Here is a 72,089-nt window from a genome sequence, read left to right as displayed (position 1 = left end):
ACTGTCCATTGTACCATCGGGGATAGTAAATTCGAGAATTGCATGCTTGATTTGGGAGCAGGCATTAATGTTATGCCTACTTCTATTTATAATAACCTTAATCTTGGTCCTTTGCAGCATACAGGTTTGATCGTCCAACTGGCGAACAAGAGCAATGCACGCCCGACTGGCGTAGTGGAAGATGTCCTTGTCCAAGTTAACGATTTAATTTTTCCTGCAGATTTTTACATTCTGGACATGGAAGGAGAGACTAAGACAAGCAGAGCTCCCATCATTTTAGGCAGACCGTTCATGAAAACGGCGAAGACAAAAATTGATGTTGACGATGGAACCATGTCCATGGAATTTGGTGACATTGTCGCAAAATTTAACATTTTCGATGCCATGAAACACCCCTTGGAAGAGCATTCCGTTTTTCATATGGAATTGATATCTGAGCTGGTTAAGGACACTTGTTCTGATTTATTTTCACTTGATTTTCCATCTCTATTTGAGTTTAATGATGTTTATTCATGTGATGATTGTACTGATACTAACCTTTGTGTTATTGGTGTTGAGATTGATGCTGCCTTGCAGGGTGATAGTATAAATGAAGTTGTTTATGTGGCTGAAGCTCTTGACATTCCGGCTGCCCCAAACATACCATCCATTTAACAACCACATTCTTTAGAGCCTAAACCACTTCCCGAGGATTCATATAATTCAACAAAGCTTCTACTTAAGCAGAAATATAAGAAGGGAATTGGATGGACCTTGGCTGGCACTCGTGATATTAGCTCATCCATATGTATGCATAGGATCTCACTTAAAGATGAAACAAAAGTAGTGAGGCAGCCCCGTAATCCTTTAATTCTTAATGTTGTGAATAAGGAGATCACTTTTACGTGCTCATTTAACACTTTTACTTATCGAAGATATTTTTTTTATCCTTGAATACAAGGCAAATGCACTAATCAAAATTTCAAGGTCAATGGACACTACCCAAAGCTACTCCACGAGAACCTGACTTTGGAAGAAGAGACTGTAGAAGAGTTCTCTTTGAGAAAGGTTGCTTATGCAATCACTTATCCGCCTTGACTCCTCGGGTGTGTTCTTTCCTTTCTCTAACTCTTATTTTATATTTATGCTCTTTCATTGAGGATAATGTATGTTTTAAGTGTGGGGGAGGGAACCATTTATTTGTTTTGTTTTCTTTGTTTTTGTTAGTGTTTTGTTTGTTTTCAATCATAAAAAATAAAAAAAATGCATCTTCTTGAAAGTTTTAGGCTATAGACTGACTAATTTAAGATTAGTTTGCAGAGACTTGGAAAAAATTCACAAGATCGGTATCGTCTTAACACCGTAAGTATCTTGCATATGGAAATTGATTCGAATTCTTATTATGTTTTAGCCTTAATTTCTCATTCTCTGACAGCTCTTGAGTAGTTTATTTCAGCAGTCAGCACCATCTCACACACACTCTACGCAGGGAAGCCGATGAATATAAGTGAGTGTTCCGAAAAAGAAAAAAGAAAGAAAGAAAAGGGAATGCACCTTCTAAGTTTAGTGACCCTCATCCGGTCACTTAACCCAACGGATGTAGAACCTTCAAAAAAAGTTGAAAATAAGACTCGTTGTCAGTTGGTTCAACGGTTTCTGGTGCTGAACTTGGTAGGGTGGATTACGGTCTGATCCCCCGCAACTACAACTGAGTAAGCAAAGGGTTATGTCACGTAAGTACTAGAATCCCGTGCAAAAAGGATCAGAGTCACTAACCGGTCGCCTTGCCATGGATGTGTGGAGATAACATGCTTTATGACTGCACAATTATGGATTAGTGTTCCTACGATATCCTTAGTGTGCAAGATTAGTACCTATCGATGCAAACTTAACCGAAGAAGACTTGTAGCCTAGGATAAGTAACTAATGATGTGTTTGTGTTTTCTTTGTTTTATTTTAAATTTTGCTCGGAGTGCAAAAGTTCAAGTTTGGGGAAATTTGATCAGTGCATTTTGATGCACATTCTTCTATATTTATACTTATGCATTTCCATGTTTTAGTTTGGTTATTTTTCCCTTTTAATGTGTTTTTATAATTTATCTTATTTTTACACTTATTTGTTTTTCGCAGTTTATTTTCAGCATTAGCAGTCTGCACGAATAAATTCATAGCTGGAGCTAGGAGTATCGGATCGAGGCGTGCTACCAGGCGTTGGAAAACTAAGGGAAAGAGCTACAACTTTTATGCTGAAGCCAAAAGCTTATTCGGAGTGCAGACGTCTCAATTAATTCATTGAAGTTTCGTACTTTAGGAAATATTTTCTTTTGGGCCATTTGTTGGGCCGAATTTAGGTTTTCCGACCCAGTTTGAATTATTAGTGAAACCCTTATTCTGTTTAAAAGGGCAGCCGTGGTACTATAGCAAAGACACATTATTGACGATAACCTTTTGCTTTTGTGCGATCATGAAGAGGAACTAATCTCCTAGAGTCAATATGCTATAACCGAATTTCCAAGACTTTGAGGTTTTTATTCTATCAATTTCATTTCGTTCTCTTTCAATTCTATTCTATGAAATTTCATTTGCTTAATCTGTATTTTGTGGAATGGTTTTGATTAAATTCGTATGATTGCATTCCTAACTATTAATCGTCGTTTTCGTCGCTTTGTCGTTAAATTGCGTTTGTAAATCGTGTTTGCTTAATTCACGATTGTATTTATCCGTTTGCTTAATTCGGAATATAGGAATATAAATCTTTCATATATCTACTGCACTTGTCAATCGAATTTGAATCGAATAGAGATCGGAGCCGCTTAAGGAATTGGTAGGTAAAAACCAATGATTAGCCGGAAACCGAAAACAGTAGATTGACTTATTTTATAATCGCTTATTTTAATCACTTTTTTTGCTTTGTTTTCTAAATCGACCACTAAAACATAAACCCCCCTTAAATCGATTTCATTAGGTTAACAATAATACAAGAATCCTTGTGATACGATACTCGAGTTGTCGCTTCCGCTAAGCTACAGTTTTCTAATTACTCGTTTTGACTTGTGCGCGACAGCGGATCAAAATGTCAATTTAATTCTAGTTTGTTTTTAGCCAATTTACCATTTCACTTTTAACCATTCAATTGAGACTTCCGAAAATTGCACTATTCAGCTTCGTACCAGAACACATTGGAAAAGACTTTCAGTATGTTTTTTTCTTAACCATAACAATTTATGAAAGACATCCGTTTTTGTGTGAAACGTGTTCCGGAAGACTTATTTGAACAATTTCGATTTAGTTTTTAAAAAATAACATTCTGGAACACTTAATATATGTGTTTCGAATAACACACTAATATATATCGGAACTCTTTCCTAGAGACTTCTAGTGTGTTATTTCTGTGTTCTGAAACTCTTCTATGAAATCTTCCGGTTTGCATTGTTAATTTTTTTTTTGACAATTTTTTATTGTGCAGGTATAGAAATTATTCCCCAAATATGTGTAGATACTTCTGGTGCTTTTTCAACTACTCAAAAATTTGGTACACGAGAAGAGGTGATTAGGTGGATTAAAGAGGTTGGATTCCATAATAAAGTAAATAGTATTATCACTCATTAACAAGCAAGAGAGGGAGAGGTAACAAATTAATATTTGGTTGTGGTAAAGGTGGGAAATACAAGGATATTGATAGTGGAACCCAAAGTGCGACCAAAAAATATGGATGCCCATTTAAAATCATATCGACTTAGGCGAAAGATGGGACTGACTGGAAGATTGATGTAAAATATGGGGTCCATAACCATGGTTTACCTGATAGATTATAAGGTCATTCCTTTGTTGGTAGGTTGAACACGAATGAGAAGCAACATGTCGTTGATTTGAAAAAGAGACATGTACCACCTAGACACATATTGCTTTCCTTACAAGACCGAGATCCAGAGAATGTTACTCGGATCACGCAAATATACAAGCATAAGAGTATGATATAAAAAGAGATAAGAGGTCATATAAGTGAGATGCAACATTTGTTTAAGCTTATTAAGGATGCAACTTATGTGTATTGGAGTAGAAAAAGAGATGACTCTGTGAGAGAGATATTTTGAACCCATCCCGATTCAGTTAAGTTGTTGAATATTTTTCCTATTGTGTTAGTTATGGACAACACCTATAAGACAAACAAATATAGACAATCATTGTTTGAAATTGTTGGCATGACATCAACCGTGTTGACTTTTGTTATCGCATTTGCGTATATGGAGTCGGAGCAGACATAAAATTTTTGTTGGGTATTGGAGAAACTTAAAGAATTGTTTGTGAAGAAAGATTGGTGTCCACAAGTGATTTTGACAAATAGAGATCTTACTTTGATGAAAGCAATTGAAATTGGGTTTTCTAGGTCAATTAATTTGCTTTATCAGATGGATGTTAAGTCTGTTTTTCTAAATGGCCATATAAATGAATAGGTGTACATATCACAACCTCCGGGTTTTGAGGATCACGATAATCCTAATCATGTTTACCCTATATGGTCTCAAACAAGCTCCCAAAGCTTGGTATGAGAGATTGAGTGGATTTTTTATCAAATAAGTATTCAATCGTGGGAAGTCGACACCACTTTGTTTATAAGATATAAGGAAAAGCATTTTCTTTTAGTGAAAATTTATGTAGATGATATTATATTTGGATCTACTACTGGATCTCTTTGTCGAGAATTTGCTAGTTTGATGCAGATGGAGTTTGAGATGTCACTTATATGAGAGTTAACATACTTCTAGGGATTGCAAATCAAGCAAGATGAAGAAGGGACTTTCATAAGTTAAACAAAGTATTGTATAGATCTTCTCAAAAAGTTTGAGATGAAATATTCAAAGATTATCTCAACTTCAATGGCTACAAATGTCCTCATAGACAAAGATGAAAGAGAAGTGGATTTCAACATAACCAGATATCCAGGTATGATTGGATCTTTACACTATTTAACCACAAGTAGGCCTAATATCATGTTAGTGTGTGCATGTGTGCTAGATATCAAGCATCACCTAAGGATACCCACTTTAAGATTGCTAAATGCATTTTGAGGTATCTTAACAGAATCTCCAATCACGGTCTTTGGTATCCAAAGGGAAGTGCTTGTAGCTTAGTAGGATATTTTGATTTCGATTTCGTGGGGGTGCAAGTCGAATAGGAAGAGTACTAGTTGTACTTGCCACTTATTCATAAATTGCTTAGTTTCGTGGCATAGTAAGAAACAACATTGTGTTGCTCTTTCTATCGCCGATGATGAATATGTAGTCGCCGACAGTTGTTGTGCACAAGTCTTATGACTTAAGCAACAACTACTGGACTATGATTTAAAACGTGGTTTCGTTCTAATTAAGTGCGATAACACTAATGTTATAAGTCTTACTAAGAATCCAGTACTACACTCACAGACTAAACACATTGAGATCCGACACCATTTCATGAGAGATCATATGGAGAAAGGAGATGTTATTTTTTAGTATATTGACACCAAAAGTCAATTTGCTTATATTTTTATAAAACCGTTGTCTTCAGAATCCTTCCACAAAACATGTAGGGAATTGGGAGTCTTAGACTCATCTTGCCTTAAGTAGAATGAGGTTTTGGTTTTTAGTTTCGTTTGCTATATATTTTGATTGCACTAACACTTTCTTATAGAAAATTGTAGCTTCTAACAACCTACAATGGTATGTTTCTAACCCTTTGATCATTCTATGTGTTTTGTGCTAGAGTTATGCATTGGCTTGCTTATTTTCTCCATATCTCACTAATTCATCTCTAACTTATGTCTTTGATTTTTCTTACATGCATTTAAGTATTTTTAAATATGTATCGTTAATTATGTGCATTAGAACTTTTGGTTACATGTTCATGCATTATTTATGATTGTTAATGCATACATTGATTTACAAGTTTGATTACTTAATTGTTAGATGTTAAACATTTGTTTTGTGTGTCTATTTATGTTATGTTGCTTGTGACATGTTTATCTTCGTTGAATATGTGATCATAATTGTTGTATATACTTCTTAGTTGTTTATCTCGTATTTTCTTTGGAACTATATGTTTGTGGTTATTTATCCTTGGTTTTAGACACATTTCGAACTATCTCTTTTTGATGTTGTCAAATGGGGAGAAATTGTAATGAGTCTAGAATTGTTTTATGCATTTCCATGATGTAAGTTGTTTATGTGCAATGTTTCAAGGGGAGTTACACGTGTAGTCAAAGGTAGACTCAATGTTTGTGAAATCTTGCAAAACATCAAAAAGGGGGAGATTGTAGTTGCATGTCTCTACTATCCAGTTATTTTGTTGTTTGTCTTATCGCTTTCATCTATGTCTTTATTTCGATTCGTTGAGTCTCCTTCATGATTTTATTTCTCATGTTTAGCATGCACAAAACTTTGGTTAGATTTGATCTTGATCTAAATGCTCTTTGACCAATAGCATATACGATAGTGAAATGAAACTCCTTTGTGTTTTTGAACAAATTTGATTCACGGTAAAATATCAAAAACTTTTGAAAACTTGAAAATTGAGATTTTACAAGAATGATTCGAAACAGACAGTTTTACACTGAATTTGTGATTCTGATCAAATTGGACAGTAGCTCAACTCAGCAATTTGATCCTGCTCATATTTTTCACTTGATCCTGATCACTTTTCTAGGAACAGGTTTTGTCTGATTTAGTTCATATCAAAATTTGTTCTTGCTTTGAATCAATTCCATTTTCACAAATCATGGTTGATTCTGTTTGATTTGATTCAAATTAAACTTTCAACATGATCTGAATCAAATTATTTTGCCTAAAAATCATGTCAGTTCTGGGCCATTTGATTCAAATCACTTTTTGTTCTTGATTCAAATCAGAAGGCTTGTGATTCGAATAACGTATTTCCTGATCCGAATCAATTGGCATATTTTTCAAATTTTGGGTATTTCTTTCATTTCACTTTATTTTATGCTCATTTTATTCAAATCATATTTTTCTTGATTCAAATCTAACTATCTTTTTTCAACCATTTCGTGTGCTTCATCTCAAGCACATATAAATCATTTTATATCATCATTCTAACATAACATACATCATTCTGTTAAGATTTTTCAGTGTGATTTTGTGTGAAAATCAATTTCCTATGTTTTTAGTGTTCAAAGGCTTGCTACAAATTTCTCACATCTTCAACTTCAATTGAGTTTAGATTTTGTAAATTAGAGTTTTGAGATTGATTGAAGGAGACATGCACTTGAAACTAACCGTTCTTGGGGATCTTGATGAGTTTTCATATCGTTAGCAAGAAAGATGGATTGTCAATGGTGGTGACAAAATCCATTAAAAAGAAGTAGGTTCTTCTCTTCAGCATTGCCTTAGTAGTAACTATGTGAAAGACTACAAGTAGGGCGAAGTTCTTCTTGGGTCTTCGGACAATATCACAACTCAAGGAATCGGTAGGATAAAGGGGTTGATAGCTACACACGAAGGCTTAGAGCATAATTGGTGTTATTGGAAGGTTTAAGAAATGCATTTGACTAAAGATTATGTGGAAGAGTTTGTCAAGTTTGCTAGATACAAGTAAAGATCCAAATTAGGAGATTTATTTTCTCAACTGTAAATTATGGATTGGGGATTATATGAACTCTTGAAAATATTTTTCAAATAACAAGGAACTATGCAGATTCCAATGGGAAACCATTGAAGAGTGCATGTAGGTCAAGCGAGGACAAACACCGAAGCACTATAAATCTCGGTGTCATCTCTCTAACTCTACTCTTGCATTTATATTTCATAGTGATTGCATGCTAGGTTTTTAAATTTTGTCGTATTATATTTTTTTGTTCTCAATAGCAATTAATACGTAAAGCTTAGGTTTTGTTGGAATTGGACAACTAGTCAAGCTAGTATTGTGATTGATAAATTTGGAAACTAATTGAATTTAGTAATCCACATTGAATCAATTGTGTACACTTCTTATGACTATACAACTTGAGTTAACTCATACCAAACTTTTCATTGTTTGTAATCTTTGATATTTTTGAAATGAACTGTGTGTTTGCTTGATCATAATCGATTGTATGATTTTCATTTTTGCTTCAAACCTTCTGCTCGCAATTCATTTTTGAAAACACTCTGATTTTGGAAAAAGACGATTACATTTTCTAATTTTGGTATATTCACCCCCTCTAGATTATTTTTCTACTTCCATATTCACACATAACATCACCTTTCTGAGATAAACACTTGTGAGATAGTAGTGGATGATTATTTATTAGTTGAATGAAATATCTTAATGTATCCTTTATTTATAGCAACTTATTCATATAAATGATTTATTCTTAATACTATTGTGGGTGTCTTGAATCTAGTTGCTGACAAGTCATGCATGTTATTGAAAAACCATGTTTAACCAAAATCGGGAATTGTGTATGCATGGACTGATAAAACTATGTTTCAATGTGTCATACAGTGAACTGACTTTGGTGTATTTTTGCTTTGGAAAGCAAATGTCGCGGATAGCAAGAGTCGCCACCGACTTTTCTTTTATCCAATAAGGAAAGGTGGAAAAGAACAGGAAAGACCTTAATTAGATTTTGGATTCGGGAGGTACATTATACAAAGGGAAGGTGTTAGCACCCTTTGTATCCATGGTTATCCATGGGCTCTTAATTGCTTGATCACTCATGTTATTATTCTTGTCTGAAAAAGTGTTTGTGAACTGCTTAGAAAATGTTTTGAAAAGAGAGTTTAACTTTGTAATGATTCTTGTACGAATGTATACAAAGTATTTATCTCGTTCAATTTTGAAAGCTGTTTAGAAAAATATAACTTGGCAATGATCCTAGTACGAATGTATGCCAAGTATTTATCTAATAGATATTTTGCAAATTGTGGGATGTGAAGAATATTTTAAGTTGTGAGTCAGCAATTAAGAGTTATACCTACCCAGGTCTTTATGGGTATTTCCTATCCTTATGAAGGTAAAACTGTCCTTACTATTGAGAAGTAAGTAGTCTTATCCTTTTGGATTTAAGGGACATCGTAGGGTCATCGATTGGTCATTGAAGGCAACATTTGTAAGGATACCTTAGCATTCGAAGGGACGATCATCATTTAACCGTAGGCTACAGCGACGGGTCATCGAGGGACAAAATCATATTTTCGCCGACAGCATCCGAGGGACTATGATTTATCTTATAGGGACATGATGATTTAATCGAAGGGTCTTTGCTAAGTGTATCCCCACATTCGCGGGACATGACCGTAATACCGTAATACCGTAAGGCAACAAAGAGAGGGCCAAGATCACTTATTCAAAGGCAATATTTTATAATCAATTAGGCAATTAGGGTGAATCTCTATATTATAATCAATTAGGTAATTAGGATGAATCTCCCCAAGGGTATCCCACAAATAAAGTGGAATACCTAGCAAGCTACCTTTTCCGGGAGTATGTGAACCCTTACAAAATTCAGCAAACAGGTCAGAATACCAAATCAGGATGCAATCGAGAATTGCACCAAACAAAAGGAATCACAACAGTAATAGGGTCAGGTAAACAATGCATGGCTATGATAAAACATGTCAGATGAGCGAAAATCAGAACAGAAAAGTCAGCGACTGTCACGTTCGCTGCTGCCTCGCCTAGCGAGGGCTTAGCGAACACTCGCTACAGGTTCGCTTAGCGATGTGCTAGCGAACGGCTGCGGGTTTTGAATTCAAGAACAGTACGATTTCATCGAGCTCCAAACCCTATGGCATCCATTACAGAAATTACATGGTTAAACATTCAAGACATCCATGCATACTTAAATCCACATGTAAAAATTAAGATATTTTCATAAATTCAATCATAATACCACATGTAAATTAAGAGCATAAAGCGGTAATGGTAGTGCAAACCTGTTTGCAATTGAATTGCAACGTTGAATTGGCAGATCACTCTTGGTGTCGGATTGAGTTGGGCGGAGGTAACCTTTGTGCAGATGAGTTGCCTTCAGAGTTTCCTTTAGGATTGCTCCGAATTCTCTTGGTTAGCCTCCAGGGTTTGCTCAGTTGCTTCTGTTAGGGTTTCCTTGCTAGGGTTTCTCTCTGTCTCCTTCTGTCCTGACTGATCTGACCCCCCTTTTTCTGAATGAGGTCTTGGTATTTATAATAGTTTTTTGTGACATAATGGGCTCAGAATGAAGCCCAAAAATTCTGGTATTCGTAAGCTCCGCTAGGCGAGTGGCGCAGGGAAAAGTTCGCTAGGCGAATGATTTTGCTCGCCTAGCGAGCAAGCCATTTTAAGCCATTTTCTGGATTTGACCACCTGTGTGCTGGGTCTTTGTTCCTTTAATATAAATGCCTTGAAAAATGAACAAGAGTGCCTTGAAAAATGTCTTGCAAGATTAACGGGCAAATTTTGGGGTATGACAGCTGCCCCTGTTCAATATTCTTGAACCGAGAGAGTTAGAATGGTATGTACGCCATTCGTGGTCTGGAGGTGGAAGATTATTGAACACTTAGAATGCCCCAAAAATTTGCACTTGTTAATTAGTCTTGATGGAGATGGGCTTAAAGATGTCATATAGGAAGTTCGATGATGAGAGCTTCAGAGTGCGTCGTACATCAGACCAATTTGAAGACATGGGTGCCACGCCGGGTCATACGCTAGACCGTATAATGAGTCATCCATTAGGTGGTATTAGGGTGAGCTGAACCTGATGAGATAAGGATCCGAATGGGTCATACCCTGCTGGGGACAAAGGATCAGAATGGATCATACGCTAGATCGTATCTGAATAGCAGAATGAGTTGTCCATTAGGCGGGTGACTTCACTGGGGATGAAAGATCAGAATGGATCGTACGCCAGATCGTATCTGAGTTGCAGAATGAGCCGTCCATTAGGCTGTATCTGAGGATGAAAGGGTAGTCGTACGCTAGACCACGTTTCAGAATGTATCGTACGCTAGGTAGTATCGGAGGAATAAAGATCAGAATGGATCATACGCTAGATCATATCTGAGGGGATGAACATCCAAATGGGTCGTACGCTAGACCGTATTGGAACAGTTGGAGGAGCCATACATTAGGCTGAATCAGAATGAACCGTATGTTAGGCTACATCTGAGAATATTTGTATACATTGTATTTGCAATAAATGTCTGGGATGGCTTAAAGATGCCACCATTAGGGGGATATCAGAGTGCTTGTCGGAATGGATGTTCATGTGGATTATATCTGAAAGATGTAAATGTAATCGATAAAGATGTCCGTCTGAATGGATCTTTATTTTGACCGTATCAGGAGGATAATTAGCCTGAAAAATAAAGTTAGCTTCATGCCATGTCATGATGCATGAGATGTGTCATACGGTGAACTGACTTTATGTGTTTTTGCTTTGGAAAGCAAATGTCGCGGTTAGCAAGAGTCGCCACCGACTTTTCTTTTATCCAATAAGGAAAGGTGGAAAAGAACAGGAAAGACCTTAATTTAGATTTTGGGTTCGGGAGGTACATTATACAAAGGGAAGGTGTTAGCACCCTTTGTATCCATGGTTATCCATGGGCTCTTAATTGCTTAATCACTTATGTTTTTCTTGTTTGAAAAAGTGTTTGAGACTTGTTTAGAAAATGTTTTGAAAAGAGAATTTAACTTTGTAATGATTCTTGTATGAATGTATACAAAGTGGTTATCTCGTTTAGTTTTGAAAGTTACTTAGAAAAATATAACTCGGCAATGATTCTAGTACGAATGTATGCCAAGTGGTGATTTTCTGAAAGATATTTTGAAAGGTGTGAGGTGTGAAAAGTATTTTAAGTTGTGGATAAGCAGTTAAGAGTTATACCTACCCAAGGTCTTTACGGGCATTTCCTATCCCTATGAGGGTAAAATTGTCCTTACTATTGAGAAGTAAGTAGTTTTATCCTTTGGATGTAAAGGGACATCGTAGGGTCATCGATTGGTCATTAAAGGCAACCTTTGTAGGGATACCTTAGCATTCGAAGGGACGATCATCATTTAACCGTAGGCTATACCGAAGGGTCATCGAGGGACTAAGGCAACATTCGAGGGACTATGATGATTTAACCGAAGGGTCTTTGCTAAGTGTACCCCCACGTTCGCGGGACATGACCATAATACCGTAATATCGTAGGGCAACAAAGAGAGGTCCAAGATCACCAAAATCAACGGCAATATTTTATAATCAATTAGGTAATTGTAATCAATTAAGAAATTAGGTCCACATTAAAATCGATTAGGTAATTAGGGTGAATCTCCACATTAAAAACAATTAGGTACTTAGGCTGAATCTCCACATTAAAATCCATTAGGTAATTAGGATGAACCTCCACAAGGGTATCCCACAAATAAAGTGGAATACCTAGCAAGCTACTTGTTCCTGGGAAGAGGTGAACCTTTACAACATTTAGCACACAGGTCAGGATACCAAATCAGGGTGCAATCGAGGATTACACCGCAAAAAGAAACACAACAGTAATAATATCAGGCAAAATAACGCATGATTAACAGAGAACATATCAGATAAGCATAGAACAGAACAATCAAAATATTAGTGACTGTCGCATTCGCCTCTGCCTCGCCTAGCGAAGGCCTAGCGAATACTCGCTACATGCTCGCTTAGCGATGTGCTAGCGAGCGGCTGCGGGTTTTGAATTTCAGAACAGTATGACCTTAACCTGCTGCATGCCTTAAGGCATCCGATACATAAATTACATGGTTCAGCATTCACAATATTCAGGCACACTCAAATTCACATGCAAAACCTCAAATATGTTTATGAATTCGATTATTATATCACATGCAAATTAAGAACATAAGCAATAATAGTAATGCCAACCTGTTTGCAATCGAATTGCAACCTTGAATTGGCGAGTCGGATTGAGTTGGACCTTGATACAAATGAATTTCCTTCCGGGTTTCCTTTAGGGTTGCTCTGAATTCTCCGGGTTAGCCTCCAGGGTTTTCTGTGCCTTCACTCTTGCTCCTGTCTTCCTTCCGTTTTCGTTCCCCTCTTCCTGAATGAAGCTCTGCTATTTATAATACTCTTTTTGTGACCTAATGGGCTCAGAATGAAGCCCAGAATTTTCTGATATCCGCAAGCTTCGCTAGCCGAGCGGTATAGCGAGGGGTTCGCTAGGCGAAGGATTTGCTCGCCTAGCGAGCAAGCCAGTTTGGGCCATTTTCTGGATTGGGCCATCTGTGAGTTGGGTCTTGGTTCCTTTACGATCAATGTCTTGAAAAACAAGTTGGAGTGCCTTGAAAAATGCCTTGTAAGGTTAACGGGCAAATTTTGGGGTATGACAGCTGCCCCTGTTCAATATTCTTGAACCGAGAGAGTTAGAATGGTATGTACGCCATTCGTGGTCTGGAGGTGGAAGATTATTGAACATTAGAATGCCCCAAAAATTTGCACTTGTTAATCAGAAGTTATTCCTGATGGAGATGGGCTTAAAGATGCCATCCAGGAAGTCTGATGATGAAAGACCAGAACGGGTCATACACTGCTAGGGATAAAGGATCAGAATGGACCATATGCTAAATCGTATCTGAATAGCAAAGTGAGTTACCCCTTAGGCGGGTGACTTCGCCGGGGATGACAGATCAGAATGGATCGTACGCTAGATCGTCTCTGAGTTGAAGATCCAAATGGGTCGTACGTTAGACCGTATTGGAGTTGCTGAAAGTCAGAATGGATCGTACGTTAGATCGCATCTGAGTTGAACGAGTCATATGTTGAGCCGAATCAGAATGTACCGTACGTTAGGCTGTATCTGATGACATTTGTTGTATTTGCAATGAATATCTAGGATGGCTTAAAGATGCCACCATTGGGAGGATATCAGAGTGTTTGTCAGAATGAATGTTTATATGGATTATATCTGAGAGATGTAGTTGAATCCTGAATGTAATTGATAAAGATGTCCGTCTGAATGGCCCTTTGTTTTGACTGTATCAGGAGGATAATTAACCTGAAAAACAAAGTTAGTCTCATGCCATGTCATGATGCATGAGATATTTTATGTTTATGAAAATAAATGCGAACAATGTATGCATGCGGATGCTGTGAAATGATGTAATGAATGAATTATGTGTCTGAAAAGTTTTTTTTTTTTTTTGGCGACCCCCTGGGGAAAATAAATCCCCATCTTCTGGTTGGAGATACTTGTATTGATGACCCCTTCTCATCTAGGGATACTTGATTTCTGTCTGATGGTAGAAATATTTAACAGAAGCCTGGCTGGGGGGGAAGAGATGACCAATTTGTCTAGTAATGCCAATTGCTTCTAGGGAATAACTGGCTTTGTTGGGGAATAGAATTAGCCACAGATTCATTGGAAAGCATGGTTAGACCTTCTCCTCGATCCTGAAGTCTTGTAGTAATCGCTATTTCTATTTTATGCATGCATTTTTGGTACACATCGATCATATTCAAATGCACATATCAATTCAAATTAAATCAATGGACGTTTATGCAAACAAAACAGAAAAAGTAAAACAAAAGCATCTTTTTGGAAATAAAATTATATTGATTTTGAAAGAGAGTCTATAAACAGGCAATTTGTGTACATGGAGACAGAAATCCTAGTAAGAGGAAATTGTCGAGAACATAAAGAAAAGCTATGAAGGAAAAGTCATATCGATTGTAATTCTGCTACTGTCATTATGTATTCAAGCGTCTCATCTCCTGCTGCCGGATAGAATTGATTGGCTTGTTCAGTCCCTTGAACTTGGATGAAGCTGTCTGAGAACGGGACATAGTCATACGCTTTTAATCCCTAATTTTTGCCTGGACCACCTTTTCAGGTTTTCAGTCCACCAGGATACCCTTTTTTGCCCAAGCCGCCTTTTCAGGTTTTCAACTTGCCGGGTGTACATTTTTATGTGTTTATACCTAATTTTTGCCCGAACCCTTTTGGTTCGCCGGGATGCCCTTACTTTTGCCTAGGTACGTCGACCTAGCGGGTCTCTTTTATGCGTAGTATTTTTTGACTATGTCTGCGTTCACGGGATATGGGAAGTCTTCGCCATCCATCGTAGCAAGTATCATGGCTCCACCAGAGAATACCTTCTTAACTACAAATGACCCTTCGTATGTGGGAGTCCATTTGCCCCTGGGATCACTTTGTGGTAGAATGATACGCTTGATAACTAAGTCGCCGATTTGATACACCCGTCTCCTGACCTTTTTGTTGAATGCCTGGGTCATGCGCTTCTGATATATCTGCCCATGACAAACAACCGCAAGTCTCTTTTCATCAATCAAATTTATCTGATCGAGTCGAGTCTGAATCCATTCATCCTTGTCTAAACCTGTCTCTTTCATGATTCTTAGAGAGGGAATCTGAACCTCTACCGGTAGGACGGCTTCCATTCCGTAGACTAAAGAGAAAGGAGTTGCCCCTGTCGAAGTGCGTACTGAAGTGCGATAACCATGAAGAGCAAATGGTAACATCTCATGCCAGTCTTTGTACGTTACTGTCATCTTTTGTATGATCTTCTTGATATTCTTATTAGCAGCCTCCACGGCGCCATTCATCTTTGGCCGGTACGGAGAAGAGTTATGGTGTTTTATTTTGAACTGCGCGCAGAGTTCAGTAATCATTTTGTTGTTCAAATTGGTGCCATTGTCAGTGATAACTCTTTCAGGGACGCCATATCGACAAATAAGACTATTCTTGATGAACCGTGCCACCACATTCTTGGTGACAGAAGCAAATGAGGCTGCCTCTACCCACTTTGTAAAGTAATCAATAGCCACGAGGATGAAACGATGTCCATTAGAAGCAGTAGGCTTAATCTCTCCGTTCATATCAATGCCCCACATTGCAAAAGGCCAAGGGGCTGTCAACACGTTTAATGGGGCAGGAGGCACATGTACTTTATCCGCATAGATCTGGCACTTGTGACAAGTTCTGGAGTGATGGTGGCAATCAGCTTCCATGGTAGACCAATAATACCCTGATCTCAGAATCTTCTTGGCCATTGTATGTCCACTAGAGTGAGTCCCAAAAATACCTTCGTGCATGTCTTCCATAATCCTTTTTGCTTCCTTTTTATCCACACAACGAAGCAAAGTCGAATCATGATTACGTTTGTATAATATTCCATTACTCAAAAAGAATTTAGCGGAGAACTTCCTCAGGAATTTTCTGTCATTGATGGATGCCCCTTCAGGGTATTCCTGAGCTTCTAAATATCTTTTTACTTTGTGGAACCAAGGTTTCTCTTCTACCTCATCCGCGTTAAGTTCATAACAATATGTTGGTTCATCTAGTCGTTCAATGGTGATCCTGGGAGCTTCATTGTCCCATCTGACTCTGAACATAGACGACATGGTGGCCAAGGCGTCTGCCAACTGATTCTCCTCTCGTGGAATATGTTCGAATGTAATCTCTTCAAAGTATGGGATTAATGTCAACACCCGCTCTCGATAAGGGATGAGATTCGGATGTTTAGTGTCCCATTCTCCTTTGATCTGACTGATTACTAGAGCTGAGTCCCCGTACACACTCAAAAACTTGATTCTCAGGTCTATAGCAGCTCTGAGTCCCAAAATACATGCTTCATACTCGGCCATATTGTTGGTACAGTCGAAACATAGTCTAGCAGTGAAAGGCGTATGACAACCCTTGGGGGAAACGATTACAACACCAACACCATTACCCAATGTATTAGAAGATCCATCAAAAACCATAGTCCATCGGGATCCCGGTTCGGGTCCTTCATCCGGTTCAGGTTCTTCATAATCAGTAACAAGCATGACATCCTCATCTGGGAACTCAAAATTCATAGATTGGTAATCATCCACTGCTTGATGAGCCAAATGATCGGCCAACACGCTGCCTTTGATTGCTTTCTGGGTAGTATACTGGATATCATACTCTGTTAAAATCATCTGCCATCTTGCTATTCTTCCGGAGAGGGCAGGTTTCTCAAATATGTATTTGATAGGATCCATCTTAGAAATCAACAAAGTGGTATGATTCAACATATACTGTCTTAGTCGGCGAGCAGCCTAAGCCAAAGCATAGCAAGCTTTCTCGAGCTGTGAGTATCTTGTTTCATAGTCGGTACCTTTTGCTAAGGTAGTATATTGCATGCTCTTTTCGACCAGACTAGTCATGTTGCCCCAACACACACCTTATTGAACTTTCTAACACGGTCAAATACATGATTAGAGGTCTTCCTTCAACTGGTGGCATCAGATTGGAGGTTCTTGGAGATACTTCTTGATTTTTATCAAAAGCTTCTTGACATTCATCATTCCATACCATCTCTTGATTTTTCTTCAGTAGTTTGAAGATGGGTTTGCAGGTAGCAGTCAAGTGGGAGATGAATCGGGCAATGTAATTCAAGCGTACCGAGAAACCTCTGACTTCTTTCTTGTCCACCTTAGTACCCAGATTTACAATTTCGAAGGATTCCTCGTGCGGCTGTATGGTCTTTTCTTCTTGTAGTAACAGTCTGGCAAGTTCTCCAGGTACTTCACAATCTTCCTCACTTCCATCCTCGGCTTGGTAGATCGGATTTTCAAAGTCATAATGAACAGTAGCAGAGTTATTACCAACAGGATCCAGAGTGGATATGGATACGCAATTTGTTACGTGAGTGTGTGCAAGAAAACATAGCTTGTTTGAAAAAATGACAGGAAAGATAAAGAGCGCAATATTTGAATGCAAAAAGTCCATTGATTTATTGAATGTGAATATGCTTATGAAAATGACAAAACATTTAACCAAATTTGATACATTAGATAAGCAATAACGATTACTCCTGACTAAAGGAAATCGGGATAGTGTCTTCAGCCTTCCAATTATTGAGTCCATCACCAATTGTTAGGAAAATCCAACTATCCAAGTCACAATCGTTACCAGCATCTTCCACAGCATTGACAGTCTCGTCAAGGTTAGGCAGAGGGGCAGTGATGTCATTAGGAGTCTCCGGAGGATCAGAGGTAGCCGCCTGTATCTTTCCACTTCGAATGCCGCTTTCAACATGTTCACCTGTCAATATAAGTTCAGTGAAACCCGATGAGGAACTTCTCAATAGATGGCTATAGAATGGGCCAGTCAGTGTGCTCATGAACATGTCCACTAATTCTCGATCAGTCATGGGGGGTTTGACTCTGCCAGCCAAATCTCTCCATTTTTTAGCATATTCTTTGAAGCTTTCTTTAGATCCCATAGTCATATTCTGCAGCTGTAGCCGAGTAGGCGTTAGTTCAGAATTATACTGGTACTGCTTGTAGAAAGTTGTTTCTAAATCAGTCCAGGTGTGGATGTCAGAGCTCTCGAGCTGATAGTACCATTCTAACTGTGTGCCAGACAGGCTCTCTTGGAAGAAATGGATCCATAGTTTCCTATCAGTGGTATACGGCTGAATCTTTCTCACGTAAGCTCTCAGATGCATTTGAGGACAAGATGCCCCATCATACTTAGTGAAAGCGAGGACCTTGAATTTGCGGGGAATGATCACATCGGAGACCAGACCTAAGCTTTCGAAATCCAGACCGGGCGCCTTCTGGCCTTCCATGGCTAGCATACGTTCTTCTAGCAACTTGTACTTGCCATCTTTTGGAGAGTACTGTTCATTCTCGTAATCTTCGTCGTCGTCCTTAGGGTTGAAGAGGTCGACATTCTCCTCTTCCAAATCACTCTCTGTCTCCTCTTCTTGATCCTTCGGAAGTCTAATCTTGACTCCCGCAGCCTGTCCTTTACGCCTTCTTCCCGGGTTAATGTAACTCACAGGTTTCTGGTCTTTTTTCTTCTCGAGCAAGAGAGCCTTCAGTTCCTCCTGCCCCTTGGATAAGCTCAGCATCATCTCCTGGAATTGAGCATTCTGAGCCTGGAGATCTTTGACAGTTTGTTCGAGAGCCATTTTTCTGTTTGCAATAGGAAGACCGTGAGAATATTGATCCTTTAGAATACCTGTTATGCGATGTTATGTTATGCAATGCAATGTTTTCAAGGACTTTTGGGAATTTAACTTTGCGTAAACTACCAAAAAGAGGGGAACTTTTATTACTAATTTCTTAACCAATGTTCATTACAAAAATAATAATAAAAATACAATGAAAGCTTAAATCTCCCAGGGGCGGCTTCTTTTTGGGCGAAGATATACATTGAGTCTTCGTTCCTCATTAAGCTGGCTGGTGAGCTCTAGTACCTTCTTCCTTTCTGCACTGAACTGAGCTTCAAAAGTATCTCTTTCCTCTCTCAACTGGGTCTAGGATCTCTTCAATTCCTTAACATCAGTAGGCATATCTGGATAAGGAGTGATCTGAGAAGTACCTCCTTCAACCCCTGGTTCAACAATCAGTGGTCTGACCGCAAGATATGGCATGACAAGTTCACGAGCTCTGGCGCATACCCATCTGAGATAAGGCTCCATAGGAATAGGATTTTTCTGTCCTAAAGTGCTTCTTTTCACCATGCCCCAAGCTCGTACAAACCTTTGACGGAGACCTTGAGAGTCATTGTCATAGTCAAACACCGTACCTTGAATAATCATTTCATGTGGACCATCTCTTCGAGCACAACCAAACTGACGTAGGGCTAAAGCAGGATTATAAGTAATACCTCCTCTTATCCCCATGAGTGGGACATTAGGGAATTCTCCACAACGGTCGATGAGGATAACATTTTCTCTGAGATTAGGACACCAACGGATGTCTGAATGGGAGAGCGACATTATCCTTTGAGGCCACTTCAGATTTTGATCATTCTTCAAGACCGATTGAGGAAGGTGCGAAATAAACCACCTAGACAATAAAGGTATGCAGCACATGAGAGTCCCTTGTCTCTTCATAGTACGGATGTGAAGGGAATGCAAAATATCTCCGAGCAAGGTAGGCACAGGGTTATGAGTGAGGAATATCTTAATAGCATTCACGTCTATGAATTGGTATGGATTAGGGAATAGCACCAAACCATAGATTAGTAATGCTAGAACATCTTCGAAATCCTGGACATCCATAACTTTTAGGAGTTCTCGAGCCTTATTTATCAGAAATTTGGCAAGTAAACCCTTCATTCCACTTCTTGTTACCCAATTGGTTTCAATGTCTGATTTTGTCACGTGTAAAGCTGCGGCAACTTCTTTAGACTTCGGAATCTTTTCTAAACCACTGAAAGGTATTTGATCAAGGATAGGTATCCCAAGCAGCCTGGAAAATTCTTCTAATGTGGGTACCAACTGATAATCTGGGAAAGTGAAGCAATGATGTTTAGGATCGAAGAACTGGAATAGAACTCTCATCATATCTTCTTTGAAACCAGTGGTAACCAAATTGAGGAGAGAACCATGTTTCTTGATGAACTGAGCATGATCGGGAAGTTCTGACACTAAATCCTTTAGTTGAGGAGAGATTGCTACAAAATTGATCCGGATGGTCTTCCTGGAAGCCATAACCTGTTTAATAGAGCAAAGCTAAATCCCTAAGTCCTTGAAATGGTTAGTACAATGTTATGATGTTATGATGTTAAGTAAATAACAAGCACAAGCAAGTCACACAACAATCATTCCTAAGTTTTAAGGCTTGCATGAGTTCCATAGGTAAGTACCCTCCCCACTGAAGTTTGGTTGGTTCAACCTGTCCTAGAATAGTAACCGGGTTCTAGAAGGATCTCAAATCATTGACCTTTCCTTAAGTCCACTTCAGTGCAACACCAAGTGGTTGACCGAAATTTCCTTAAAGTCCAATCTCAGAGAGTGTAGTATCGAGTCTCAACCAACCTCAGTCGGAACCGAAGCCAGTCATCTCACTACTTTCTAATGGCTAGGATGAGTCAATTAGGGTGCTAAAGTCTGGTTAATGTTTTGATGACACCACGCGGAAGCCAAATTTTTCCTCAAGTAAACATGAGGAACATCAGGACATCCAAAGTGTCACATTAACCGTAGCCATCATTTTGACTATTCCAGTATACGCCGGATAGTCGCGATGATCTATTGCTACTTACCTAAGGTACACTAGATCCGGGTGTAGGATCTTTCACTCAAGCATAAAATACCCAAGCAATCCCTTAAAAGTAAATCAGACAATTTAAATAAGTGATCTGGTTTTAAGGTAACCTCTCTTTAATTCCCCAGCAGAGTCGCCAGTTTTGTCATACGGTGAACTGACTTTATGTGTTTTTGCTTTGGAAAGCAAATGTCGCGGTTAGCAAGAGTCGCCACCGACTTTTCTTTTATCCAATAAGGAAAGGTGGAAAAGAACAGGAAAGACCTTAATTAGATTTTGAGCTCGGGAGGTACATTATACAAAGGGAAGGTGTTAGCACCCTTTGTATCCATGGTTATCCATGGGCTCTTAATTGCTTGATCACTTATGTTTTTCTTGTCTGAAAAAGTGTGTGAGAGCTGTTTAGAAAATGTTTTTGAAAAGAGAGTTTAACTTTGTAATGACTCTTGTGCGAATGTATACAAAGTATTTATCTCGTCACACTTTTCAAAACCTCCATTAGAAAATCACCACTTGGCATACATTCGTACCAGAATCATTGTCAAGTTATATTTTTCTAAACAGCTTTCAAAATTAAGCTACATGCTCGCTTAGCGATGTGCTAGCGAGCGGCTGCGGGTTTTGAATTTCAGAACAGTATGACCTCAACCTGCTGCATGCCTTAAGGCATCCGATACATAAATTACATGGTTCAGCATTCACAATATTCAGTCACACTCAAATTCACATGCAAAACCTCAAATATGTTTATGAATTCGATTATTATATCACATGCAAATTAAGAACATAAGCAATAATAGTAATGCCAACCTGTTTGCAATCGAATTGCAACCTTGAATTGGCGAGTCGGATTGAGCTGGACCTTGATGTAAGAACAAAAATAGTTCTACAATAGATTCCATGATTTTGATGATAACAAAGGATGAAACCAAAAGTGGTACCCTAACGAAAAGTTTCTAAGTGTGCAGGGTTCTAAAGAAAGAAGAAATAAATCTGATGATGTCATCAGATGCAAAACAAGATCAGATGCAAAATCTCAAGTATCAGAAGCATCTAAAGAGGAATCTCATTCAAGAAGCTCTAAACTCTGGACAAAACTGCAAGTATCAGAAGCATCTGAACATGAAGTAAAGTCTAGAAGCTCTGACTCTGAACAAATGTCTTCTGCAAACTCTGAAGTTATCAGCGCCATCTGAACATTCAAGAAATAACATCAGAAGCCAATTTCTCCAGATACACAAAGACTCTAATCAGAATTGTTAATCATGATGAAGTAACGTTTAAACCAAGTTAAAGTTCTGCAAATGGATTTCCTCAATCAGAAAAGAGACGTTAATCTCCACTTCCAAGAGAGAAGTTACTAATTGTGGTAAGTAGTCACTTCTAAGTGAAAAAGTCTACTGCAGAAGCTATTAATGGAATGGCGTAACTACATCTCAATATCCAACAGACTCAACGCTACTTCAACTCTACTTCAACTCCTATAAATAGAGAAGAAATCTCATTCAGCAAAAAACGAAGAAATCACTAGCCAAAACTATACTGAAATTATATCACGCTCAAGAAAAACATCTTTGTTCTTCAAAGATTTTCACTAAGCTTTTGCTTATCAAGTGAAAAATTTGTTCTTAAGTTTGTAATATTTGCTTTCTTAGAAGCATTCTAGATTACACATCTTGTATCTATTTTTATTTGTTTTCCTCAAGTGACTCTTTGTAGTCTGTAGACTTGAGAGGACTAAGAGATTTTCTTTTCTCTTAGGGGTTGTTTGTAATCTTTCAAGATTAGTGGATTAAGTCCTTGTTGAAGGCGAAATCACCTTGGCCGGGTGGACTGGAGTAGCTTTGTGTTATAAGCGAACCAGTATAAAATCATTGTGTGATTTCATTTTGCAAAAGCGCTTATTTTTCAAACAATTCAAACCCCCCTTTCTTGTTTTTCTCACCTTCAATTGGTATCAGAGCTCCGGCTCTGTTATTGATTTTCAAATCAAACACTTAACCGTGTAGAGAGATCCAGTGCGAGAAAAACAAATGGCCCACTCAAATGAGAAAGATTCTTACAATGCCAAGCCTCCTGTTTTTGATGGAGAAAAGTTTGATTACTGGAAAGATAGAATCGAAAGTTTCTTTCTTGGTTATGATGCTGACCTCTGGGACATTGTCACAGATGGATACAAACCTCCAACCTTAAATGGAGCTGAAGTTCCCAGAAGCAAAATGTCAGAAGATCAGAAACGTGAGTTCAAAAATCATCACAAGGCCAGAACAATACTTCTAAATGCCATATCATACAACGAATATGAGAAGATCACCAACAGAGAGACAGCCAAAGATATACTTGACTCTCTAAGGATGACCCATGAAGGAAACTCCCAAGTCAAGGAGACGAAGGCTCTGGCGTTGATCCAGAAATATGAAGCCTTCAAGATGGAAGATGACGAAGCTATAGAAGCTATGTTTTCCAGATTCCAAACTCTTATTGCAGGTCTTAAAGTGCTAGACAAGGGATACACAACTGCAGATCATGTTAAGAAGATTGTCAGAAGTCTGCCAAAGAAATGGAGACCTATGGTTACTGCTCTGAAGTTATCAAAGGATCTGAACAGTATCAGCCTTGAAGAACTTGTTAGTTCTCTCAGAAGCCATGAGATAGAACTAGAGGAGGATGAGCCTCAGAAAAGGAACAAGTCAGTGGCGCTGAAGTCCAGACCTGAAAGACGGAAGTCAGACAGAACCAAAGCTCTCCAGGCAGAAACTGCAGATACTGACGACTCTGAACCTGAAGACTCTGATGATGAAGAAGAACTGTCCTTACTAACCAGAAGAGTTAAGCAACTCTGGAAAAGAAGGAACAACAACAACTTCAGAAGATCAAGACCCAGAGGGGATAGATCAGAGTCAACTTCAAAAGGTAAACCTAATAAAGATATTACCTGTTTTGAATGTAAAGAAACAGGTCATTATAGAAATGAATGCCCCAAGCTGAAGAAAGATAACTCTAAGAAGGAAAGCTTCAAGAAAAATGCCTTCAGAACAAAGAAAGGATTAATGGCCACCTGGGACGATAGTGATTCAGGATCATCAGAATCTGACTCTGATGAACAAGCCAACGTAGCATTTATGGCTACCACATCCAGCAGCTCAGATGAAGAATCTGAAGAGGTATTTTCTGAACTTTCTAGATCTGACTTAGAATCATGTTTATCAGAAACTCTTACCTCTCTTCAGAAATTAAAACAAAAAGTTAAAAGCATTAAAGGTCTTCTTAAAGCAAAATCTGAAGAATGTAGTGAACTTGAGACAACAATTCTAGCACATGAAGATACAATCAAATCTTTAACGTTAGAAAGAGATGGAGCTAAAACAAAAAGCTTAAAATTAGAAGAAGTGTTGTCTCAAGCACCACAAACTTCAAATGAAATTATTTATAAGTATGAAGAAGCCTTTCAACAATTTCTGAAGAATGGGATAAATAGGAGTATTATGGCATCCATGATTTATGGAGTAGGTCAGAATAATAAAAGGGGAATTGGGTATGATTCTGATTCTGATAAAACTTCTACCAGTAACCAAATTAAATCACCTTTTTCATACCACTATACACACACACAAGAACACAAATTTAAAAATGCTAGAAGACCCAAAGTTGTAAGAAACTCTGGGAAAACTAATCTGAAAGGACCCAAGAGATTCTGGGTACCGAAAGATAAGATTATCTATGTTGCAGATATCCTATGCAGCAAAGTTCAGACACCAGTCATGGTACCTGGACTCTGGATGCTCGCGACATATGACGGGAAGAAAGTCTATGTTCCAAAGCCTGGAACTTAAAGACGCTGGCTTTGTAGGCTTCGGAGGAGATCAGAAAGGAAGGATCAGAGGCTCCGGAACTATTGGTAATGGTACTCTTCCCTCTATATCTGATGTTCTTTATGTAGAAGGTTTAATGCATAACTTGTTATCCATAAGTCAATTAAGTGATAACGGTTATGATGTAATCTTTAATCAAAAAACGTGTAAAGCCATTAATCAGAACGATGGCTCTGTCCTTTTCACAGGCAAGAGGAAAAACAACATTTATAAAATAAATCTTTCTGATTTAAAAGATCAAAATGTTAAATGTTTAATGTCAGTTCACGAAGAGCAATGGGTATGGCATAGACGCTTAGGCCACATTAGCATGAGGAAACTTTCTCAGCTAACTAAACTTGAGTTAGTCAGAGGCTTACCTAAACTGAAGTTTTCTTCAGATGCTCTGTGTGAAGCTTGTCAGAAAGGAAAGTTTTCAAAAACATCTTTTAAAAAGAAAAATGTTGTTTCTACCTCCAAGCCTCTGGAGCTTCTTCACATTGACTTATTTGGTCCTGTGAAAACAGCATCAGTCAATGGAAAGAAGTATGGACTAGTAATCGTTGATGATTACAGCCGCTGGACATGGGTAAAATTCCTAAAGCACAAGAGTGAGTCTCACTCTGTATTCACCAGTTTCTGTTCTAAAGTGCAAAAAGAATTTGACTCTAAAATTATTAGAGTCAGAAGTGATCATGGTGGAGAATTTGAAAATAAAGATTTTGAAGAATTATTTGATTCTAATGGAATATCCCATGATTTCTCCTGCCCTAGAACTCCACAACAAAATGGAGTTGTAGAGAGGAAGAATAGGACACTCCAAGAAATGGCCAGAACCATGATCAATGAAACAAATGTAGCAAAGCACTTTTGGGCAGAAGCTGTAAATACAGCGTGTTACATTCAGAATAGAATCTCTATTAGACCTATTCTGGATAAGACTCCCTATGAACTGTGTAAGGGAAGAAAACCCAACATTTCTTATTTTCATCCTTTTGGATGCATTTGTTTTATATTAAATACTAAAGAACATCTGAACAAGTTTGATTCCAAAGCACAGAAAAGTATTATGTTAGGATACTCAGAACGCTCTAAAGGCTACAGAGTATACAACACAGAAACCAAAATTGTGGAGGAATCAATTCATGTTAGATTTGATGATAAGCTTGACCCTGAAAAGTCAAAGCTAGTTGAAAAGTTTGCAGATTTAGAGATCACTCTGGTAGAATCTGAGAAAACTCCAGAAGCACCTGTCACTCCAGACTCTGAAGAAATTAAATCTCCAGAAATTCCAAGGAAAGTCAAGAGTCGTAGCAACGTATCTGAAGACTTGATTTTGGGAAACAAAGATGAACCTGTTAGAACCAGATCTACCTTCAGAACTTCTGAAGATATTCCTCTGGGACTAGTGTCTCTGATTGAGCCTACGTCCTGTGATGAAGCTCTTCAAGATAATGATTGGGTGGCAGCTATGCAAGAAGAGTTAGATCAATTCTCCAAGAATGATGTCTGGGATCTTGTTCCTAAACCCAGAGGCACTCATGTCATTGGAACCAGATGGGTTTTCAGAAACAAACTGAACGAGAAAGGAGAAGTTGTCAGAAACAAAGCACGACTGGTAGCTCAAGGTTATAGTCAACAAGAAGGTATTGATTATAATGAAACTTTTGCTCCAGTCGCAAGGTTAGAGTCTATTCGTCTTCTTGTATCATTCGCTATTAATCACTCTATAAAATTATACCAAATGGATGTCAAGAGTGCATTTCTAAATGGTTATATTTCAGAAGAAGTGTATGTAAATCAACCTCCTGGTTTTGAAAACTCAAATTTTCCAGAACATGTTTTCAAACTTAAGAAATCCTTAAATGGACTTAAACAAGCTCCCAGAGCTTGGTATGAACGCTTAAGTAATTTTCTTCTGGAACAAAATTTTATCAGAGGGAAAGTTGATTCTACACTCTTCTGTAAAAATCATAAAAATGATCTCATGATATGCCAAATTTATGTTGATGACATTATTTTTGGTTCTGCTAATATCTCTGTTTGCCAAGAATTTTCTAAGTTAATGCAGGCAGAATTTGAAATGAGTCTAATGCAAGAACTAAAGTTCTTTCTGGGAATTCAAATCAATCAAACTCCAGAAGTCACGTACATTCATCAAAGCAAGTACATTAAAGACGTTCTAAAGAAGTTTGATATGTCTGAATGCAATTCTGCAAAGACTCCCATGCATCCAACTTGCATTCTGGAGAAGGAAGAGGTAAGCAACAAGGTTTGTCAGAAGCTCTATCGAGGTATGATAGGCTCTCTTCTCTATCTGACTGCTACTCGTCCTGATATTCTCTTCAGCGTCTGTCTTTGTGCCAGATTCCAATCAGATCCTAGAGAATCTCATTTAACAGCTGTTAAGAGAATTCTTAAGTATCTGAAAGGAACTCCTAACCTGGGCCTGATGTATGAGAAAACATCAGAGTATAGGCTTTCTGGTTATTGTGATGCAGATTATGCAGGAGATAGAATAGAACGAAAAAGTACATCTGGAAATTGCCAGCTTCTGGGAAACAATCTAATCTCCTGGGCTAGCAAAAGACAGTCAACTATCGCTCTATCAACTGCAGAAGCAGAATATATCTCAGCATCACTGTGCACAACTCAGATGCTCTGGATGAAACATCAGCTAGAAGATCTACAAATCTTTGAGAGTAACATTCCTATCCTTTGTGATAATACTGCTGCTATTTGTTTGAGTAAGAATCCCATTTTGCATTCCAGAGCCAAACACATAGAAATTAAACATCATTTTATTAGAGACTATGTTCAGAAAGGAATAGTAACGCTGAAGTTCATTGATACAGAACATCAATGGGCAGATATCTTTACTAAGCCTCTGGCTGAAGATAGATTTCGCTTTATATTAGAAAATCTGAACATTAAAAATTGCCCTGAGTAAAATTTGGCTCTGAACATGTAAAATGAGAATCTGATAAAAACAAATACACTTCTGCCTCTGACTCTGATACTTCTACCAAGTTAAGAAGATATCTGAGTTAGAAATCTTCAGAACCAATCTCTTGGTATTCCTGAAGATCAGAAACATCAACACGTGGGGAACATGCGTCTAACCCTAGAACTTCTAGACAGCTGTCAAAAGAAATCAAAGGTCAGAATGCTTGAAATCTCCTCGAGCAGTGTGCTTACTGTTGGGATTAGACTTTCATTTATTAGCTATAATCATTTTTCCTCCCCTAGCGTGCAAATCTTGTGTTCTGTTCCAACGCAATTAATTGTGTCGTTTTGCATGTGTTTTTACCCTTTGGTATATAAACACTTTTCTCACATTTCACACACTTATCACTCTCACTCACTCTTAAACCCTAAACCCTCTCTCAAAGTTTTCTCTGCAACTCTCTCAGTTCTTCATCTTTTTCATCAATCTTCATCATGAATCCTCAAGAACAAGCAGTTTTTAACTTCTCCCAACAAATGGAAGCTGCTTCTAACCCCCAAACCTCAAACACTCAAACACCCATGGTTGTAGATGTTACCACAACCCCAGTTTACAAAGAACCTCACATTTTGGAACGCGAACAACACATAAACCTTTCAACTCCCTTTGAAGGTTTGGATGTTCTATGTGAATCGCTGGTAGATTTTGAGAATTTGAGAAGAAATGGCGTTGATTTAACTGAAGATCTTCGCAAGCAAGGTTGGGAAACCTACTTCAACAGATTGTATGGTCCAATCTATCCTCTTCTGGTGAAAGAATTCTGGAGATGTGCAGATGCTGATGATGAGTTCATCGTTTCTTTTGTTCTGGGTGTGAAGATCATTATCACAGAAGCGTCTATTGCTTCTTTGCTGAATATGGAGAAAGCTGGAGGTAAAAGGATTTACAACATTCCTCCAAGGTCCAAGCGCATCACAGAAGTCATTAACCCTACAATCTTCAAAGCAAATGTTGAAGGAAACCCCTCTAAGAACAAGGAGCTTCATCAGAACCTCCGAGTTTGGTTGAAGATTATTCTGGGAACAATCCATCATCGTCCAGCTTCCAACTCTTCAGATTATATAAATGCTGATCAGAAGTGCATCCTCTACTGTATTCAGAAGGGTATTCCAATCAACCTCCCTGTTCTCCTCTTCAGATATCTGAGGGATTCAGTCAGAGAAACCAGGAATAATATGAAGCCCAGATCCTACGTTCCTCTGGGAAGATTGCTCTCTGATATCTTCATTGAGCATGGACTGGTAGATGCTCTGGAGAAGACCAGATGTATGGATGATCTGGCAATTGACGTTGGAAAGCCTCTCAATGCCAAAAATCTGAGGAGTATGGGAATCATCAAAGACATCAGAGTCAAGCCCACTATGAATGTGACCTGGGAAGCTCTGAAGGATCAGAGGAAGATGCCTCATGGCCTTGAAAGGTTCTTCAAGAATGAACCCAGAGATGCCATTGCCATCTACCTTCAGGATCGTCTGGATGAAGGCATTGACGTTTCTGATTTCCGCCTTGAAGACTGTCTGGATTCTGTAGAAGATCTGGTCAGATACAAAAGAGGCCTTTCTGAGAAGAAGATAGCTGAGGAAGCAAGGAAGGCAAAGAAACCCAGAACTGGAGAATCCTCTGGAACCAAAGCTCCTCTGAAAGTCTCTTCTTCTTCTGGTAAGTCCATTCCTCCTGCTACTTCTGTACCTGTAATGGCTTCTTCTACTCCTCTCCCAACACCTCCCATCTTTACAACCTCAGAAATTCCTCCTTCTACCATTAGAACCTCTCAACCTCCACCTGTTCTAAAAATTGCCCGTAACTTCACAACAACCTCTGACCCTAATCAACTATATCACCACAGCTCTTCATCATCCTCTGAGTATGAATCACCCCCTTACCTTTCTCCTTCTTCTAACCAAGAGTCTTCTGATCATGAATCCTCTGATCAAGAACACTCTGACCCAAACTCCCCAACAATAGCTGAAATTTATGCTAAAAATTTCGCCCCACAAACCCAAACACAAACTGAAGTAACCTCTCCCCTCCGAACTTCTATTCCACAACAAACAACCACCATTACCTCTGAAAATCAAACTTCCCTTCCACCACAAACAACCACCACACCCTCTGAAACTCAACCATCTGTAATTCGCCCATCTGAACCTTATATCACTCCACCATTAATTCCCGCTGTACCTAGCCCAGACTCTGACCCATTAGATGTAAACCCACTCTATGCTTCATCCCCCAGTCTTCAACCAGACCCAGATTCTGAACTTCAACCAGAAGCAGAATCTGAACCCCAGCCAGAACCAGAAACTGAACCTCAACCTCTAAATCTCAGCCCTCAAAACTCTCCACCTCATTCACCTGAACCTGAACCTAAAATTATCATACCTACCCTTGAGGAGGCCATTATACAGGTTGCAGAATCCTCAGTCCAGAAGATCAAGTCTCTGGCTAAAAATTCTGAAGTCAGTGATGATCCTAAATCTGTTAGGACACACTGGAACAGAGTTATTAGTTGGATGACCTCTGAGTCTTACAGGCTGAAGAGTATCTCTGAACAAGTCAGAAATGGCTACATCAGAGACTCTGAGGAAAGACTCCAAGAGAGGCTGGCTAGAGAAGCTGAGGCCAGAAGGTTAGAGGAAGAGAGACTGGCTAGAGAAGCTGAGGCCAAGAGATTAGAAGAAGAAAGATTGGCTAAGGAAGCTGAAGAAGAAGCTAAGAGATTGGAAGAAGAACGCCTGGCAAAGGAAGCAGAACTTCTGAGAATTCAGGAAGCTGAAGCCAAGGCTAAGGCAGATGCAGAAGCCCAAGCTGCTGCTGAAGCTGAAACTCAGCAGGCTCTGATTCAGGGGGAGTCTTCCTCTGCGATCCCTCTGATTCTTAACACTCTGAAGGAGATCAAGCAAGATCAGAAAGAGATCAAGCAAGATCAGAGTGAGCTCCGGGCAAGGATGGACAAGCAAGACGCTCTGAATGAAAACCTCCAGAACATGTTTGCCATGCTACTACAGAGACTTCCTCCTCCTCCAAACCCTTAGGCACTTAGGATTTATCTTGGTTGCCTAGTGTTTTTGCTTCTGTCTTTTCTTTTTAGCTCTGATATTTCTTTGAATCTGTTGTTTTGACTGCTGCTTGCCTTTGTGCTTTTGTTTAATGAAGTGTTTTTCTCTCTATTTTTTTTATGTTTTATGCCTTTTTGATTATGCCAAAAAGGGGGAGAAATTATTAAATAGCTCTGATGAAAATTATGTCTAAAACCTTAAGCATTCTGCAACAATTATAGAAATAGTTCTGATATAAATAGCTCTGATTAAATAATAGCTCTGATTAAATAACTCTAACTTTAAAGTTAAGCATTTGCAGAAAGTTTTCAGAAACCTAATTACTTGGAAAGCTCTGGTAAGAACTTCTGAACTCCCTAGTACTAACTCAGGGGGAGCTTTTGTCTATCTGATCTAATATTTTTCATGTTTCATCTGATAATTTTTATTTGTTTTGTCATCATCAAAAAGGGGGAGATTGTAAGAACAAAAATAGTTCTACAATAGATTCCATGATTTTGATGATAACAAAGGATGAAACCAAAAGTGGTACCCTAACGAAAAGTTTCTAAGTGTGCAGGGTTCTAAAGAAAGAAGAAATAAATCTGATGATGTCATCAGATGCAAAACAAGATCAGATGCAAAATCTCAAGTATCAGAAGCATCTAAAGAGGAATCTCATTCAAGAAGCTCTAAACTCTGGACAAAACTGCAAGTATCAGAAGCATCTGAACATGAAGTAAAGTCTAGAAGCTCTGACTCTGAACAAATGTCTTCTGCAAACTCTGAAGTTATCAGCGCCATCTGAACATTTAAGAAATAACATCAGAAGCCAATTTCTCCAGATACACAAAGACTCTAATCAGAATTGTTAATCATGATGAAGTAACGTTTAAACCAAGTTAAAGTTCTGCAAATGGATTTCCTCAATCAGAAAAGAGACGTTAATCTCCACTTCCAAGAGAGAAGTTACTAATTGTGGTAAGTAGTCACTTCTAAGTGAAAAAGTCTACTGCAGAAGCTATTAATGGAATGGCGTAACTACATCTCAATATCCAACAGACTCAACGCTACTTCAACTCTACTTCAACTCCTATAAATAGAGAAGAAATCTCATTCAGCAAAAAACGAAGAAATCACTAGCCAAAACTATACTGAAATTATATCACGCTCAAGAAAAACATCTTTGTTCTTCAAAGATTTTCACTAAGCTTTTGCTTATCAAGTGAAAAATTTGTTCTTAAGTTTGTAATATTTGCTTTCTTAGAAGCATTCTAGATTACACATCTTGTATCTATTTTTATTTGTTTTCCTCAAGTGACTCTTTGTAGTCTGTAGACTTGAGAGGACTAAGAGATTTTCTTTTCTCTTAGGGGTTGTTTGTAATCTTTCAAGATTAGTGGATTAAGTCCTTGTTGAAGGCGAAATCACCTTGGCCGGGTGGACTGGAGTAGCTTTGTGTTATAAGCGAACCAGTATAAAATCATTGTGTGATTTCATTTTGCAAAAGCGCTTATTTTTCAAACAATTCAAACCCCCCTTTCTTGTTTTTCTCACCTTCACTTGATACAAATGAATTTCCTTCCGGGTTTCCTTTAAGGTTGCTCTGAATTCTCCGGGTTAGCCTCCAGGGTTTTCTGTGCCTTCACTCTTGCTCCCGTCTTCCTTCCGTTTTCGTTCCCCTCTTCCTGAATGAAGCTCTGCTATTTATAATACTCTTTTTGTGACCTAATGGGCTCAGAATGAAGCCCAGAATTTTCTGATATCTGCAAGCTTCGCTAGGCGAGCGGTATAGCGAGGGGTTCGCTAGGCGAAGGATTTGCTCGCCTAGCGAGCAAGCCAGTTTGGGCCATTTTCTGGATTGGGCCCTCTGTGAGCTGGGTCTTGGTTCCTTTACGGTCAATGTCTTGAAAAACAAGTTGGAGTGCCTTGAAAAATGCCTTGTAAGGTTAACGGGCAAATTTTGGGGTATGACAAGATGTTTTATGCTTCTGAAAATAAATGCGAACAATGTATGCATGCGTATGCTGTGAAATGATGTAATGAATGAATTATGCGTCTGAAAAGTTCTTCCAGGGGAAAACAAATCCCAACATTCTGGTTGGAGATACTTGTATCGATGACCCTTTCTTAGCTGGGGATACTTAGCCTGGCTGGGGATGGGAGAGATGACCAGTCTGTCTAGTGATGCCCATTTCTTCTGGGACATAACTGATTTTGCTGGGGAATAGGATTAGCAATCGGACTTGTTGGAAAGCATGGTTAGACCTTATCCTCGACCCTAAAGTCTTTTAGTAACTGTTATTGCTATTTTATGCATGTATTTTTGGTAAACATCAATCATATTCAAACGCATATATCAATTCGAATTAAATCAATGGACGTTTATGCAAACAAAACAGAGGAAGTAAAACAACATCATTTTTTTTTTGAAATAAAATTGTATTGATTTTGAAAGAGGGCCTATAAATAGGCAATTTGTGTACAAGGAGACAGAAATCCTAGTAAGAGGAAATCGTCAAGAAGACAAAGAGAAAGCTATGCAGAAAAAGTCCTATTGATTTTAATTCCACTACTGTCATTATGTCTTCAAGCCTCTCATCTCCTGCTGTCAGATAGAAGTGATTGGCTTGTTCAGTCCCTTTGACTTGGGTGAAGCTGACCGAGAACGGGACATAGTCATACGCTTTAATCCCTAATTTTTGCCTGGACCGCCTTTTCAGGTTTTTAGTCCACCAGGATACCCTTTTTTGCCCAAGCCGCCTTTTCAGGTTTTCGACTTGCCGGGTGTACATTTTTATATGTTTATCCCTAATTTTTGCCCGAACCCTTTTGGTTCGCCGGGATGCCCTTACTTTTGCCTAGATACGTCGACCTAGCGGGTCTCTTTTATGCGTAGTATTTTTTAACTATGTCCGCGTTCACAGGATGCGGGAAATCTTCGCCATCCATTGTAGCAAGCATCATGGCTCCACCAGAGAATACTTTCTTAACTACAAATGGCCTTTCGTATGTGGGAGTCCATTTGCCTCTGGGATCACCTTGTGGTAGAATGATATGCTTTATTACCAAGTCGCCAATTTGATACACCTGTCTCTTGACTCTTTTGTTAAATGCATGGGTCATGCGCTTCTGATATATCTGCCCATGACAAACAGCCGCAAGTCTCTTCTCATCAATCAAATTTATCTGATCGAGTCGAGTCTGAATCCATTCATCTTCATCTAAGCCCGCCTCTTTCATGATTCTTAGAGAGGGAATCTGAACTTCCACTGGTAAAACGGCTTCCATTCCGTAGACTAAAGAGAACGGAGTTGCCCCTGTCGAAGTGCGCACTGAAGTGCGATAACCATGGAGAGCAAACGGTAACATCTCATGCCAGTCTTTGTACGTTACTATCATCTTTTGTATGATCTTCTTGATATTCTTATTAGCAGCCTCCACGGCGCCGTTCATCTTTGGCCGGTACGGAGAAGAGTTATGGTGTTTTATTTTGAACTGCGTGCAGAGTTCAGTAATCATCTTGTTGTTCAAATTGGTGCCATTGTCTGTGATAACTCTTTCAGGGATGCCATATCGACAAATAAGACTATTCTTGATGAACCGTGCCACCACATTCTTGGTAACAGAAGCAAATGAGGCTGCCTCTACCCACTTTGTAAAGTAATCAATAGCAACAAGAATGAAACGATGTCCGTTAGAAGCAGTAGGTTTAATCTCTCCAATCATATCAATGCCCCACATTGCGAAGGGCCAAGGGGCTGTCAACACGTTTAATGGAGCAGGAGGCACATGTACTATATCCGCATAGATCTGGCACTTGTGACAGGTTCTGGAGTGATGGTGGCAATCAGCTTCCATGGTAGACCAATAATACCCTGATCTCAGAATCTTCTTGGCCATCGTATGTCCACTAGAATGAGTCCCAAAAATACCGTCATGCATGTCTTCAATAATCTTTTCTGCTTCCTTTTTATCCACACAGCGAAGCAAAGTCGAATCAGGATTACATTTGTATAATACTCCATTACTTAAAAAGAATTTAGCGGAGAACTTCCTCAGAAATTTTCTGTCATTGATGGATGCCCCTTCAGGGTATTCCTGAGTTTCTAAATATCTTTTTACTTCATGGAACCAAGGTTTCTCCTCTACTCCCTCAGTATTAAGTTCATAACAATATGTTGGTTCATTTAATCGTTCAATGGTGATCATGGGAGCTTCACTGTCCCATCTGACTCCGAACATGGATGACATGGTAGCCAATGCGTCTGCCAACTGATTCTCCTCTCGTGGAATATGTTCGAATATAATCTCCTCAAAGTATGGGATTAATGTCAACACCCGCTCTCGATAAGGGATGACATTCGGATGTTTAGTGTCCCATTCTCCTCTGATCTGACTGATTACTAATGCTAAGTCTCCGTACACACTCAAAGACTTGATTCTTAGGTCTATAGCAGCTCTGAGTCCCAAAATACATGCTTCATACTCAGCCATATTATTGGTACAATCAAAATATAGTCTAGCAGTGAAAGGCGTATGGCAACCCCTGGGAGAAATAATTACAACACCAACACCATTGCCCAATGCATTAGAAGATCCATCAAAAACCATAGTCCATCGAGATCCCAGTTCGGGTCCTTCATCTGATCCAGGTTCTTCATAATCAGTAACAAGCATGACATCCTCATCTGGGAACTCAAAATTCATAGATTGGTAATCATCCACCGCTTGATGAGCCAAATGATCAGCTAGCACGCTTCCTTTGGTTGCTTTCTGGGTAGTATACTGGATATCATACTCTGTTAAAATCATCTGCCATCTTGCTATTCTTCCGGAGAGGGCAGGTTTCTCAAATATATATTTGATAGGGTCCATCTTAGAAATCAATAAAGTGGTGTGATTCAACATATACTATCTTAGTCGGCGAGCAGCCCAGACCAAAACACAGCAAGTTTTCTCAAGCAGTGAGTATCTTGTTTCACAGTCGGTAAACTTTTTGCTAAGGTAGTATATGGCATGCTCTTTTCGACCAGACTCGTCATGTTGCCCCAACACGCACCCCCATTGAATTTTCTAACACGGTCAAATACATGATTAGAGGTCTCCCTTCAACTGGTGGCATCAAAATTGGAGGCTCTTGGAGATACTTCTTGATTTTGTCAAAAGCTTCTTGACATTCATCATTCCACATCATCTCTTGATTTTTCCTCAGTAATTTGAAGATGGGTTTGCAGGTAGCAGTCAAATGGGAGATAAATCGGGCAATGTAATTCAAGCGTCCCAAGAAACCTCTAACTTCTTTATCTGTACGGGGAACTGGCATTTCTTGAATAGCTCTCACCTTAGCCGGGTCAACCTCAATTCCTTTATCACTGACAATAAAGCACAAGAGTTTACCGGATCTTACTCCAAAGGTGCATTTGTTCGGGTTCAATCTCAACTTGTATTTCCTCAACCTCTCAAACAGTTTGTATAAATGATCGAGATGTTCTTCTTCAGTATGAGATCTGGCTATCATGTCATCCACATATACCTCTATTTCATGATGGATCATATCATGGAACAAAACCACCATAGCACGCTGGTACGTTGCCCCTGCATTCTTTAAACCGAATGGCATTACCTTATAACAGAAAGTGCCCCATTGCGTCACAAACGTAGTTTTCTCCATGTCCTCAGGCGCCATCTTGATCTGGTTATAACCTGAGAATCCATCCATGAATGAGAATACCTTGTGTTGAGCGGTGTTATCTACCAGAACATCAATGTGCGGAAGTGGAAAGTCATCCTTGGGACTCGCTTTATTCAAATCTCTGTAATCTACACACATTCGCACCTTACCATCCTTCTTTGGCACTGGTACCACATTAGCAACCCATTGAGGATAAGAAGTAACAGCCAGAAAACCTGCATCAAATTGTTTCATAACCTCGGCTTTGATTTTCTCAGACATTTCAGGACGCATGCGACGAACCTTTTGCTTAACAGGACGACAATCTTCCTTCATTGGCAGCCGCTGCACTACTATATCAGTATCCAGTCCTGGCATGTCTTCATAAGACCAAGCAAAAATCTCAATATAGTCATGTAACATCTGAATCAATCTTCCTTTGACACTGTTTTCCAAGCCTACTCCTATTTTGACTTCTTTCTTGTCTACTTCAGTACCCAGATTTACAGTTTCAACTGACTCCTCGTGCGGCTGTATAGTCCTTTCTTCTTGCAGTAACAGTCTGGCAAGTTCTCCAGGTACTTCACAATCTTCCTCACTTCCATCCTCGGCTTGGTAGATCGGGTTTTCAAAGTCATAATGAACAGTAGTAGAACTATTATCAACAGGATCCAGAGTGGGTATGGATCTGCAATTTGTTACGTGAGTGTGTGTAAGAAAACATAGCCTGTTTGGAAGATGACAGGAAAGATAGAGAGCGTAATATTTGAATGCAAAAAGTCCATTGATTTATTGAATGTGAATATGCTTATGAAAATGACAAAACCCTTAACAAATTAGCTATTGTGCCCCGGGCATAGACACAATGCTTTAAGAAGTTCAATTGTAAAAATTAAAAATTTGCAACACTAAAATAGACAAAAACAATTACTCCTGACTAAAGGAAATCGGGATAGTGTTTTCAGCTTTCCAATTATTGAGTCCGTCACCAATTGTTGGGAAAATCCAGCTATCCAGGTCGCAATCGCTGTCAGCATCTTCTACAGCATTAATCTGATTCTTGACTACCTTCTCAGAGCTAAATCCCAGGCCGAATCTATCAGACTTGTATGGTACATCGATCAGTTGACCCCAGCCAGTACGACCACCATCTTCAACCACGGCTTGAGCGTCCTTCAGAGAAATCATAGCAGGAGGAGCACGAATAACCTTGGGCACACAGTGTAAGAACAAAAATTGTGATACAACAGATTCCTTGATTTTGATGATAACAAAGGATGAAACCAAAAATGGCACCCTAACGAAAAGTTTCTAAGTGTGCAGGACTCTGATGACATCATCAGATAGAGTACCAGATCAGAAGTATATTATCAAATGATCAGAAGCTCTGAAGAAGAAACAAGTTCAAGAAAGTCAAACTCTGAACTAAACAACAAGTATCAGAAGCATCTTAACAGGAAGTAAGTCCTAGAACCTCTGACTCTGAACAACGCCTTCTGAAGAATCTATTTAAATCAACATCAGAAGCAAGATTCCAAGGTTCTCCAGAAACACAAATACTCTGATTATGGATTTGCTAATCATGAAAGAGTAACGTTGAAGACAAGTAAAGATTTTCAAATGGATTTCCTAATTGAGAAAGAGACGTTAATCTCCAATCTCAATAAAGAAAATACTACTTGTGGTAAGTAGTCATTTCAAGAAGAAAAAGTCATCCTGCATTAGCTAATTATGTGATGGCGTAACTTCATCTCAATATCCACCAGTTTCAACTACTACTTCAACTGATCTATATAAAGGATTGCAAATCAACTTTCAGCAACACACGAGAGAACAATCAGTAAGCCAACAAGCCAAAATTATACTGAAACACCAAGTCAAGAAAAACACTCTTTCTCTCTAAGATATTCACGAAGCTTTTGCTTATAACGTGAAAAACTCTTGTTCTTAACACTGTAATATTTGCTTTCTTAGAAGCACTCTAGATTACAATTTATCTTTCATCTTTTGTTTGTTGATTTCCTCAAGTGACTTAGTGTAGTCTGTAGACTTGAGAGGACTAAGAGATTTTTCTCTTAGGCGTTGTTTGTAATCTTTCAAGATTAGTGGATTAAGTCCTTGTTGAAGGCGAAATCACCTTGGCCGGGTGGACTGGAGTAGCTTTGTGTTATAAGCGAACCAGTATAAAATCCTTGTGTGATTTTCATTTTGAAAAGCGCTTATTTTTCCAAACAATTCAAACCCCCCCTTTCTTGTTTTTCTCACCTTCAATTGGTATCAGAGCTCCGGCTCTGTTATTGATTTTCTAATCAAACACTTAACCGTGTAGAGAGATCCAGTACGAGAAAAACAATGGCCCACTCAAATGAAAGAGATTCCTACAATGCCAAGCCTCCTGTTTTTGATGGAGAAAAATTTGATTACTGGAAAGATAGAATCGAAAGTTTCTTTCTGGGTTATGACGCTGACCTTTGGGACATTGTCACAGATGGATACACACCTCCAGTCTTAAATGGAGCTGAAGTTCCCAGAAGCAAAATGTCAGAAGATCAGAAACGTGTCTTCAAAAATCACCACAAGGCCAGAACAATACTTCTAAATGCTATATCATACAACGAATATGAAAAAATCACCAACAGAGAGACAGCCAAAGATATACTTGACTCTCTGAAGATGACCCATGAAGGAAACTCACAAGTCAAGGAGACGAAGGCTCTGGCGCTTATCCAGAAATATGAAGCCTTCAAAATGGAAGATGACGAAGCTATAGAGGCTATGTTTTCTAGATTTCAAACTCTTATTGCAGGTCTTAAAGTATTAGACAAAGGATACACGACTGCAGATCATGTTAAGAAGATAGTCAGAAGTCTGCCAAAGAAATGGAGACCTATGGTTACTGCTCTAAAGCTGTCAAAGGATCTGAACAATATCAGCCTTGAAGAACTTGTTAGTTCTCTCAGAAGCCATGAGATAGAACTAGAGGAGGATGAGCCTCAGAAAAGGAACAAGTCCGTAGCGCTTAAGTCCAGATCTGAAAGACGGAAGCCTGACAGAACCAAAGCTCTCCAGGCAGAAGCTGAAGATACTGACGATTCTGAACCAGAAGACTCTGATGATGAAGAAGAGTTGTCCCTACTAACCAGAAGAGTCAAGCAACTCTGGAAAAAGAGGAACAACAACTTCAGAAGACCAAGACCCAGAGGGGATCGATCAGAGTCAACTTCAAAAGGTAAAGCTAACAAAGATATTACCTGTTATGAATGTAAAGAAACAGGTCATTACAGAAATGAATGCCCCAAGTTGAAGAAAGACAACCCTAGAAAAGAAAGCTTCAAGAAAAACACCTTCAGAACAAAGAAAGGACTGATGGCTACCTGGGATGACAGTGAATCTGGATCATCAGAATCTGACTCTGATGAACAAGCCAACATAGCACTCATGGCTACCACATCCAACTGTTCAGACGAAGAATCTGAAGAGGTATTTTCTGAACTTTCTAGATCTGACTTAGAATCATGTTTGTCAGAAACTCTTACCTCTTACCAGAAGTTAAAACAAAAGTTTAAAAATATTAAAGGCTGTCTTAAAGAAAAATTTGAAGAGTGTAGTGAACTTGAGATAACAATTCTATCACAAGAAGATACAATCAAATCTTTAATGTTAGAAAGAGATGAAGCAAAAACAAAAAGCTCAGAATTAGAAGAAGCGTTGTCTCAAGCACCACAAACTTCAAATAAAATTATTTATAAATATGAAGAAGCCTTTCAAGAATTTCTGAAGAATGGGATAGATAGGAGTATTATGGCATCCATGATTTATGGAGTAAGTCAGAACAATAAAAGGGGAATTGGGTATGATCCTAAGGAAGATAAAACTTCTACAAGTGATCAAATTAAATCTCCTTTTTCATATCACTACACACACACACAAGAACACAAATTTAAAAATGCTAGAAGACCCAAAGTTATAAGAAACTCTGGGAAAACTAATCTAAAAGGACCCAAGAGATTCTGGGTACCGAAAGATAAGATTATCTATGTTGCAGATATCCTATGCAGCAAAGTTCAGACACCAGTCATGGTACCTGGACTCTGGATGCTCGCGACACATGACGGGAAGAAATTCTATGTTCCAAAGTCTGGAACTTAAAGACGCTGGATTTGTAGGCTTCGGAGGAGATCAGAAAGGAAGGATCAGAGGCTCCGGAACTATTGGTAATGGTACTCTTCCCTCTATATCTGATGTTCTTTATGTAGAAGGATTAATGCATAACTTGTTATCCATAAGTCAATTAAGTGATAACGGTTATGATGTAATCTTCAATCAAAAAACATGTAAAGCCATTAATCAGAACGATGGCTCTGTCCTTTTCACAGGCAAGAGGAAAAACAACATTTACAAAATAAATCTTTCTGATTTAAAAGATCAAAATGTTAAATGTCTAATGTCAGTTCACGAAGAGCAATGGGTATGGCATAGACGCTTAGGCCACATTAGCATGAGGAAACTTTCTCAGCTAACTAAACTCGAGTTAGTCAGAGGCCTACCTAAACTGAAGTTTTCTTCAGATGCTCTGTGTGAAGCTTGTCAGAAAAGAAAATTTTCAAAAACATCTTTTAAAAAGAAAAATGTTGTTTCTACCTCTAAGCCTTTGGAACTTCTTCACATTGACTTATTTGGTCCTGTGAAAACAGCATCAGTTAATGGAAAGAAGTATGGACTAGTCATTGTTGATGATTACAGTCGCTGGACATGGGTAAAATTCCTAAAGCACAAGAGTGAATCTCACTCTGTATTCACCAGTTTCTGTTCCAAAGTGCAAAAAGAATTTGACTCCAAAATTGTTAGAGTCAGAAGTGATCATGGTGGGGAATTTGAAAATAAAGATTTTGAAGAATTATTTGATTCTAATGGAATATCCCATGATTTCTCCTGCCCTAGAACTCCACAACAAAATGGAGTTGTAGAGAGGAAGAATAGGACACTCCAAGAAATGGCCAGAACCATGATCAATGAAACTAATGTTGCAAAGCACTTTTGGGCAGAAGCTGTAAATACAGCGTGTTACATTCAGAATAGAATCTCTATAAGACCTATTCTAGAAAAGACTCCCTATGAACTGTGTAAAGGAAGAAAACCCAACATCTCATATTTTCATCCTTTTGGATGCTCTTGTTTTATATTAAATACTAAAGAACATCTGAACAAGTTTGATTCCAAAGCACAGAAAGGTATTATGTTAGGATACTCAGAACGCTCTAAAGGCTATAGAGTATACAACACAGAAACCAAAATTGTGGAGGAATCAATTCATGTCAGATTTGATGATAAGCTTGACCCTGAAAAGTCAAAGCTAGTTGAAAAGTTTGCAGATTTGGAAATCACTCTTGTAGAATCTGAGAAAACTCCAGAAGCAACTGTCACTCAAGACTCTGAAGAAATTAAATCTCCAGAAATTCCAAGGAAAGTTAAAAGTCGTATTAACGTATCTGAAGATTTGATTTTGGGAAACAAAGATGAACCTGTTAGAACCAGATTTACCTTCAGAACTTCTGAAGATATTCCTCTGGGACTAGTGTCTCTGATTGAGCCTACGTCCTGTGATGAAGCTCTTCAAGATAACGATTGGGTGGCAGCTATGCAAGAAGAATTAGATCAATTCTCAAAGAATGATGTCTGGGATCTCGTTCCTAAACCCAGAGGCACTCATGTCATTGGAACCAGATGGGTTTTCAGAAACAAGCTGAACGAGAAAGGAGAAGTTGTCAGAAACAAAGCACGACTGGTAGCTCAAGGCTATAGTCAACAAGAAGGTATTGATTATAATGAAACTTTTGCTCCAATCGCGAGGTTAGAATCTATTCGTCTTCTTGTATCTTTTGCTATTAATCATTCTATCAAATTATACCAAATGGATGTCAAGAGTGCATTTCTTAACGGTTATATTTCAGAAGAAGTGTTTGTCAATCAACCTCCAGGTTTTGAAAATTCAAACTTTCCAGAACATGTTTTTAAACTTAAGAAATCCTTATATGGACTTAAACAAGCTCCCAGAGCTTGGTATGAACGTTTAAGCAATTTTCTTTTGGAACAAAATTTTATCAGAGGGAAAGTTGATTCTACACTCTTCTGTAAAAACCTTAATAATGATCTCATGATATGTCAGATTTATGTTGATGATATTATTTTTGGTTCTGCTAATATCTCTGTTTGTCAAGAATTTTCTAAGTTAATGCAGGCAGAATTTGAAATGAGTTTAATGCAAGAATTAAAGTTCTTTCTGGGAATTCAAATTAATCAAACTCCAGAAGTCACGTACGTCCATCAAAGTAAATATATTAAAGACGTTCTGAAGAAGTTTGACATGACAGAATGCAATTCTGCAAAAACTCCCATGCACCCAACTTGCATTCTGGAAAAGGAAGAGGTAAGCAACAAGGTTTGTCAGAAGCTCTATCGAGGTATGATAGGCTCTCTTCTCTATCTGACTGCTACTCGTCCTGATATTCTCTTTAGTGTCTGTCTTTGTGCCAGATTCCAATCAGATCCTAGAGAATCTCATTTAACAGCAGTTAAGAGAATTCTTAAGTATCTGAAAGGAACTCCTAACCTGGGCCTGATGTATGAGAAAACATCAGAGTATAGACTCTCGGGTTATTGTGATGCAGATTATGCAGGAGATAGAATAGAACGAAAAAGTACTTCTGGAAATTGCCAGCTTCTGGGAAACAATTTAATCTCCTGGGCTAGCAAAAGACAGTCAACTATTGCTCTATCAACTGCAGAAGCAGAATACATCTCAGCATCACTGTGCACAACTCAGATGCTCTGGATGAAGCATCAGCTAGAAGATCTACAAATCTTTGAGAGTAACATTCCTATCTTTTGTGATAATACTGCTGCTATTTGTTTAAGTAAGAATCCCATTCTACATTCCAGAGCCAAACACATAGAAATAAAACATCATTTTATCAGAGACTATGTTCAGAAAGGGATAGTAACTTTGAAGTTCATTGATACAGAACATCAATGGGCAGATATCTTTACTAAGCCTCTAGCTGAAGATAGATTTCTTTTTATCTTAGAAAATCTGAATATTAAAAATTGCCCTGAGTGAAAAATGGCTCTGAAAAATGTAAAATGTGAATCTGATGTAAACAAATGTACTTCTGCCTCTGACTCTGATACTTCTACCAAGTTAAGAAGATATCTGAGTTAGAAATCTTCAGAAACCAATCCTTTGGTATTCCTGAAGATCAGATACATCAACACGTGGAGCTCTAAACGTCTAACCCTAGAACTTCTAGACAGCTGTCAAAAGAAATCAAAGGTCAGAACGTTTGAAATCTCCTAGAGCAGTGTGCGTACTGTTGGGATTAGACATTCATTTATTAGCTGTAATCATTTTTCCCCCCAAACGTGCTATTTTGATTTTTGTGCTAACGCTGGAATGTGTGTCGTTTTGCATGTTTTTACTTAGAGTATATAAACACTTTCTCTCACTTTTCACACTTATCACTCTCACTCACTCTAAAACCCTAAACCCTCTCTTAAAGCATTCTCTGCAAGTTCTTCATCAATCTTCATCTTCTTCTTCATGGATGCTCAACAACAAGAAGTTTTTAACTTCTCTCAACAGATGGAATCAAGTTCTAATCCCCAAACCTCAAACACTCAAACACCAACGGTTACTGGTGTCACCATAACCCCTGTTTACAAAGAACCTCACGTTCTTGACCGTGAACGCCACATTAACCTTTCAACCCCCTTTGAAGGCTTGGATGTGTTGTGCGAATCGTTGGTTGATTTCGACAACCTAAGAAGAAATGGCGTTGATCTAACTGGAGAACTGCGTCAACAAGGGTGGGAGAACTATTTCCAAAGGTTGTATGGTCCAATTTACCCACTTCTGGTCAAGGAGTTCTGGAGACATGCAGATGCAAATGACAACTTCATCGTCTCATTTGTTCTGGGAGTGAAGATAGTTATCACAGAAGGGTCCATTGCCTCTCTGTTGAATATGGAAAGAAGTGGAGGAAAAAGGATCTACAACATTCCTCCTAGGTCAAAACGCATCACAGATGTGATAAACCCAACAATCTTCAAACCCAATGTTGAAGGAAACCCCTCTAAGAACAAGGAGCTACACCAGAACCTCAGAGTGTGGCTGAAGATTATTCTGGGAACTATCCACCACCGTCCAGCCTCTAACTCTTCTGATTACATTAATGCAGACCAGAAATGCATTTTGTACTGCATCCAGAAAGGTGTGAAGATCAACCTCCCTGCTCTCCTCTTCAGATATCTGAGAGATTCAGTCAGAGAAACCAGGAATAACATGAAGCCCAAATCCTACATTCCTCTGGGAAGATTGCTATCTGACGTCTTCATTGAGCATGGACTGGTAGATGAGCTGGAAAAGACCAAGTTGATGGATGATCTGGCAATTGATGTGGGGAAGCCTCTGAATGCCAGAAACCTCAAGAGTATGGGGATAATCAAGAAAATACAAGTCAAGCCAACTCTGGATACATCCTGGGATAGTTTGAAAGATCAGAGGAAGATGCCTCATGGCCTTGCCAGATTCTTCAAGAATGAGCCCAGAGACGCTGTTGCCATCTATCTTCAGCGTCTGCTGGATGATGGTGTTGACATCTCTGATTTCAGCCTCGATGACTGTCTGGACTCTGAAGAAGATTTAGTCAGATACAAGAGAGGTATTTCTGAGAAGAAGATAGCACCTCCAGCAAAGAAGGCCAGACTTGAAGGAGCTTCTGGAAGCGGATCTTCAGCTCCTCTGCAATTTTCTACTGGTAAGTCTGTTCCTCCTGCTACCTCTGAATTCATGATGGCTTCCTCTAATCCTCTCTCTTCACAACCCATTTATACCACCTCTGACATTACACCCTCAATCACCAGAACCTCCAAACCTACACCAGTTTTAAATATAGCCTGTACTTTCATTCCTCCCTCTAAACCTGCACAAACCCACCAAAGCACTTCATCTTCTTCATCCTCTGAACCTGAGTCACCTCCATATGTTTCTGTCTCTTCTGACCCTGCATTTTCTGACCCTGAATCCCCAACTATAGCCACACTTTACGCTCATAGACTTGCTTCACAACAAACACAAACCACAGAACCTGAAATAACTTCACCACTACAACAAACAACCACCATCCCCTCTGAAACTCAACCCTCTGAAATTCAACCATCTGATCCCCACACCTCTGATATCACCCCACCAAAAATTCCCGCTGCACCTGAAGCAGAATCTGAACCCTTAGACTTAAACCCTCTTTACGCTTCATCCCAATCTTCTGAACCTCAACCTGAACCAGAAATTGAGCCAGAACCTCTCACTTTAAATCTCAGCCCTCCAAACTCTCCACCTCACACCTCTGAACCAGAACCTGAACCTGAGCTTTCTAAACCTACCCTTAAGGAAGCCATCTTTATGATTGCAGAGGCTTCAGCTCAAAAGGTTGATTCTCTGGTCACTAACTCTGAAATCAGTGATGATCCTGAATCTGTAAGGACACACTGGAACAGAGTCATTGGCTGGATGACATCTGAGTCCTTTAGGCTGAAGAGCATATCTGAACAAGTCAGAAATGACTACATCAGAAATGCTGAGGCAAGACTCCAGGAGAGACTTGCCAGAGAAGCTGAAGCCAGAAGGCTAGAAGAAGAGAGGTTGGCCAAGGAAGCTGAAGAAGAAGCAAAAAGGCTAGAAGAAGAAAGACTTGCTAAGGAAGCTGAACTCCTAAGGCAAAAGGAAGCTGAAGCAAAGGCTCTGGCAGATGCAGAAGCTCAAGCTGCTGCTGAAGCTGAAGCTCAGCAAGCTCTGACTCTGGGGGAGTCATCTTCTGTGATCCCTACGGTTCTTCAGACTCTGAAAGAACTCAAGCAAGATCAGAATGAGCTCCGGGCCAGAATGGACAAGCAAGATACTGTCAACGAAAACATCCAGAACATGCTTGCTATGCTGCTTCAGAGAATGCCTCCGCCTCCGAACCCTTAAGCACTTAGGATTTATTTTGCTTGCCTATTGTTTTTGCTTCTGTCTTCTTTTGACTCTGATGTTTTTCTTGTTCTTTTGAACCTGATGTTTTGTTTGTTGCCGTTGTGCTTCTATCTATGAATTTTAAGTTTTTCTCTTTATCTTTTTTTTTTTTTCTCTTAACTTATTTTTACTATGTCTTTTTGATTCTGACAAAAAGGGGGAGAAAGTAATTATTAGCTCTGATGAAAATATTGTCTAAAACCGTCAAGCATTCTGCAACATTTTTTTCATATAAACAAAATTATTTAACTTGGACTTAAGAAATTGCAGAAAATCTCAGAAACCTCTTTACTTAAGAAACTCTGGTAAGAACTTCAGAACCTCTGAACTCCCTAGTACTATCTCAGGGGGAGCTTCTGTCTATCTGATCTATTTTTATTCATGTTTCATCTGCTAATTAAAGTTGTTTTGTCATCATCAAAAAGGGGGAGATTGTAAGAACAAAAATTGTGATACAACAGATTCCTTGATTTTGATGATAACAAAGGATGAAATCAAAAATGGCACCCTAACGAAAAGTTTCTAAGTGTGCAGGACTCTGATGACATCATCAGATAGAGTACCAGATCAGAAGTATATTATCAAATGATCAGAAGCTCTGAAGAAGAAACAAGTTCAAGAAAGTCAAACTCTGAACTAAACAACAAGTATCAGAAGCATCTTAACAGGAAGTAAGTCCTAGAACCTCTGACTCTGAACAACGCCTTCTGAAGAATCTATTTAAATCAACATCAGAAGCAAGATTCCAAGGTTCTCCAGAAACACAAATACTCTGATTATGGATTTGCTAATCATGAAAGAGTAACGTTGAAGACAAGTAAAGATTTTCAAATGGATTTCCTAATTGAGAAAGAGACGTTAATCTCCAATCTCAATAAAGAAAATACTACTTGTGGTAAGTAGTCATTTCAAGAAGAAAAAGTCATCCTGCATTAGCTAATTATGTGATGGCGTAACTTCATCTCAATATCCACCAGTTTCAACTACTACTTCAACTGATCTATATAAAGGATTGCAAATCAACTTTCAGCAACACACGAGAGAACAATCAGTAAGCCAACAAGCCAAAATTATACTGAAACACCAAGTCAAGAAAAACACTCTTTCTCTCTAAGATATTCACGAAGCTTTTGCTTATAACGTGAAAAACTCTTGTTCTTAACACTGTAATATTTGCTTTCTTAGAAGCACTCTAGATTACAATTTATCTTTCATCTTTTGTTTGTTGATTTCCTCAAGTGACTTAGTGTAGTCTGTAGACTTGAGAGTACTAAGAGATTTTTCTCTTAGGCGTTGTTTGTAATCTTTCAAGATTAGTGGATCAAGTCCTTGTTGAAGGCGAAATCACCTTGGCCGGGTGGACTGGAGTAGCTTTGTGTTATAAGCGTACCAGTATAAAATCCTTGTGTGATTTTCATTTTGAAAAGCGCTTATTTTTCCAAACAATTCAAACCCCCCCTTTCTTGTTTTTCTCACCTTCACACAGGAAGTTGGCTTAAGGACAGGATTAGTCGGAGGAACTACTTCAAATGACTGAGACGGAGTCTCAAAGAATTCACCATCCATCTCGACGTATCTGAAGGTATGCACACTACTGACAATATACTCTTCTTCCCCACACACAGTGACGATCTTACCCTCTATTGGATACCTCAGCTTTTGATGGAGAGACGAAGCTACAGCACTTGCCCCATGAATCCAAGGGCGTCCCAGCAAGCAGGAATAGGCAGGACGAATGTTCATTACGTGAAAGATAGTGTTGAAGACTTGAGGTCCTATCTTGATAGGGAGAACCACTTCACCATGGACAACGCTCTTCGCACCATCATAAGCACGCACCACAACGTCACTAGGTTTCAGTTCAATGCTTTTACAGTCAAGTTTATCGAGCATAGCTTTCGGTAGCACATTCAAAGAAGAGCCATTATCAATCAACACATGAGACAAAGTGATCCCCTTACACTCAATGGAGATATGCAGAGCTTTATTGTGATTCTTTCCTGCTGGTGTCAGGTCAGCATCGGAAAAGCCTAGGCCATTGTCAACAGCCAGGTGAGCAACATAATTTTCGAACTGATCGACGGATGTCTCCTGAGGTACATGAGCGGTCTTCAAGAATTTTATCAATGCATTGGCATGAGATTCAGAAGATAACAACAAGGATAACATCGAAATTTTAGATGGAGTATGCCCCAACTGTTCTACCACATCAAAATCACTCTTGCGGATGATTTTCAGCATTTCTTCCATTTCTTGTTTGGCAACATCTTCGGTAGTAACTTCGATCGGTGTCCCTGACTGAGAAGGGTTGACTGGTTCCTTTCCTCGAGTTTCAGGGGCGGGAGGTGAGATTTCTGGAGAGAAGATCCTTCCACTTCGAGTAACTTTACTAGTCCCAACAATGCCATTAGGATTAGCAGAATTATCAACTTGCTTTACACCACGGATGTAAACATCACCTCCATAATTCCACGGAATAGCTTTGCTTGAGGAATATGGTACTGGGCCAGGTGCAGTAATGATTAGGGGAGCTACCTTGGGCTCAGCAGTAATCTTCACAGGTACTCTAGTAGCGGTAATCTTTACTGGAACTTTGGACCTAGCAATCACGGATATTTCTTCAATAGGGTTTTCCACCTTAGGAATCTTTTCGAAGAGAATTGTACGATCGTCCATCAGCCGTTGAATACCATTTCTCAACTTCAAGCAATCATTGGGTCGGAGTATACAGAGATCGCAATTTTCAGCACAACCTGGAAATAAACCAGCTTGCAATAAATTCTTCTTGATGATCAGGAGAGGAGATGCTAAGTCGGCCATATTAGTAATGTGAAAATTGTCATCCACAACATTAACAGTCTTGTCATGATTAGGCATAGGTGCAGTGATGACATTGGGAGTCTCCGGAGGATCAAATTCAATTTCTCCAGCGTCGATCATATCCTGAATCTTATTCTTCAACAACCAGCAATCGTTTGTATCATGCCCGGGGCTATCGGAGTGATATGCACACCTGGCATTGGGATTATAACGAGGAGAAGTAGTGTTGGGATTCGCAGGAGGATCTCTGAGGGTAATCAAATTTGCTTTTAGCATACCCTGCAGCGCCTGTGCTAAAGTCATATTGATCTTGGTAAACTGCCTTCTTGGCCTGTCTTGTCTGTGCTGGAAGTTTTGAGATGGCGGTGCTGCAATCGTAACTGCTCCAATGGTATGGTCACGATTTTTCTTGTTACGACCCCTTTGACCGTACACAGCATTTGATTCGTTCCTCCCCTGATAGGACCTTTTGGTGCTTGCAGAGGTAGCCGCCTGTATCTTTCCACTTCGAATGCCGCTTTCAACGCGTTCACCTGTCAATATAAGTTCAGTGAAACCCGATGAAGAACTTCCCAGTAGATGGCTGTAGAATGGGCCAGTCAGTGTACTCATGAACATGTCCACTAATTCTCGATCAGTCATAGGGGGTTTGACTCTGCCAGCCAAATCCCTCCATTTTTGAGCATATTCTTTGAAGCCTTCTTTAGATCCCATAGTCATATTCTGCAACTGTAGCCGAGTATGCGCTAATTCGGAATTATACTGGTACTACTTGTAGAAAGCTGTCGCCAAATCAGTCCAGGTGCGGATGTTAGAACTCTCGAGCTGATAGTACCATTCCAACTGTGTGCCAGCCAGACTCTCTTGGAAGAAATGGATCCATAGCTTCCTATCAGTGGTATACGGCTGAATCTTTCTCACATAAGCTCTCAGATGCATCTGAGGACAAGACGCACCATCGTACTTAGTGAAAGTGGGGATCTTGAATTTGCGAGGAATGGCCACATCGGAGACCAGACCCAAGCTTTCGAAATCCAGACCGGGCGCCTTCTGACCCTCCATAGCTAGCATACGTTCTTCCAGCAACTTGTACTTGCCATCTCTTGGAGAGTACTGTTCATTCTCATAATCTTCATCGTCGTCCTCAGGGTTGAAGAGATTAGCATTCTCATCTTCCGAATCATTTTCTGTCTCCTCTTCTTGATCCTTCGGAATTCTAATCTTGACTCCTGCAGCCTGTCCTTTAAGCCTTCTTCCCGGGTTAATGTAACTCACAACTTTCTTGTCTTTCTTCTTCTCGAGCAAGAGAACCTTCAGTTCCTCCTGCCCCTTGGATAAGTTCAAGATCATCTCCTGGAATTGAGCATTCTGAGCCTGGAGATCCTTGACAGTTTGTTCGAGGGCCATTTTTCTGTTTAGAAGGAAGATCGTAAGAACATTGATCTTTTAGAATACCTGTTATGCAATGTTATGTTATGCTATGCAATGTATGAAATGTTTTCAAGGACTTTTGGAATTTAACTTTGCGTAAACCACCAAAAAGAGAGAAACTTTTATTAATAATTTCTTTAATCAATGTTTATTACAACAAAATAATAAAATACAATGAAAGCTGAAGTCTCCCAGGGACGGCTTCTTTTTGGGCGAAGATATGCATTGAGTCTTCGTTCCTCATTAAGCTGGCTGGTAAGTTCTAACCCTTTCTTCCTTTCAGCACAGAACTGAGCTTCAAAAGTATCCCTTTCCTCTCTCAACTGGATCCAGGATCTCTTCAATTCTTCAACATTTGTAGGCATATCTGGATAAGGAATGATCTGAGGAGTACCTCCTTCAACTCCTGGTTCAACAATCAATGGTCCGACTGCAAGATATGGCATGACAAGTTCACGAGCTCTTGCGCGTACCCACCTGAGATAAGGTTCCATAGGAATAGAGTTTTTCCGTCCTAAAGTACTTCTTTTCACCATGCCCCAAGCTCGTACAAACCTTGGACGGAGACCTTGAGAATCGTTATCATAGTCAAACACATTGCCTTGGATAATTATTTCATGTGGACCATCTCTTCGAGCACAACCGAATCGACGTAGGGCTAAGGCCGGGTTATAAGTAATACCTCCTCTTATTCCTAGGAGTGGTACGTTAGGGAACTCTCCACAACGGTCAATGATGATAACATTTTCTTTGAGATGAGGACACCAACGGGTGTCTGAATGGGAGAGCGACATTATCCTTTGAGACCATTTCAAATTCTGCTCGTTCTTCAAGACTGATTGAGGAAGGTGCGAAATAAACCACCTAGATAATAAAGGTACGCAGCACATGAGAGTCCCTTGCCTTTTCATAGTACGAGTGTGAAGGGAATGCAAAATGTCTCCAAGCAAAGTAGGCACAGGGTTATGAGTGAGAAATATCTTAATAGCATTCATGTCTATGAATTGGTCTGGATTAGGAAATAACACCAAACCATAGATTAGCAATGCTAGAACATCTTCAAAAGCATGGACATCCATAACTTTTAGGAATTCTCGGGCCTTATTTATCAGAAACTTGGCAGGTAAACCCTTAACTCCACTTCTTGTTATCCAATTAGTTTCAATGTCGGACTTTGTCATGTGTAAAGCTGCGACAACTTTTTCGGACTTCGGACTCTTTTCTAAACCACTGAAAGGTGTTTGATCAAGGATAGGTATCCCAAGAATCCTGGAGAATTCTTCTAATGTGGGTACCAACTGATAATCTGGGAAGGTGAAGCAATGATGTTTAGGATCGAAGAACTAGAATAGAACTCTCATCATATCTTCTTTGAAACCAGTGGTAACTAAATTGAGGAGAGAACCATGTTTCTTGATGAACTGAGCATGATCGGGAAGCTCTGACACTAAATTCTTTAGTTGAGGAGAGGTCACTACGAAATTAATCCGGATAGTCTTTCTGGAAGCCATAGCCCTGTTTAACAGAGCAAAGTTAAATCCCTAAGTCCTTGAAATGGTTAGTACCATGCCATGATGTCATGATGTTATGATGTTATGATGGTAAGTAAATAATAAGCACAAACAGGTCACACAACAATCATTCATAAGTGTTCTGGACTGGGCCACGACGCTTAGCACGGCGCGGCCCAATGCTCGCCAAGCCCACGTCCAAACGACCGTATCCAAGCGACCACGGGGACACGTGAGGTGAACGACCGTCCGCCCGGAGAATGTCTCCCCGGCCCCTTAAATACGTGTCGGACAACGAGCGGGTCCTCCTCATATGATCTCCATCCACTCATCGTCAACCCACGCCGCGGGCACCTAAGTTGTGTCGGGCAGAGCCATAACGGCATCTCACTCACCACGTCACCCAACTCCCCTATATTGTCTCCTTAGGGATAGGGGCAGTTGGACCAGGGGGCAGACCTTGGTCTAGGTCTTAACGCTTCTTACGCGTCCCCTGGCAGCTCCTCCTTGGGCCTAGCTAATCCAGCCCATTAGGAGCCTTGGCCCAGCGCTGGGGGCTCAATATAAATACCCCTTTCATGGCAAAGGGGCAGGTATTCTAACTCACACTCTGATAATCTCATTCTGTACCTTTTCTGACTTAAGCGTTGGAGCACCTTGCAGGTACACCCCCCCCTCTCATTTCATTCTCCGGCCCATTCACCAAGACCTTGGAAGGCCCTCCTGATCAGGTGAGATCAGTGGCGCCGTCTGTGGGAACTAGCTATCCCCATCTTCATCAAACGAGGATCAAAAGCTCATTTGTTTCTGTCCTTCCAACATGGCCGGAGAACAACATAGCGATCACAGCCGTCCCCTCGTCAACTACAATATGGACGACGGCCCGCCATCCCATGAAGCGGACGTTCGGGACGGTCATCCAGCCACCCCGTCTCCAGAGCCCCAAAACAACGGAGATGCCTCTCACGCCCACAATTTAGGGGCAGAGACATTTCATCCCATTCCCGTTCCCGTTGAAGGAGACGCCGTAATGATTGCCATGGTGAATGCCCTCAATCAAGCCGGTTCTATGCTCCACCAGCAGCACGAACGAATCACGGCCCTCGAAGCCGAACGACAAGAAGCCCGGCCCCAGCCGGTGAGTAGGATACAACAGCGTTCGGAGCCAACGAAGAAGCGAGGACGTCGCTCTCCCGAACCCTACGCCAGCAGGGCACGCGCCCGTCGTGACGGTGGTCGAGCGAGAACATCACCAAGGCGCGGGCACAGCCCCGACAACAACGAACTGTCTCCCTTAAGGAGCGATGAGGAAGATTTGCATTGCCCCCTATCTCGGGCAATAATGGAGGCCCCGCTCCCCAAAGGCATGGAGAAACCGCCAAACCTAGCTGTGTACGACGGGACTACAGATCCCGACGATCACGTCGACAACGTCAACGCGATGCTCGACTACCGCAATGATATAACCGGGCACCTCAAATGCCGACTGTTCTCAACGACCCTCAGGAAAGGGGCCATGGCCTGGTACAAAAGCTTGGCCCCTGAGTCCATTACGTCATGGAGAGTCATGAGGTCCATGTTCACCCGGCACTTTACAGCTTCCCGTCGTCACCCCAAGACTGAGGCGACCCTTGAAGCCATAGTGCAGAAGAAGAATGAAACACTGCGCTCATACATCGAGCGATTCAACCAGGAAGCTGTCGAGGTAGATACCACCGAGCACATGAAGAAGTATCTCCTCGAGAGAGGTCTCTTACCCGGCAGTGAACTTAGCAGAGCCGTAGGGATCGAGCCTCCCCGCACCTTAAACGAGCTCCTGCATAAAGCCCAGGCCTACATCAGATACGAGGAAAAGCAGGTGGCACACAATGCCCGCAGCGGACGTAACGCTGGGGAGACCGAGCACTCAAAACGCGAGGACACGAGCATTTCCCGTCGCAACGGAGACAAACGAAGAGAAGAAAGACCTCGCGAGCTCCGGGAAGGAAGAGGCCCCGCGGGCAGATATAGCGAGTACACCTTACTGACAGCTCCTCGAGAGCGTATCCTCGCAGAATGTATCAACTCTGAATTTAAGCAGGGCAGGGTCAGGTTCCCAAAACCGTCTGCACCAAAGCCCCACACCGACAAATCAAAGTACTGCCGGTTCCACAGAAGTCACGGGCACGTGACCGAAGACTGCGTCCACCTGAAAGATGCGATTGAAATTTTAATCCAAGAAGGGCACCTGAAGCAGTACACGAGGAGGAACGAAGCTCCCAGACACGACGAGCCAGAGAAGAAGAGACCCCGGGAAAACACACCCCCTGACAACTCTCCCTATCAAGTGGCCCTCTGCGTGTCACGACCGGAAGATTTCTTCCTCCCCGAACCATTACCCGAGGGCAAGATCACTGCACTCAGCCCCTGGGAAGACTTCCCTACCACACTGGTGATATCAGGAGGAGGAACTAACGGGGAATCCGCGGCCCTCTCCGTCAAACGTAAGTTCGACGAACTCCTACTGACTGCCCCCGAGCAGAAAGCGACATTGACAAAATACCGGGGAAAATCCAACCCAATATCCTTCTTCCTGGAGGAACTCCCGGGCGGATCCCCGAACTCGGCCATCCCACTATTGATAAGAGCAAAGATGGCCCGATTCGACGTACGACGCATCCTGGTCGACGAAGGCAGCTCAGTGGATATCATGTACGTCCACCTCTTCAAGACTCTGAAGCTAGACAAGACCAACTTAGCCCCCTACGTCGGATCAGATCTCCAAGGATTCAACGGAGCAACAACCAGACCGTGGGGATATGTTGAGCTCCTCGTCACCTTCGGCGAACAAGAAACGGCCAGGGAAGTCAAAATCCAATTCCTGGTCGTAGACTGTCCGTCTCTCTACAATTGCATCTTTGGACGCCCGACACTGGCCGAACTCACTGCGGTCCCATCCACCGTCCACCTGAAGATGAAATACTACACCAAATTGGGACGTGTGGTCACCATCCATGGTGACATCGAAGCAGCCCGACGATGCTACGACGCCGCAGTAAAAGGACAGGCCGTAGTCAGCACGAAGAGCAACTGCAACAACAAAAAACTCAAGACCGAGGATCCTGCCCGAGGAGTCAACGCCATCGACCTCGACTGTCGCATCGGGCTGGACGAGACCGAAGAGGGGAGGTTCCCCAAGGAACGCTCTCTCGAACACCCGGTCCGACCAATCCCCGACGGGGAGTTCGAACTCATTCCTCTTGGGGACGATCCGGAAAGGACGGTGAAGATAGGTAAGGGACTACCCGAGGAAACAAGAGAAGAGCTAGTAGCATGCCTCAAAGAGAACTCCGACCTCTTCGCGTGGAATGCCGCAGAAATGCCCGGGCTGGACCCCGAGATCGCGTGTCATAAGCTAGCTGTAGACCGGGCAGCCAAGCCCATAGCACAGCGTAGACGCAAGCAATCGCCCGAAAAGGCAGAGGCTGCCGAGCGAGCTGTAAAAGACCTCTTAGAGGCAAATTTTATTTCTGAAGCCCAGTACACAACCTGGCTCTCTAATGTAGTCCTCGTTAAGAAAAATAATGGAAAATGGCGTATGTGTGTTGATTATACTGATCTTAATAGGGCTTGCCCGAAAGATGCTTTCCCCCTCCCTAATATAGACTCGCTCGTTGACAACTCTGCAGGTTTTAAACTCTTGTCCTTCATGGACGCATATAGTGGATACAACCAGATCCCTATGTCGCCCGCAGACAAGAAACACACAGCGTTCATGACCCCAACGGGCAATTACTATTACAACGTGATGCCGTTTGGGCTCAAGAACGCTGGCGCTACATACCAACGCATGATGAACAAAGTCTTCAAGGACGAAATAGGGGACATGCTCGAAGTATACATGGACGACATGATCGTCAAATCACACGAGGAGATAACCCATGCTCGACACCTTACGAAGGTATTCGCGCAGGCGAGACAGTGTAAAATGAGGTTCAACCCCGAGAAATGCACGTTCGGAGTCCGGGCAGGCAAGTTCCTCGGTTTCTACCTCACCGAAAGAGGGATCGAGGCCAACCCCGACAAATGCCAGGCATTCTCGGAGTTTCCGACCCCGAAAACCAAAAAATCGATCCAGTCACTCAATGGAGTGCTCGCCTCACTCTCCCGTTTCATCGCCAAGTCCGCCCAGCACGCGTTGCCGTTCTTCAGACTCCTTCGCAAAGAGGCTACCTTCGACTGGACCGATGAATGCGAGCAAGCGCTACTCCATCTAAAGAAGGTTCTGTCCCAACCCCCGGTCTTATCACGGCCATCAGAAAAGGAAACCCTATACTTATACCTATCCGTGGCAACCGAGGCCGTCAGCGCCGTTCTAATAAGAGAAACCGACGAAGGACAAAAACCCATCTATTTTACGAGTAAAGCACTCCAAGGTCCCGAGCTCCGATATCAGCAAATCGAAAAGGTCGCCCTGGCCCTCATCAACACAGCAAGGAGACTACGATATTACTTCCTCGCACATACGATAAAGGTGAGGACCGACCAGCCAATCAAACAGCTGCTCGGGCGCCCGGATATGGCCGGGAGGATGCTCAAGTGGTCCCTAGAACTCTCCGAATTCGACATACAATACGAAAATAGAAAAGCCTTGAAAGCTCAGGCACTGGCCGACTTCGTCGCGGAGATGACCCACTGCCCGACTCCAGCAGAAAGCGCCCACAAATGGACGATCTTCGTCGATGGCGCCTCTAGCACATCAGGCAGCGGGGCCGGGATCATCCTCGAAAATGAAGAAGGGATCCTGATAGAGGTATCATTAGCGCTAGCGTTCCCAACATCAAACAACCAAGCCGAATACGAAGCCTTCCTCGCAGGCCTGAGGTTAGCCGAGGACCTAGGAGCAAAAGAGGTAAAAATATCCACCGACTCCCAGCTCGTGGCCTCACAAGTGCGAGGAGAATACCAAACCAAGAACGACAACCTCCTCGAGTACTTGTCCCTCGTCAAAGAAAAACTTGATAGATTTGAAAAATGGGAAGTTCAACACATACCCCGCGAGCACAACACACGGGCAGACGTTCTCTCCAAACTAGCCAGCACGAGGAAAAAGGGTGGGAATAAATCAGTAATCCAAGAAATCCTCCCTCGGCCCAGCATCAACAAACTACCGCCTCCACTCGAGGTCAACGCTATTGGAGATGCCCACTGTTGGATGACACCCATCTACAATTACCTCACACGAGACGAACTCCCGGCTGACCCGAAAGAGGCGACCACTGTCAAACGACGCGCATGCTCGTACGTACTCCTCGAAGGAAAACTCTACCGGAGAGGATTCTCCATCCCACTACTCAAATGCGTCGAGGAAGAGAAAGTCCCCGACATACTCGGAGAGATACACCGGGGAATTAACGCTCAACACCTCGGCGGACGATCGCTCGCACGAAAAGCCCTTCGAGCAGGCTACTACTGGCCGACCATGCAAAACGATTCGAAAGAGCACGTCAAAAGATGTGACAAATGCCAACGACATGCCGACATGCACCTCGCACCCCCGAACGACCTCAAATCGCTGTCTTCCCCATGGCCCTTCGCGTGGTGGGGCATGGACATCCTCGGGCCCTTCGTCACCGGATCATATCAGAATAAATACCTCATCGTCGGGGTGGATTACTTCACCAAATGGATCGAGGCGGAGGCACTGGCTAAAATAACCGCGCAGAACATTCTCCGGTTCTTCAAACGCAACATCCTCGCTCGGTTCGGTATACCCCAGGCACTTGTCACAGACAACGGGACACAATTCACGGACGGAGGATTCCAGGACTTCATCGCCAGCCTGGGCACCACATAACATTTCACGTCTGTCGAGCATCCGCAGACGAACGGGCAGGCAGAGGCGGCCAACAGGGTAATCTTACGTGGCCTCAAACGCAGACTCGGCGAGGCAAAGAGGGCATGGGTCGAGGAGCTACATAGCGTCCTATGGGCCTACCGCACGACACCACATTCTACCACCGGGGAAACCCCGTTCCGACTAACTTACGGCACCGAGGCAGTCATCCCGGTGGAGATACGGACGCCAACGAGGAGGACGGAGGAGCCCCTAGACGAGGAAATGAACGATGAGACCCTTAGAGCCGAGCTCGACCTAGTCGATGAGATACGTTCCGAAGCAGCTCTCCGGGAAACAACCCTCAAACAAAAAATAGCACTACGCCATGACGCGAAAGTCATAAAAAGAGAGTTCCAGGTCGGCACCCTGGTCCTCAGAAGAAACCAGAAAAACCCGAGAGAGGGCAAACTGGCGGCCAACTGGGAAGGCCCTTACCGCGTCCGCGACAAAACGAGCAACGGGGCCTATTACCTAGAAAACCTACAAGGAGAACAACTCGCTCGACCATGGAACGCAGAAAAACTTAGACAATATTACAGCTAAGTACGCCACGGGGAGACGTGGCAGGTACGGCCACGCTCTTCGTCCCCAAAACCCCAGAGAGGAACCACGAGACCCGGGAACGATCCGGGGTCACATAACAAACACAACCCTCCCCGACGGTTGGGATCTTGACCAAGACCCAACGTCGAAGTACCAAGACTGGCAGGGCACCCAGCTCGCGATGGGAGGACCCAAGCCTCGGGACCAGGGTTCGAACAACGGACCCGGGCTTCGATACCCACGGGCACAAAGCCCGACACTTCGTCGGTTCCCTAAACCGAGGAGATTAACAAAGTCGAGCAGAGTACGAATTCATGCAAACAAGTATCAAACACGAACGAGCACAATGAACGGTAACAAAAATATTCATACATTAGAAACGACAAAAGCGGCCGAAGCCAAGTACGCCCGAAGGCCATATTACAACGCCCGAAGGCCAAAATACATAAGGCACGCAGGCCATGATAAGAAAAACATATAAACTAAGACTCCGCTCGGAGCTCCTCTTCATCCTCTTCTTCTTCTTCTCCCCCCAGCTCCTCCTCCACTTCAAACGGGCAGATGATCTCACCATCCCGGACGCAGCAGTTATAGGCCGACCCTTCCGTCACCAACTCAGGGTTCAGAAGCCCGAGCTGCTCGACAGCATTGTCGAAACCCTCTTTGAAGCAGGCCACAAGATCTTGGTTGAGAGTCCGAATATGCCCTAGCAGCTCACCGCGCGAGCCAAAGGCGCGTTCCTCCTCGGTCTCATCTGCCAGAGGACGGACCTTTCCCTCGAGAGACTCAACCTGAGCCCGTAGGTAGGCGTTGTCCTCGGTCAGCTTCTGATGGTCGACCACCTGCTCTTCCAGGCTCGCCTTAGCAGCCTTCAACTGGTCCCTCTCCCTTTCCACCTCCTCCAGCTTCTGGCGCAGCCCTTCCTGCAGCTGATGCTCTTCTTTGTAGTCCGACAGATCTTGAGATAGTCTTTCCTTCTCTGTCCGAACCTGCAAAAGGGCTTCCTCCAGCGAGGCGGTGGAGACCGAAGTGTCGGTCAGAACCATGGCCGTCTCCATCACCCGGATGACGGCAGCAATATCCCTGGCCAGATCTTTCCTCCGGGCAGCAACATCCTGGTCCAGAATAGCCTTGGCCTCAGGCGCAGGCACAGCAATCGACTCCTCGGCCTTGAAGAACGACCGTTCCACATAGCAGGGAGGCAGAAGATAGCTGCCCGGTCCATGCGAACCTCCTGGAGACGACCTGGTAAGGGCCCCAGCCGGACGCTTCCGTTTATGGAGGGGAGAAGCCGCTGGCGACGGACTGCTATCAGGAATGGTGATCGGGTTAGATCGAGGAGGAGAGGAAGGAATCACGCTCGCCGCCTGCGAGGGACCGACCCCGGCATCGCCAGCAGTCTCCGAGACACGGGCCACAGTTTTCTTCTTCTTCTTGGGCACCCGGTCAGGAGCGCCGACCTGATTCGCTAGCTTCAGCACCCGATCACGAGCATTGGGCATGGCACCTGCAAGTAAATTACACACAAACATTAGCGACCGAAGTCATAAACAGAAATAAAAAGCTAAACAAAGTCTGCCTACTCAATAACGCCAGAGCTTCCTCCTCGGTATCACACTCGAGCAGAGCCTTCGTATTGATATAACGCGTCTCGGTGATTAGCTCCCCGGCCTCATCCAGGTAGGGCACGCCCTGTCGATTCGCCCAGAACGCCAAGCTGAAGCTCTGCACGTAATCGACCAGCTTCTTGTACGCGAGCCTATCCTCCTCGCCGAGCATCGCGTACTTGACCCGGTAATGCGCCGTGGAGAGATCGAAATGATCACGCTGCCACCTCAGCGGTATCTTCGACATCAGCGTCTCCTCCCCGTTGGGTTCCCGTTGATAGTAGTATAGAGAGTGAAGGGCAGCCCGGGTAATCGGCATCACCACGTACCACCGGCTTTTGAAATGGCGAACAGAATCCTCGTACGTCTTGAACAGACGCACGGGCTGCTTGAAAGAAACCCAACTGTGGCGACCACGGGAACCGGACCTCTGGAGATGGAAGACGTGGAAGAAGAGAGCCCGGGTGCAACCAATGCCGAGGAACTGGCAAACTAACTCGAATGCCCGCATAAATGCGAGGGCATTAGGATGTAGTTGGGACGGCGCCAGCCGGAGCCACTTGAAGACCGACATCTGGAAGGAGTTGAAGGGCAGTCTGATCCCCGCCTCACGAAAAGCAAATTCATACATGGTGAACTGCTTCCCCGGGAAATGATGACAAATGCGGTCTTCTTCCTTGGGGGCGCAGCAATACCAGTTTGGTGGATCCTCCCGGCTTATGGTCTCGACCATAGCGTGAGCAGTGATGGCCTCGTCACAGAAGTCGGATTCCTCCTCCAAGGGCTCGTCCGCAACCCATGAGAAGTCGACCTGCCCGGAAGAGGAGGCGTGTTCGGTACCATCTCGGACACTCCCATCCCCGACAGGGAGACGAGCGATTGTCGCGTCTTCGGTGGAGGACCCAGAATCTTCCTTCCTCGGTCGTAAGCGCCCGGTAGCACCTGAAACGCAGACAGAAAGAGTGAATTCGACGTCATATCAAATCCACCCTTCCACCGCAGGTCAAGTGAAAGGGCGTAGCGGCGACGGACACTAACCGTGCTCAACTCGGTGGCGCGCGCACTCTATGGAGACCGGGCATAAACTTCATACAGCCTATGCAAGTATTGCCCAGCATATGAAGTTTATGCCCGGTACAGTAGGATCCCAACCCTATTTTCTACCACCTAATATACACCTACAGTCCACTACACTGTTCCCAAGTTAAACCTAACCACATTTCTACAACATTATCATGCGTTTGACAGAAAACAACAAGGAAAAAGAATGGGTCACAGTGGAAAATCGTACCTGACATAGTTAAGTTGAAAGGGTACGGTGGTGTCCGAGCAGAAGACGGTGGTTCAGATAGGAGGACGGGCGGAGACGGCGGTCCAGACGGTTGAGCAAGCAAACGAGAGAGAAGGTGGAGATCTCCGGTGAACGTATGAGCGAGAAAAAAAGGTAGAAATGAAGTTACTCAACCCCTTTTTATAGGGCTTGGCACGTGGACCAACACGCTAGGTCATCATTGCCTAGCCTGCCTACGCCGTCTTTGCGCGCAAAACGAAGCGACGCCACTAATCGTGAGACACGTCTATCAAAGATAAGAAGCTGAAACGACCCGAGCACCTGTCCGTCTCCTCGACTCACCAAGACGCCTCCTCCCCGCGCCATACCCACGTTTACTACAAGGAAGGAGCAGATCAACCGATCACCTCCATCCCCGACATTCCCGGAGAAATGTCAGTCATGAATAGGTCTGTTGCGACCTCACCTGTCTAACGATCAAGCTTCCCCATCGTCTCGGGGAACCCTTAGTTGAAACATAAGTCATCTCTCTGGCTCAGAGACTCGACTTGGGGGGCTCCTGTTCTGGACTGGGCCACGACGCTTAGCACGGCGCGGCCCAATGCTCGCCAAGCCCACGTCCAAACGACTGTATCCAAGCGACCACGGGGACACGTCAGGTGAACGACCGTCCGCCCGGAGAATGTCTCCCCGGCCCCTTAAATACGTGTCGGACAACGAGCGGGTCCTCCTCATATGATCTCCATCCACTCATCGTCAACCCACGCCGCGGGCACCTAAGTTGTGTCGGGCAGAGCCATAACGGCATCTCACTCACCACGTCACCCAACTCCCCTATATTGTCTCCTTAGGGATAGGGGCAGTTGGACCAGGGGGCAGACCTTGGTCTAGGTCTTAACGCTTCTTACGCGTCCCCTGGCAGCTCCTCCTTGGGCCTAGCTAATCCAGCCCATTAGGAGCCTTGGCCCAGCGCTGGGGGCTCAATATAAATACCCCTTTCATGGCAAAGGGGCAGGTATTCTAACTCACACTCTGATAATCTCATTCTGTACCTTTTCTGACTTAAGCGTTGGAGCACCTTGCAGGTACACCCCCCCTCTCATTTCATTCTCCGGCCCATTCACCAAGACCTTGGAAGGCCCTCCTGATCAGGTGAGATCAATAAGTTTTAAGGCTTGCATGAGTTTCATAGGTAAATACCCTCCCCACTGAAGTTTGGTTGGTTCAACCTGTCCTAGAATAGTAACCGGGTTCTGAAAGGATCTCCAATCATTGACCTTCCTTTAAGTCCACTTCAGTGCAACACCAAGTGGTTGACCAAAGCTTCCCTAAAGTCCAATCTCGAGGAGTGTAGTATCGAGTCTCAACCAACCCCAGTCGGAACCGAAGTCAGTTATCTCACTACTTTCTAATGGCCAGGATGAGTAAATTAGGGTTCTAAAGGTCCGGTTAACGCTTTGATGGCACCACGCGGACGCCAAATTTTTCCTCAAGTAAACATGAGGAACATCAGGACATCCAAAGTATCACGTTAACCGTAGCCATCATTTTAACCATTCCAGCATACACCGGATAGTCGCGATGATCTCTTGCTACTTACCTAAGGTACACTAGATCCGGGTGTAGGATCTTTCACTCAAGCATAAAATACCCAAGCAATCCCTTAAAAGTAAATCAGACAATTAGAATACATAAGTGATCTTGTTTTTTAAGGTAACCTCTCTTTTTAAAAGTTTCCCCAACAGAGTCGTCAGTTCTGTCATACGGTGAACTGACTTTGGTGTATTTTTGCTTTGGAAAGCAAATGTCGCGGATAGCAAGAATCGCCACCGACTTTTCTTTTATCCAATAAGGAAAGGTGGAAAAGAACAGGAAAGACCTTAATTAGATTTTGGATTCGGGAGGTACATTATACAAAAGGAAGGTGTTAGCACCCTTTGTATCCATGGTTATCCATGGGCTCTTAATTGCTTGATCACTTATGTTATTATTCTTGTCTGAAAAAGTGTTTGTGAACTGCTTAGAAAATGTTTTGAAAAGAGAGTTTAACTTTGTAATGATTCTTGTACGAATGTATACAAAGTATTTATCTCGTTTAATTTTGAAAGCTGTTTAGAAAAATATAACTTGGCAATGATCCTAGTACGAATGTATGCCAAGTATTTATCTAATAGATATTTTGCAAATTGTGGGATGTGAAGAATATTTTAAGTTGTGAGTCAGCAATTAAGAGTTATACCTACCCAGGTCTTTATGGGTATTTCCTATCCTTATGAAGGTAAAACTATCCTTACTATTGAGAAGTAAGTAGTCTTATCCTTTTGGATTTAAGGGACATCGTAGGGTCATCGATTGGTCATTGAAGGCAACATTTGTAAGGATACCTTAGCATTCAAAGGGACGATCATCATTTAACCGTAGGCTACAGCGACGGGTCATCGAGGGACAAAATCATATTTTCGTCGGCAGCATCCGAGGGACTATGATTTATCTTATAGGGACATGATGATTTAATCGAAGGGTCTTTGCTAAGTGTATCCCCACATTCGCGGGACATGACCGTAATACCGTAATACCGTAAGGCAACAAAGAGAGGACCAAGATCACTTATTCAAAGGCAATATTTTATAATCAATTAGGCAATTAGGGTGAATCTCCATATTATAATCAATTAGGTAATTAGGATGAATCTCCCCAAGGGTATCCCACAAATAAAGTGGAATACCTAGCAAGCTACCTTTTCCGGGAGTATGTGAACCCTTACAAAATTCAGCAAACAGGTCAGAATACCAAATCAGGATGCAATCGAGAATTGCACCAAACAAAAGGAATCACAACAGTAATAGGGTCAGGTAAACAATGCATGGCTATGATAAAACATGTCAGATGAGCGAAAATCAGAACAGAAAAGTCAGCGACTGTCACGTTCGCTGCTGCCTCGCCTAGCGAGGGCTTAGCGAACACTCGCTACAGGTTCGCTTAGCGATGTGCTAGCGAACGGCTGCAGGTTTTGAATTCAAGAACAGTACGATTTCATCGAGCTCCAAACCCTATGGCATTCATTACAGAAATTACATGGTTAAACATTCAAGACATCCATGCATACTTAAATCCACATGCAAAAATTAAGATATTTTCATAAATTCAATCATAATACCACATGTAAATTAAGAGCATAAAGCGGTAATGGTAGTGCAAACCTGTTTGCAATTGAATTGCAACGTTGAATTGGCATATCACTCTTGGTGTCGGATTGAGTTGGGCGGAGGTAACCTTTGTGCAGATGAGTTGCCTTCAGGGTTTCCTTTAGGATTGCTCCTAATTCTCTTGGTTAGCCTCCAGGGTTTGCTCGGTTGCTTCTGTTAGGGTTTCCTTGCTAGGGTTTCTCTCTGTCTCCTTCTGTCCTGACTGATCTGACCCCCCTTTTTCTGAATGAGGTCTTGGTATTTATAATAGTTTTTTGTGACCTAATGGGCTCAGAATGAAGCCCAAAAATTCTGGTATTCGCAAGCTTCGCTAGGCGAGTGGCGCAGCGAAGAGTTCGCTAGGCGAATGATTTTGCTCGCCTAGCGAGCAAGCCATTTTAAGCCATTTTCTGGATTTGACCACCTGTGTGCTGGGTCTTTGTTCCTTTAATATAAATGCCTTGAAAAATGAACAAGAGTGCCTTGAAAAATATCTTGCAAGATTAACGGGCAAATTTTAGGGTATGACACAATGTTTGTCTTACTTTTGTCTGAGAACAAACAAGTAAGTTGGGAAGAGTTGCTAAGTGTATAATTTACTTATTTGACATTATTATTATCATACACTTATTAGCTTACTTTGACACAAAGTAATACTAAAAGCCCTAATATGTGCCCAACTAAGAATTGTCATGGTAAATGCACATTTATCTTGTTTATATAATTTTTTTATCAATTCAAGTTGAAAGATTGAAAAGAAAACTTAAAAGGATCAACTAATAAACTAGACAAGATCATCTGACCCAAGATTTAGAAGGCAAAGTTAGACAAAATTTGTTGGGAGAATTTTGGTTTGATCAGCGAAAAGGAAACATAAAGCATGGATGGAAGATATGTGAAATTCGTCGGGAGAATCTGAGTTCGACCAACAAGTTTAAGGTAAAATAAAAAGGGTTAAGAACATGGAAAACTTGTTGGGCGAAATCATACCTCTCACCACAAATTTAAGGCGGAAAAGCAACGTAGCCTAAGAAAACTTAAGGGGGAAACAACATAAAAACTAGATTTGTTGGGCGAAGTATAGCTCGCCCAACGAATAGAGTCATCTTATGAAACCTAAAAGTAGGGGGTTAGGCCAATTCATTTGATACATTTGTTTTAATAATATTAGTTAGTTTATAGTTTAGTAAAACCCAAAGAGAGAGAGAGAGATTTGTTATAATACTAAAGGATATCAAATTGTCAAAAGGAGATTCAGTTTTTTCACCTTTTATCTAATTATCTTTGTCATGTATATCTAAGTTCTCTCTTGATGGGGTTAGTTTTGTGTATTATTATGTGATCATGACATTATACACAAATTAATGTATTAAACATATTTCATCCTTCAACTTATTCTTAAAATCTTTTATATTTGTTTATATTTGTGGATTTATGAGGTGTTAAGATGGTCTTATAGTCTAGAGCAGGGATAACTTGTGGTTATACTTTGACATTTCTTAAGTTGCATGATTTTTCTACATGTGAATTGTGAGTTTCAAATTGAAAAAATATTAATTTAAAACTATTTTTATAAAAAATCTAAGAAGTCATTACAATCATACAAATTTTTTTAAAAAAATTTAGACTTCTTTTATCCAAAATAGTATCTTAAAATTTCAACAATAAAAGTTTAAATGCATAAAAAAGGAAAATTGAATTGATGTCATATTTTTAAAAAATATACTCCATAGCAAGTTGATATAAATTTATAGTTATTTGCAATTGAGATATTTATTACCTTGTCATGTCTTCCCTTAATAAGCATAGATTATTTTTATAAAAATAAATAAATAACATTGTTCCACCATACATTGCATTTATTTTGTCTCCCTAGATAAAATATTTAGATTACAATACATAAAAATGTTACAAATACAATATTAAACAACTCATTAGTATTATTACTCTACAAAAGTAATTCTAAAGAATATAAAATATTGTTAATTAGTAAGACTTAATAAAAGGAAATAAATTGAAACAAACTCTTTCATCCATAAAAATCATAACGATTTAATAAATCTGAGGTCAATTTTTGAAATTTGAAAATTCTTCACATCCTAATTTAAAATCCCCATATTTACTATTGATGATTAAGCAGTCTATAAAGTCATGTTTCATAAACATAATAACGATTTTTTTTTTATGAATTTAGACTTGGTGATTTAAGTTTGTTGATTTGATAATATGTCTAATATAATTTAGTTGAAAAGAGAGTAAATTAAGAAGGAAAAACTTTTTTTATTAAAAGAACAAATTTAATGTAGATTCACTTAAAATTTAGTCAAAAAGAGTAAATTAAGAAGAAGAAAAATTGAATCCAGATTGAATTATAAAATAAGATAAAATTTGAACAAATTTATTTCTTGATATAATTTAAAAATAAATAAATAAATCCAAAATTAAATATAAAATCAATACAAAGTTAAATATAAAAAATCAATATTTTGAATAAATTTTATTATTTGAAGAGAAATATTCTAGTACATTGAAATGTTTATAACTTGATTTTCTATTTAAAACAAACAAAAAAGAATTCTCATAAGTCAACTACACTATTGCATTAATCCTGTAGTTTGTAAAAGGATAGATATGAATAATATAAGTGTTATATTTTGTAAAATGTTATATTTAAAAATATCACTATATAAAATAATAGAAGTGTTTCACCAAACCTAGAGAATGTGAAAAGTTAATTTCAACTCTGTTTTCATTGTGATCAAAATATGTATATTTGAACTACATTCCTAGGACTCAACAAACTCAATGAAATTCATATTAACTCTAGGACTCAACAAAGATTATGTATTTATATGTCTACATGCAGAAGCTTGTAGTACAAACCCTCAAATACTTCAAGAAAAAAACTGTAATTATTTCCTCGTGTTGGCATATTTCTCAAATTTTAACATTCCTTCAAGCCTACCTCGGTTTCCACTCAACATATACAAATGCAACCCACAGTAAAAGATTTGGTCAGTAAAGGTCATGTCATGGAAGCATATTTTGCTTGCTCTCATTCACTGTCTTTCCTCTCCATGTTCTTCCTTTTACACCAACACATGTACTCAGGAATTGGCCCATCATTTCCAATGACCCAGCTATCAGCCGCGACATCAGCCAACGCCATCCTTTGCTTTGGGTCTGCAGATTTCGAATTTCAATTATTATTATTAAATAAAATAACAAAAATGGCTAATTTTATAATCTTCCCCGAAGAACTATGAACTTGTCAGGTAATACGCCAAAACGTTGAATGTTGTTTACCTTTGGAAAGTAGTCCTTCGATTAAATTCTTCAACCGCGGATTCAGATCCTTTGGGAGCACTATTGGATTATTGACTATCTGGATTAAGAAAAAAAAGTAACATGAAGGCCTCATAATATATTATGAAACTTGAAAGTGTGTGTTTGGTTTGTCTTGACTCTTGTTTGCTATTCTAGTTGATACTCCCTTCCATATAACTATTACCAAATACCATGTTCCTCCCAATTTTAGAATTTTTTTAAGGAAGGTAATAAAAATAGATTTCAAAAGAAGAATAAAAACAAAACAGATCATAATTAACAAAAGCATATGAGGAAAACAAAAATAGAAAGACAACCAAATTTCTTACCCTGTCATATGTATCTTGAAGTGTGTCACCAAGAAAAGGGTATTCGCCCAATATCATACAGTATAAAGTAATTCCTACTGCCCATGTGTCTGAGGCTTTACCTCGGTAGGTAAGACCTAAAAAATATCGACAGACACTGTAGTGAGAACCTACATTTCATAAGCATATTTGCCCAAAAGCATTTTACAAACATAAAATGAAAGCACAAACCTAAAATACATTCAGGTGCAGTGAAAACAGGAGTTCCAGGTGATCGTCGAAGCACATCATTATCATCCTGCAAAATGAAAACGATACAGGCTCCATATTAGTTCACGAGACATCCTAATGCCTATGAAATATTATCAACATGTTATCAAAAACACTGCAAAGTGTTTCATTTCAGGTATTATTAAAGTGCACCAACCATCTTGCATAGTTCCATATCATCCGAGTAATCATATTTCTTTTTCAAACGCGGTGTGAAAATCAAATTGCAGTATCACAAAGAAAAGGATGTGTCCTAAGCTGCAGTTGAAGATACACTACTGTCCAAATAAAGTGGTAGCTTTGTTTTATTTAATGTATTTAAATTAACATTCAGGCTCAGTAGTTGGACATTACCTCAAAAGCCTGGCTGACACTGAAATCCCCTATCTTTACTGTACCATGACGAGTAATCAACAGATTATCAGGCTTGATATCCCCGTGAACTATATTCTGTTTTTCAAATAAAACTATTGTTAAACATTATAGTAACATGATCAAAAAATAATTCAAAGCATTTTATGACTAAGTATGAGCATTAAACATTAACAGTACGATGTTTCGCAAGTTGTTTATTACTGCATGATCATATGTTTGTGTACGCGTGCATGAGTGTCAGAGAAACTTAGTCAACATTACATGAGCATGGAGATACATTAATCCAGAAACAATATCCCGCAAGTATCTCCTAGCAGTCTCTTCACCTAAGCTACAAGCTCGACCTGAACCCTCGCAAACCCATTTGTCTTCCACATATTCAAGTACTGTATTCGGAAAAAAAATCAGCTAGTCAAGCATAGAACCAAAAGGAGATTCAGATTCTCATTCGATTAGCAGTCAATAACTAAATAACAAAACCAAAGTAAAACTAGTCATCAGTACCCATGTAGAAGTGATCGGATTCTGGGTCATCAATCACCTCAATGAGATTGACTATATTAGGATGTTGGATCATTTTCATTATGAAAACCTGAAAAGAAAGTATGATTTTTAACCAACTACAGGGACAGTAGCACAATAGCTAGAACAATCAAATTAGAAAATGAAATATATCATTTAAACACACAAACTAGAAAGCAAAATAATATGTAAATCCTTGGAAAGAGAATTTACTTTAAAATTAGAGTGTAAAAATTTGTTAAAGAAAGAATATATGGACTTTCTAAATTTGTTAATGTCAAGGAATATAACCAATACGTTTAACAAAATTTCGCATGCATATTTGAATCATATTTCAACTATCGATCCAAACTATGAAAAAATCAAATATATAATGAAGAAATATACCTCACGTAGAACATCGGTCATGGCAGTTTCTGAGGGTCCAACTCGAAGCTTCCGTAAATGGGACTTATGAAAGGCCTATATTCAGAAAATTTTCAGCTCAATAAATAAACAATTGCATCATTAAGGCATTAACAACAATCAAAAGATTCAAAACATATTACTCGATACAACCCTATAATGGCCATATTTTCTATCATAAACTAATTGATATTTCCAAACATTAAAGAAATATCTTACCTTAATTGCATAATGTTTTCCATCAGCCGAGCTTCGGTGAAGAGACTGCCAAGCATTCAAGGAAAGAGGGTCAAGTAAACTATTTTCCTTGATAGAGAGATAGAGAGAGAGGATTAAATTAATACTATGCTTACCACTTTCCCATAGCTACCCGAACCAATCTTATACTCACGAACATACTCATTTATCATCTTGTTTCCATTTTCATCCTGGACACAGTTATTATAAAAATAACCATTCAGATAGAAAAGACATATAACATACAACATCATCAATAAAAAAACACAAAAAAATATATATAGGAATAACTTTTCGTCGCAATTACCTCTGTGCGAAAAACTTTGTCAGTCTCTTTAACAGGAAACTGTCTACAAATCATCCCATTCTCTACTCTAAAAACCAAAATATCCTCCGATCGCTTAGGACGACTTTGCTCCTCACTATCATCTCCACTGGTGGTGCTAGTAACCTCGTCATTACAGAAAGACTCTTCGTCATCAAAATCATCATCATCATCATCCAACAACAGCTCTTGGGAGAGATTACTATTGTAGATGGCAGGCTTAACCTTCTGCGTGTTCCGTCTCTTGAGAAACCCGAAGCAGTTAAAACACCACATAGCTTTCACATAAGTTAGAGTCTTATCAAACATCTTTAGCTTAGATCTTAAGTTGATTGAAAATTCTCCCAGGAAATGAATTAAAAATCTGTACAAAAACATTTCATAATGTCAAAAACAATCCAACATCGCAGCATTATGAAAACGAATGAAACACATAATAAAGAATATTCTTACCTGAATTCAGCAGAAGTGGGCTCAAAGCCCTAATCAAACTGCTGCTGCTCTAAAGGGTGCCATTGAGCTAATTGACGAAAACGGCATGAGACATTGAATCCATTAGTACAATTCACACCCAACATTGTGATAACTCCAGTTCAAAATAATCGTTGCAAACTCAGTCCACAGGAACAAATCATTGACTTTTTGCATTAAAAAGAGAAAAATAAATTAAAATATAATAACAAATAAAGATGCCAAATTTACATAGAACATTCAGATAACGTCAAGGAGAAACGAAAACGAGAGATGGTTACCTTGTTTTGGTGTGTTCTGATGCCGCAGTTTCGGAAGAAAAAACCTAGAAATTGTAGTGTGAATTGGGGGTTTCTACTCTACTGGTGTCTAGAGTGAGAAACCCTAGATAATTTGTAATGGAAATAGAATCTAGAAACCCTAGATTGATGGAATATATGAATGAATTGAATGATAGTAATTTTTGAAAAGGATTGAGTGGAATTGAAATAAATAGAGCGGCGGGTGATGGAAAAGATTTGAAGTGAAATTCCGATCGGGAGAGTTGAGTAGAACTCCCTCGGTTCCTCCCTTCCCGGGCTAGCCTATATATGTTTTCACAAATTTTATTTTGACACCAAGTTTACATCAAATACTTATTTTAATTATTTTTTTTAAATAAAAAATTGATTTAGATGAAAAATATTTTTTATAAAAAATTGTTTTATAATATAAATATAAAATATTTTGATTAACCAATTCTTTTACTTCTTTAAAGACAAAAATATATATCATTAACAATTTATTTTACTTATAACTCATAACCACTTCTTTGCCAATAAAATATTGTTAACTGACATTAAATTATGTAACTGGTAAAAGTACAAATGTGTTACAATCTCTCGTGATTAAGGATTATTAGAGACTTTAAGATTGTTGTGAGGTTGAGAGCTAGCTCACTAGGGTGTGAAACTCCGTATTGATATATTTCTATGTTGGAGTAAGGTTTTTC

At 40.6% G+C, this 72,089-nt stretch overlaps 2 protein-coding genes across 2 annotated transcripts; one reads left to right on the top strand and one right to left on the bottom strand.

Moving 5' to 3' along the window:
• The first annotated feature begins 53,696 nt into the window (after window positions 1–53,696).
• On the top strand, window positions 53,697–58,775 carry LOC127104585 (uncharacterized). Its single transcript, XM_051041765.1, has 2 exons — window positions 53,697–57,634; window positions 58,274–58,775. The coding sequence occupies exons 1-2, from the start codon at window positions 53,697–53,699 to the stop codon at window positions 58,773–58,775; spliced, it is 4,440 nt and encodes a 1,479-aa protein (XP_050897722.1).
• An 8,807-nt stretch (window positions 58,776–67,582) lies between these two features.
• On the bottom strand, window positions 67,583–71,700 carry LOC127100930 (serine/threonine-protein kinase GRIK2). Its single transcript, XM_051038239.1, has 13 exons — window positions 71,380–71,700; window positions 71,081–71,265; window positions 70,610–70,991; window positions 70,419–70,493; window positions 70,285–70,329; window positions 70,048–70,122; window positions 69,643–69,730; window positions 69,400–69,524; window positions 69,118–69,213; window positions 68,725–68,791; window positions 68,515–68,630; window positions 68,165–68,243; window positions 67,583–68,041 (listed from the first exon to the last, which is right to left on the bottom strand). Exons 3-13 carry the CDS (start codon window positions 70,934–70,936, stop codon window positions 67,914–67,916), a joined length of 1,221 nt encoding a protein of 406 aa, XP_050894196.1. The 5' UTR covers window positions 70,937–70,991; window positions 71,081–71,265; window positions 71,380–71,700; the 3' UTR covers window positions 67,583–67,913.
• Window positions 71,701–72,089: the final 389 nt, after the last annotated feature.

This window comes from Lathyrus oleraceus, chromosome 7, assembly GCF_024323335.1.
Source record: "Lathyrus oleraceus cultivar Zhongwan6 chromosome 7, CAAS_Psat_ZW6_1.0, whole genome shotgun sequence".
Classification (NCBI taxonomy): domain Eukaryota; kingdom Viridiplantae; phylum Streptophyta; class Magnoliopsida; order Fabales; family Fabaceae; genus Lathyrus; species Lathyrus oleraceus.
Note: the sequence above shows the minus strand (reverse complement) of the source record. Positions and strands in the feature narration are given on the sequence as shown.

Coding starts and splice junctions, on each gene's coding strand:
- LOC127104585 (XM_051041765.1), top strand. CDS start 53,697: ATGGAGGCCCCGCTCCCCAAAGGCATGGAGAAACCGCCAAACCTAGCT. Junction 57,635..58,273: donor GTCAAACGACGCGCATGCTC/GTACGTACTCCT, acceptor CCTCAAACGCAG/ACTCGGCGAGGCAAAGAGGG.
- LOC127100930 (XM_051038239.1), bottom strand. CDS start 70,936: ATGTTTGATAAGACTCTAACTTATGTGAAAGCTATGTGGTGTTTTAAC. Junction 68,631..68,724: donor TGCACCTGAATGTATTTTAG/GTTTGTGCTTTC, acceptor GATATTTTTTAG/GTCTTACCTACCGAGGTAAA. Junction 68,042..68,164: donor CGAAGGACTACTTTCCAAAG/GTAAACAACATT, acceptor CGAAATCTGCAG/ACCCAAAGCAAAGGATGGCG.